General features: G+C 42.6%; 4 protein-coding genes across 9 annotated transcripts in view; 2 read left to right on the forward strand and 2 right to left on the reverse strand.

Annotated features, from left to right (window-relative positions):
• Window positions 1-4,240, forward strand: part of armc2 (armadillo repeat containing 2) — a 14,481-nt gene extending 10,241 nt beyond the window's left edge. Inside the window, exons 12-17 of the mRNA XM_070926230.1 lie at window positions 418-721; window positions 2,256-2,378; window positions 2,544-2,657; window positions 3,064-3,196; window positions 3,736-3,890; window positions 4,110-4,240. Of these exons, the coding sequence (XP_070782331.1) occupies window positions 418-721; window positions 2,256-2,378; window positions 2,544-2,657; window positions 3,064-3,196; window positions 3,736-3,890; window positions 4,110-4,240 (960 nt within the window). The remainder of the gene's footprint in view (window positions 1-417; window positions 722-2,255; window positions 2,379-2,543; window positions 2,658-3,063; window positions 3,197-3,735; window positions 3,891-4,109) is intronic.
• A 1,597-nt stretch (window positions 4,241-5,837) lies between these two features.
• Window positions 5,838-56,591, reverse strand: sesn1 (sestrin 1). Of its 4 annotated transcripts, none has more exons than XM_070925764.1 (9): window positions 56,313-56,591; window positions 10,044-10,109; window positions 9,745-9,945; window positions 9,464-9,646; window positions 8,933-9,168; window positions 8,423-8,681; window positions 8,143-8,333; window positions 7,883-8,027; window positions 5,838-7,783 (listed from the first exon to the last, which is right to left on the reverse strand). In XM_070925764.1, the coding sequence occupies exons 1-9, from the start codon at window positions 56,589-56,591 to the stop codon at window positions 7,697-7,699; spliced, it is 1,647 nt and encodes a 548-aa protein (XP_070781865.1). In that variant the 3' UTR covers window positions 5,838-7,696. The 4 variants fall into 4 exon arrangements, with proteins under 4 accessions (XP_070781865.1, XP_070781864.1, XP_070781867.1 ...); XM_070925763.1 differs by having other exon boundaries at window positions 8,423-8,677; window positions 8,932-9,168; XM_070925766.1 differs by lacking the exon at window positions 56,313-56,591 and adding an exon at window positions 10,901-11,124 and having other exon boundaries at window positions 8,423-8,677; window positions 8,932-9,168.
• Window positions 56,592-59,298: 2,707 nt separating this feature from the next.
• cep57l1 (centrosomal protein 57, like 1) lies at window positions 59,299-62,781 on the forward strand. The gene is made up of 11 exons (XM_070926003.1): window positions 59,299-59,421; window positions 59,836-60,001; window positions 60,108-60,296; window positions 60,400-60,521; window positions 60,662-60,775; window positions 60,867-60,944; window positions 61,247-61,336; window positions 61,438-61,512; window positions 61,598-61,860; window positions 61,939-62,083; window positions 62,278-62,781. The coding sequence occupies exons 1-11, from the start codon at window positions 59,401-59,403 to the stop codon at window positions 62,482-62,484; spliced, it is 1,470 nt and encodes a 489-aa protein (XP_070782104.1). The 5' UTR covers window positions 59,299-59,400; the 3' UTR covers window positions 62,485-62,781.
• Window positions 62,782-66,370: 3,589 nt separating this feature from the next.
• The window catches only part of cd164 (CD164 molecule, sialomucin), an 11,478-nt gene continuing 6,152 nt past the window's right edge, over window positions 66,371-71,696 (reverse strand). The window contains exons 3-6 of one of the 3 annotated variants that reach the window (XM_070926163.1): window positions 71,683-71,696; window positions 71,181-71,225; window positions 70,056-70,133; window positions 66,371-69,948 (exon numbers count right to left, since the gene is read on the reverse strand). The exon at window positions 71,683-71,696 is cut by the window's right edge and continues 55 nt beyond it. In XM_070926163.1, the coding sequence (XP_070782264.1) occupies window positions 69,776-69,948; window positions 70,056-70,133; window positions 71,181-71,225; window positions 71,683-71,696 (310 nt within the window). In that variant the 3' untranslated portion in view covers window positions 66,371-69,775. Of the gene's footprint in view, window positions 69,949-70,055; window positions 70,134-71,180; window positions 71,292-71,682 lie in introns of all 3 variants that reach the window. The other 2 variants (XM_070926162.1, XM_070926164.1) reach the window with 2 other exon arrangements.

The raw sequence follows: 71,696 nt of genomic DNA on the forward strand, positions 1-71,696 counted from the left end.
GATAGGACAAAACAAGACATTTGAAAACATCACCTTGGGCTGAGATGAAACAATAAATAGATGAATAAGGAAAATAATCTGCAGATTAATACTGTCGATAATGAAATATACATTCATGTGATAAATATGACCCCAGGAACTAGTCCAAAAAAGCTGGAAGTATATGTCCTATATTAGCTACACACTAATTGTTTCTAGCACTGAATAAATTAAAATGCTGTACAAGAAAAAGTGGATCAGCTGAACAATGTTTGAAGCAATAAAGTATCTTTCCCAAACACAGTTTGGCCTTTCAGCCACATTTGCAATAGACAGAAACGTCTAAACACGTGTCTTGTTGGTTTGCTTTAATTCAGAAAGTAAGTAATTGACAGCTGCAGATTGACCACGACAATACTCTCCACCGCTCTCCCACAGGACCTCGTCGTGCGCCTTCTCTTCACCCTCGGGAACCTCACAGCCAAAAGCGACGAGGCCCGGCTGCAGCTCTTTCAGTGGGAGGGCTGCATGGACATACTCCTGCAGCTGTACGACAGCTACCAGCGCAGAGACGACTCACCACACACACCCCCACAGAAAGGTCCCCCTAGGAGTGTGCAGGAGGATGAGGACGTGCTGGTGAAGCTGGTCAGGGTGCTGGCGAACATGTGCATCCACCCAGCTGTAGGTCCAGCTCTGGCAACCAACGCAACTTGCATTCAGCTGCTGATGGAGACGCTCGGTGAGCAGAGAGCAGAACTTAGTCACTGTTTAACAAAGTCATTCATTAAGGGAAAAATAGAAGATACAGTCTGTAGCAGATTTGTAACTATCTGTAACATTTCTAGATTTGTCCTTTTCACCCATCTGTGCTACAAAGGAAGCAGTGTGTGAAAATCTGATAAGTTTAAAAATAGCTGTTTTGTAAGTACTGAATTGTAAGTACAGTAAGTAGCTGCGAGACACCCAACCACTTCCCTTGTGCTGGGAACAAGACATGACTTTGGTCGAAAACATGCTCCTCGTTTGTCTGTTCATTCCCTCGCTCGCTCTCCTCTCAGTGCTTTGTGTTCGATACGCAGCACATCCTCTTTTGGTTTACCTAAGTGCTTCAGTGCATGAGCAGGATGTTCTGTCACATCTCACAGCCGACTTGGTTTGCGTGTGTGAAGTTCTCCCATGTGGTTAGATGGTTTCAGGACAGATTGAACTGACACACAGGTGGGTGTGAAACTCTCGATTTGTCTGCTGCCTGCCTCCTCCACCACGCACGTCAAGGCAGCTGGGAGAGAAAATTAAACAAACAAAACAGAGGTCAAATTAGTGAAACACATCTAAGGGGTGTGTGACTGATGCCAGAGAGTAAGATGGGAAGTAAATGAAGTAACTGAAGACAGAAAGATGAAATGAGCGAATGAAGGAGAATATGGAGTTAGTGTGACAGCTGGAAACAGAAAACAAAATCTCAGTAGAGGATGAAAAAGCACACTTGGCTGATCAATGTCCTGTTTTGATCAAGTTCATGACAGGCTGTGCTGCTTGGAGGGGGGGGGGGGGGGGGTCCCAACAAAGCATTTTCAGTCAGAACTGAACTGAAAAAGCAGTGCGACACCGACCGCAATATCCACGATTTATGACTGAGCACACGACATCTGTTGCTATATCAGGAACAGATTCGGTTACCAAGCCGCTCACAGTGTCATCGCTGGTTGGATTGGGTCACATTGACCTTTGTATGCTAGTTTATGATCAAACAGACTATATCAAAATGACCTACAGATAACAGCTACTTCTATGATAATGTCACAGTGTCACATCAGTGTGGCTGAGCTGCAACATGCAAAAAGGCTGCCAATGGAAATATCTCAATACTGAGTGCCAGTTTACACAATCCATGTTGCAGTTGTTTTATGGATTAATAATCTACCTTTACCTTCTCCGCTTCATCAACATAAAAGGATGCAAAGCTTTCATCACCTGGTTAGTCATTATCAGGGAAAGAGCAGCTTGACAAATGCATGTATTCTTTACAAGATGAACAATTTTAATTATAAGTTCTCACATTATGTTTAGACTAGTCACCAGAATGAGGGTCACTTCACATAAATGAGTAATGATATATTGTATTTCAGGAGGAATTTTTAAGGAAAAATCAGAAACATCTACTTCAAGATCTCTGTTAAAAATAATGTTCAAGGTTACTCTTATTGATGAGTATTTTCTGTGTGTGTGTGTGTGTGTGTGTGTGTGTGTGTGTGTGTGTGTGTGGTCCACAGAGCTGAGGTCTGTGCAAGAAAGCGAGGAGCTGTTGGTGAATGTGGCTGCCACCATCAACAACCTGTCCTTCTACCAGGAAGAAAGCTCTGTCCTCAGACACAGCCAACTCACCATCGCAAAGTGTAAAATGAAAAAACTAAAAACTAAAAACCATGAGGGTTACTATTTGTCTATTTTGCTTATTTTACACTATTTGTTTCCCACTTTCCTGCTTATATTTAATTTCCCTCCCCCTTTACTCCCCCATTTCTCTCTCTTCCTCTGCTCACTCTTTCTTTTCACTTCAGTGATGTTGAAGCTGGTGCTCAGCTCCAGTATGGACGCCATGCTTGAGGCCACCCGTGTGTATGGAAATTTGTCTCTGTCCAAGGATGTGCGGGACTTTATTATGCAAAACAAAGGTATATGATGGACACAAAGACCAACAGACACACACACAAAACACACCACCATGAGACTGTACTTATTTCATACAGTATTCATTGAGTCTTGCAGGAACGTTGGCTAAGAGTTGCCATGTTTCAATCAAAGATGACAATTTCTTTAAAGCCTAATAATACACAGAAGCTGCAGAAATCACATCATCCAGGCGCACAACTTTACGGAAAACTGAGTACCTAAACACAGAATGTCTGGTACAGTCCGCACCTCTGCTTCTGTACTGTCATGTTTAGGCTGGACTTATCTACAAGGCCAGCTACAGTCAGTATAAACATGCCTGCTGACTCTGGTGATAGCGGCCTTCTTATCTTTGCCCTGCTTTGTCCTTCATCACGCCGTCATCTTTCTCCGCTCTCTCTCCCTCAGTCCACCAGTTTATAGTGACGCTGCTCGACTCAAAAAGCACTGAGATGTGTTTTTCAGCCTGCGGGGTCCTCACCAACCTGGCTCTGGACCCCCCCAACGGGGTCAGTCTCTCACTAGAGGGGGCTGCTGCAAAGTAAGGACTAATGCACTTAGAGATTAAGAGTTTGTTTGTGTGTGTGTGTGTGTGTGTGTGTGTGTGTGTGTGTGTGTGTATGCAGTACATCTTTGTATTTGATTTGACAGACAAGTCACAGACTTTCCACTAAATATGATATCAATCAAAATATGATGATGACTTAAAATGGTGCTCACAACTAGCAGCATATAACAATAAACATCTCTACATGATTGATTATTTTGAGATATCATCATAATTACTGTACTGTACATTTTGTGCCAGTGGGTTAGATTTGGCAGCTTTTTCACTTCCAAAAGTGAGCATTGCTTGAACATTCAAGTTCTTATTTTCCCTTTACACACACACACACACACACACACACACACACACACACAGTCCTCTTTCAGATGTTGGTCCAATGAAGTGGAGCTAATGCCCACAAACCTGCCGGTCATGTGAATCCCTCTCCCTTGAGTCATACGATGTGTGTGTGTGTGTGTGTGTGTGTGTGTGTGTGTGTGTGTGTGTGTGTGTGTGTGTGTGTGTGTGACCAGGCTTGTGGACTGTCTGAAAGACTTCGGACCGGGTGATTGGCAGCTGGCGGGCCAGGTCTGTCAGGCGTTGTTGAACATGATTGGCGGCGGCTCAGAGAAGCTGATGGACTCACAGGAGAGAGAGTCACTGCTGGAGATCCTCATTACATACTTAGGTTGGTGCACAGCTTTGTTACTAATCCTTACATAACAAGGGAGGGAGTCATGCTGGAAAGAACATACTCTCTTTCACATCTTCACATCAGTGGCCCTCAGGGCGGAGGGAGGGAGGGACACACGTATCATGAACATAGCAACTCCATGGAAACATGTGAACACAAAAGCTGAAAAGTATTCAGAATAAACCTGAAAGCTCCTTTTAATTAATTCCTTAGGCAGAGATGCTCTGAAGTGGATAGAAAATGAAGATATGAGGGACTTCCACCGGGCATGCTGGGAGTTAGAGTTCCTCCCTGTAGCTCAAAAACTGATGAAGACGCTCCAGCCTCCAGACCGGACAGCCTGACAAACTGGGACATGGAGTCTCATATTGTCATGGAAACCTTGGCTTTTTTAAGCTTTTAAATACTTAACCCAGAGTTTACATTTTAACTATTTTACACTTACCTCCAACAGGTTTTACAGGTGGCTGTAAAGGTTTTGTAGTTTGCTTTTTGTCATGGAGAAAGCAGGTGAGGTCGTCTTGAGTTAGTCAGTTACTGTGGATTCCATTTTTCAGGGCAGAAAAGAGTCAAAAACACCCTTAAAAATGTCTCAAATCACTGCTACAGTATAATTCACTTTTCCACTGTCCATCCATACAGACTTTACTTTTTATGCACTTTAATTTCCGTAAAAAGCCTTAATTCCTTCACATATACAGGGATCATTTAATACAAGCTCTTTGCACATTTATGTAACAGACTTGATCTGAGGTTATTTTATGATGTAGTCTTGAAAACAGATGACTGACCTTGAATTTTCCTCATAAGGAAATCTCTGGATTGTGTGACATTGGAACTTGTACATAATAAAGCAGAAGTGGAAAACAGTTTTGCTTCTCAAAGCCTTTTATTGTTACACAGATATGGGGCCCGGCAGTGCATACAAGTTACACCAAGTAGCCTAAAGTACAGCATTTCAAAATCACATCGTTATTACATTGAAACAAATCAGAAACGGCACTTAATGTAAAAACCCCTGGTGTCAGTTCTCCCAGTTTTCTCACAATAGTGACCTTAAAACAACCACAAGACAAGCTGATGTTTCAAAAACCCCTAAACAACCCATTAGCCAGAGCTACTAACAAACATTGTTCTCTACATAGAACTCATCAGGTTGATATGAAAGACAGCTGGCTGGAGGATATTGAGGTTGCTTACTAAATGTTTCCCGTTCCATATAATCCTCTGGGAAAGCCACCGAAATGTGAAGGCAGTTTGGTCAGTGGGGGTAACACTGAGTTTCTCCTGGTGAGAGACAGGCCTCTGTGGCCTTGGTGAGAAACACCCTGAAGTTCAGACAGATTAGCAGCCTCACTGGGGAAGTGAAGGATTTTTCCCAGTGAGGTGTGACGTGGGGGCAAACAGGAAAGAGAGGTGAGGTGTCCTGCAAGGAATTCCCCCTTATCTCGATCCAAATGTTGGTCAGGAGCAAAGAGAAACTTTGACCTCGACCGCACCACAGGAACAGGGACCATTATCTGGATCCCTCTGAGTCATACAGTTCTCAAGCTTGTACAGTAAAATGAAATTCACATGAAAGTCCCTGGACCGCACTGATGACAAACTGAACTATTCCCCTGAGCTCAGCCTACTGTTGATGAAGTCAGCTTTATTATCAGAGAGCTGAGTGTACTTTGGAACAGGTGATAGAATAACACTCCACATCTTTTCATGACTCATCTTTTGCACAGCATTCAAATATGCTTACTAATGACCATGGGTTATTTAACTTGCTGTATTTGTGCAACTGAACAGTGGAAGTGAGCAGATGGTGACACAGATTGTGCTGTGATCGTTTGATTCCTGAATTGTGTAGGCGTCTCCACATCGAATACAATCTCTTTGATGAAGCAATGAAATCCATTTGTTTAGGAGAAAACTACGAATGATACACAACAATTCAATATCATAGTTTATTTTTTTCATCTTTTTCAGATATTTTCATATAAAAAAAGTGTCAGTAACTGACATCAGTCAGAAGTTTGAAATAAAAAAAAAAAAACCTCCACTTCCTCTCAAACCACTTCCAAATGTACCATTCCTTTATAATCATCTCCCTCCTCTTCCTCCACTGGATATCGCTCATTCATCTGTCTGATTCTCTCAATCCACCCTCAGAAGAATGCAGTACTTAACTGGTTTTAGTAAACAAAAAACAAAAACAGCAGAGATTTCACGCCTCTGTTCAAAATAAACAAAAAAACAAAAACAAAAGCTGCTTTTGCACTGGTTAGACTTCCCCAGCAGGGAAATAAGCACAGCTACAACCTTTTGCGTTCGACAGCTATCGACCGCAGTCGGCCCTGTGTGGGCCAGCCGGGTCCCCGAGCAATGGGAACGCGGCAGCCCGGAAAGAGTCTCTGCTCACCAAAGAGCACTTCTTTAATGTTTTCTAGAGAAAAACAGAAGAGGTATTCATTTACTGGTAAAATTCACAATCCAAAGCTTCGAAAGTGTTAGGGCGACCAGGCAGCTGGGATAAGCGGAAGACAGATAAGGTGTGGTTAGGGCAACCGGAAGCAAATCCCTCCTGGAAAACCTGGTTTCTAACTTTCTTTTTGATTAGCTTTTTTTTTTCTCTTCCCCACCCCCCCATTACCAGAAAAATAAAAGACATCATCATCAACAAGAAATGATAAACAGTTATCTCACAATAACGGAGCTACAGCAGAAGCAAGAAGTCTTTCCTTCAAAGTGCCTCGCTTTTTCTTTTTTTTCTTTTTTGACACATGAAATTCAAAGACGAAGACTTTTTTTTCCTCCATCATTTCTGTGAAACACACACACACACACATCCACACCTCAGTCATCATAAACACAGAACTCATCCACACGTGTACAGTCAAACTCAAAAAGGGCTCAGACAGTGTTCTTTGAGTTTCTTTCCACTTCTCTCAAATTTTCACACACTCCTTGGATTAGCTTACATTGACATTTGAGATTTTGGGACGGGGGTAGAGGAAAAGAGGGAGGGGGGTAATGCAGTGGATTTCTAATGTATAGGGGCTTATGGAATATGATGGGGTTGGGTGTGTGATTTGTGGATCAATATGACCCCGCTGAATTCAACATAGGAGCAGCAGCATCAGCACATACGCACACAGTGCTGGATAGTTCAGGCACACGTAAAAAAAAAAAAAAAAACGGTTAATGCTTCCATCTCCAGTTACCACTAACAGCAACTACATCGACAACAACATCCCTGTCCCTTAATACAAAATGAAATAAAAAGATATTAAAGAAACTAAACAAATATAACAGTGACGACAGAATCAAAAGTGCAGACTGTTTCCGGCTGCACAGCTTTCTGGGGCTTTTTCGGTGGGTCTTCACTCTACCAGGAGACGAAGAGACGCTGGAATACTGAAACGTCATCCTAGATGCCTCCGGTGTCCGTGCTCAGGCCCAGCACAAACTCCCCAGCAGAGCAGGAGTTTGCTCCAGGCTGCCCTCTCTTGGACAGTTTTGGCACTGCAGGCAACACGAACTGAGTTTGTGTATCCATTTGCAGTTTGAGAAGATTTTCTTCAACAGTTCTTTCTGTCTATTTTTTTTTTTCTTGCTTTCATTTGTTCTGATCCTCTTCTCAACATCCACCCAACAAGCACTGTCACAACCCAGGGCTTCTCTTCCACGTTTTTTGTTGAATCCCCCACCCCCACCCCTTTGATTTTCTTTTTTTTCTTTTTCTTGAAGTGTCCCATAATGAGCAACAACAATGACAGTAAAAAAACAACGATAAAAACGCCAAAAGCACTTCATGTCATGTAGCGGGTGATCGCTCTCAGAGCGTATAACAGTTCTGCCTGCATTCGCGCTTCCATAAGAAGCAGATTAACGTGGACCTGCAGGAGAAAACAGAGAGAGAAGAGACGGTTATTAAACATTGTACATTAATTAAAATAGCTGGAACAGATCAGGCCAGTAGATCAGGTAGATCTTACCTTCTCGGAGTGCTGAAACTGCCTCCAGAAACTCTCATACATTCGCTTGGTGGTCTTCTCAGGACTACACACCATGGTCTTAATATAGATCTTAAAGCTACGGTCCAGAAGCTGGTTTATCTCCCCATAATCATAGTCGTCATACCTGAAGAACACAGAGAAGCAGGGTGTTAGGAGACAGAGGCAACAGCGCCGACTGAGCAGAACATTACAAAACAAAGGTTAGATCATACAACAAGACAAAGTTTCCAGCGACTGACCTGATGCCGAACATGCAGTGGATGTAGTTCCAGATGGCTCTGCGCAGCATACTGGTGTCCACGTCCTTATGTGTTGCCATGGTGTTGTAGGTCAGATTGTAGGCCATCTGGAACTTCTCGTCCAGCATCTGACCAACGTCAGGGTACAGTCTGTTGACCAGAGAGAAACCGTGATCCTCCCAGCTGTAGTCCTACAGAAGAGATAAATAAGAAGTAAATAACATGTAGACCATCTTTTTAGAATCCTGTACTCTATGTTCAGCCTGTATTTGATCTCTACCTGCACTCTGAATGTGGGCACATGCTCCCCCCTCCTGGAGAAGTCCTTGTAGCCATAGCTGGGGTCCTCAAAGTGTCGGGAGATGTCTCTGGAGGGGACACACTCCTCGTCCTCCGCCGTGACCACCAGCATGCTCTCGGTCTTCTCCCTCTCAAAGCGGGTTGCCATCTCCTCCTGGCTCGCCTCCTCGTCATCGCGGCACTCCTGCAGCTGCTTCATGCGCTCCATCAGCACCTCCACCTCACCACACATCTCCTGGGGAAACAAAGAGAACATGCACCGTTAGGAAGGAATCAAACAAGAATCTGAGACTTCTTCACTAAGCTGCTGCCAACTTCTTAGCATCTGAACACACCCCGGATGTTAAGTGCAGGGACTGTGCCTGCTGCCTGGATTTAAGGTTCACACACTAGTGAGAAAACCTTCCCCCGCTCTCACTTTCATCCCTCTAGCTCACTGCGCGCACACACACACACACACACACACCCTGACCATCCACTACCACTCACCTGGTTGCCAAGCGGATCATCATGGTGATTAGCATGACCGTTGCCATTGGCAATGTCACAGACGCAGTACTGGCTGAGGGAGGGGGGTCTGAAAGTGTGCCCGCCGTCGCAGTGGATCTCGGGCGTGATGCCGCAGCCGAAGGTGAAGGAGGCGAGGGAGTGGTAGTGTGTGAGGAGGACAACGGCGTGGATCAGCTCTGCCAGGGACCAGCTGTGTTCCTCTGCCTTCAGAAGTCGCTGGAAAAAACAAAAAGGGGAAAAAAACTGAGTCGTGGCAACTGGAGCCAAATAATGACTTCAATATCACTGACCTTTTAGGAAGTGGGAAAATATTTTTCACCCGTCCAAACCAATTTATTGTCCCCATCTCCCTCTCCCACTTTCTGTCACTTAACCTCCACTGCTATAACTCCCAAGTCCATCCAAGTTATACAGCTGCAGCTATACTCTAGCCTCCACCCATGATCTCAGCCTGTTACGCAAGACTTTTCATGTCCACATCCACCCTCCAGGCAGTGCCCCGTCCTCTCACCTCCATGTGTTCCTTGGTGAGAAGCCAAGGCCGGTGGGCCAGGATCTTGTTGAGCTCTCCGAGCTGCTGCAGCTTCTGCGGGGCTTCATCCAGGCCGTTCAGCCACTTGGGATCCCCCCCGACCTGGAGGAAGTCGTTCACGTGGAGGTTGACCAGGTAGGAACACTGGTGTCTAGCTGCCGCCTGCAGGATCAGAAGAAAAGGAGATATTAACCACTAGATATTTACCCGCCTGACGTATTAACAGTTAAATGAATTCAGGAGGATACACATGACCGTACCATGATGCCGATGTAGTGTCGGTAGTGCAAAGACAGGGGTCCATCCATTTGCAGCAGGTAGTGCTGCGTCCGGAGAAAACTCTCCAGGTACTGCGGGTGGAAGCCCATCACCACAGAAATGTTGTCGAGGCGACCGAGGGCTGCAAACGCATCCTCAAATATCGACTGTGTCCGGGCGTCCACTTTACTGACTTTCAGAATCTAACGCAAAAAACAACAATAAATAAGAGGTTTCTTCCATAAATTCACGTTTGTGCCGGAGTTAAAAGTCTCAGCTGAGATTACAGACTGTCTCCTACCTCTTTTTCAGGGATGAATCTGCTTGGTCCGTTACCTAAGGGTCTTGGGATCCTTACTCCCAAGTCCTGCAGGACAAAAAAGAGAGAAAAACATGGACTTTAAATACCACAGGAAAGCAGAGGAGAAGCTCCCAGCACAGCCTGCCTGCTGTCACTTTACTGCTTCACCAGTGAGACAAACAGAGTGGCTTTGTTCCTCTGACACCAGTAAACTCGTCGGACCCTTACTGGTTTACAGAGACAAATGACAATAAAATGAGATTTAATGTTTTTTTTCCTCTCCATTGCCAAAGCAACATGCAACTCTTCACAGCGTCGCGTTGATTTACACATTAATGCATAAAACCATAAATGAGTAAATGAGAAACGTCAAACACACAACGCGACACTTTGCTCTGATACAAAACAGTTAAAATCACGACAGAAACCTTTACACGGTGTCTGTTATAGACCTGTAACTTTCCGCTGCTTGTCGAGACATGTCTACTAGTGGACACTGTCCCGCAGCGCACAATGAAGACGGTCAAGTGGGATGAATGAATGAGCACGAAATGCATAATATTCAGAAACCGGGTTCTAAAAAAACAAAACAAAGCATGCTTTAAAGTGTCATTTCCATGGCTGCTTCTTTGGAAGTGAAATCAACAAAGAAAAATACAACTCAAGGGACTTTCTTGTCCGATGACCACAAACTCTCGTAAACAACCTGCACAAAAGGCTGCACTGCAGCTCGTCAGCTCGGGACGAGAAACGTCGCCTAAAAAGCGTCAATAATGTGACACACTGTGTAAATCCCAGCCTTCACACGGAGCAGTGGGACTGTTATCTGCTCCTGAAGCCTTTCTTCTTTCTCTTACCTTTTTGCTTAGCCGTTCACAATGGGTACATATCTTTAACAGCTTTGTCACCGCAAAATAATGATTTTCCACGTTTTCTGCCGGTACGACCGCGTGCCTCATCTCGTGTCCTCGCTGCACTTTGATTATTTTAAGGGTATAAAAAAAAATGAAAACGCGTATTCTGGATGGCTGTGTCCTCCTCTCTTTGTTCCTTGAGGCACTGGGTATAAAGTGCTCGGCAGTCAGCTGTTGCAGCCCTGAAGCAGAATACCGTCCTCTCTCGCTCATACATTCGGTAAATAAGTCGAGGCTCGTGTGATTGACGTGCTCGGCGGGCCAATCGGGTGGCGAAAACAGCCTCCCGGCAGCCAATGGCAGCGGGAGGAACGCGTGCGGGAGGAGCTAAGCGTGAGGAGAGAGGGTACGGGGGGGGGGGCCTTAACGTGAGCGGAGGGAACAGTCCCCCCTCTAAGAAAACATCATCACTTCTCTCTCCTTTTGTTCCCCGCTGCCACTGATCATGATTGGATTTACAGTAATGCATTGCACCCTGTATGCTAAATAATGGCAGCGATCCATTCAAGGTGATTGCTGCTTGATTTTCCTCTCTAATCAATACTTAAATCAATGACGGAGGTATGGAGAAATCACCCTGCGGTGACGACTAGAAATAGTTTTCTGTAACGCTGCCAAGTGTGGCTGGAAAAATGCATGTGTGTGTTATCTGTGTGTTCATCTGTGTAATGTGCATTCAATGAAAACAACAACAACCCAAAGCCAGCTCCAGCATGCAGTAGCAAGTCCCCCTATTGGCTTCTTGAGCCCTCAGCTGTCCTTGGTGAGCAGCAGAAGAAGGTAGAGGTCTGCTGTGCACAGATCAGCATCAGCACGCAGCGAGATGGATAGCTGCGGGACCTGCTGCAACAACAACAGCCCTTCAGTTAGTGGTTTTGCACCGCAGCCTATCAGACCATAGATAATGCCATTCCTCCACCAATCAGCCCAGCCTGGAGGAGCCCTTTAAAAGGCAAGAGGAAGTAGAGATAAGGAAGGCAGCTCTTATGGCTTTGTTTATCCCAGCTTGACAATAACACGCTCACTGGAACAGTGTATAACTAGTTGATCACGCCGCAGTGGTTAGAAAGTCAATAATTACTCAGAATTATATGAGCTGAGACGAGCTGAAAACAACACTGTGCACTGCAGATTTTATATTACAGTGTAATATCCACCTTATTTCACCCAGACAAGTCTGTCGCTGTACCACAAGTGCTATACGTGTCTTTGAAATTGCTGGTAAACAACAGATAAACAGTTGTATATTCATGTAAAAGCACATGCGAGTTAAGTGCTGTTTCCTCTGTGGATGGCCAGCAACCACGTTACAAAAGCATCCACATATCGGCCAGTGTGTGCGCAGACACACACATGCACATCATGTTTTTGTGTGAGATTTCAAAATAAGATGTTTCCCAAGCAAAACAAAAATGACTTTTCTTTTCTGAGAAAAAGACTCATTTTATGGGAGGAAAGCAACACAATAGTTTTGATTGTTTGAAAAAGTCGATACTATCTTCGTTTCAGTTCATCCTCACTGCAACAACTCTGGCTATGTAAGTGTTTGGGTGAGCTGTGAAGGGATGTCCAATAAAAAGCAGACAACAAGATGGAGAGTGGTAGACAAGAAAAGGCAAGTCTGCCTCCGTGCACTCCGATCCAGAGCCTGCCCAGCCAGTTCGGCAACCGACTGCAAGTCCCCCACACTGGTAGCAGGATAGCACAGTATTCAGCAGGTTCATTGTGTGGGTCGAGCCACCCCCCCCCCCCCCCGCTCCCTCTCCTGATGCCACAGGGTGGGGTGCGGGGCAGCGGTAAACATGTTCCCAGGGCTGGAGTCAGCACTCCCAGGGCTGCCGGGAGCCCCATGGCTCAGCAAAGCTGCAGAAGAGGCTGGTCAGCGTTAGGGCTTACGACACACCAAACCTTTTCACATAAAAGCGCTTAGGCTCGGGGGTCCGGCCTCGCGGACAGGGCCAAACACTATTGTCAGAGTGCACGCACTGACTCCCCTGTGAGGCTTTACTGTACTCACATCAGGAGTATCCGTGTGTGTGCAGTGATCCAGGCATATATGCTCCTTCTGTGATCAAGGCTGTGATTACGTCTCCAGTTCAACGTCTTTGGTCCAAATGATAAAAAGCTGCGTTTGTAGTTGTTCCCAGAGCTGAATTATGCAAAAGTTACATGGAATTATAAGACGCTTTTGTCATGAAAACACTAAACATCCAAATAACATTATAAGCTCTGCAAAGATTCAGAAAAAGCTTGTAAGTGGAACCTGAATTAAGGTGTTTTTTTAAACTATACATCCAGTTCCCATTCCTGTATCTTTAGGTAAGTGTGTTGAACTTGTTTGCACACTTGGACTTCATTTTATGTCTCTGGTGTTGACACAACTTAAGAAAACATGACAAAATATTTGACTTCAGACTTCAACATGTTACACCTCGCTTGTATTACAACCTGTAAGACTTTCAGTAAGACTGCGTATTCTGTGGTGTCCTCTGAAGCTGGTTCAGAACACGGTGTGACATATGAAAAACCACACTGCAGGTGTCTTCAGGGAGTCTGAAGATCTACATCTTTAGGCGTCTCAGTTATTTGGTGTCGCCTACAGTCAGTTTGAATGTCGTTAAATGAAACACTCCAAACATGCTTGTTATGATCAAGCTTCAATGAATGAGCATGTAGACAACACGGCAGCTGAGAGGCTCATTAGCTGTTGTAAGGGATAAACCAGTGACCTTTTAGCTATGGGATGGCCACTGAGCCACAGTGCCACCCTGGAGATGTAACTGTGTGTGAGTGTGTGATGGCCGGTCGGAGTATAGAGGTTAGGACAACATTGGGACGATTAGTTATGACGGAGAAAAGGCTCCTGGTGATTGCAACAATAGGAATCATCTCAGATTTGTTTTAACAGTGTGCATATCATCAGATAGTGACCTGTTGGAGGAAAGGCCCGTCTTACAGTAATGGTAATAAAAATATTCCCATTAAAAGTTATTATAGCCATTATAAGAAGCTGTTTCATGCTCATTCATGGACAGTATAACTACGTCACTTTTAAAAGAAGAAATAACACAATCTTCCTTTTCAAATTAAAACTTGAATTCATAAGTAATAAAACTCCCCCTTGCTCAATTCAACGCTGGTTTTGGGCGCTGTAGCCTTACATGGTCTAGTATGACCAGCTTATGATGGCTAATAATAGCAAACTTGACAATTTTGTAGTCAGTTCCATGTCTTTGTCTAACACTGAATGACCCAGTGTCCATAGAAATGTAATGCCTACTTTGCATACGAGAGTACTAACTATACACTTTGGAAGCAGTGTATTCTGTCATATTTTGGTGAAAACATGACTAACTGGAACATACGGCGCATACTGATAGATAGCAGAGAAGTGTATTGTGTTCTGAGAAGTTTCTAATGGACATTTTCTTCCCAGTCAACACTTTTTGGGATTTTTGGAATCCATTTTGTCCGCTGACCACTGTCTCTGTGCTCATGAATGAGTCAACTAGAAACGTTTCACAGCCTACTGTAAGTCTACAAAGTAAAAAACAGTATCACTCAACAGCGAGTGAAACAGATTCCACAGAAAAAATGTGGAACCAAGTGTGGCAAGTTCAATAAGTGAGGTTGCCACTGAGGAATTTAAGGTTTAGTGAAGTACACCAGTACACAGACATTTGGCACGTCGTTAGAACATTTTACAACCCAGTTATGAGGATAGAAATTATAGAACTGTAGAAAGTGGTATGAAAGTAGACACTGAATCTGGAACAATTAGTAGTTTTAAAGCAAAAGCCAAAGTTCATTAACATCCAACTGTCTACTGTCAAGAATTAGTTCACTAAACTTTTTATGAGTAAAAAAGTATGGCAGCTACTTTCTCGAATGCTCACAAACAGTTTTTTTTTTCTTTATGAGTGTGGAGCAGAATTAACAACAGCCTTAAACCAATAAAGAGGATGGTAATGTTAATAAGATAAAAAAAAAAGCAGAGAGAGGAAGCCATGCCAGGCGTAAACTCTGCACATATGTGTCTCAGCGCGGCTGTGTTTTCTCATGCAGTAAGACGCGAGGGAACCGCAAAAACTGTGGGGATGTTCAACAAGTGGCAGAAGTCCACCAGACCAGTTCAAACCTAACCTATCAGTGCACAGAGGAGAGGAAGCAGAAAACTCTCGAACACTGACATAAGCCTAGCAACAGGCTTCCACCAATCACAGGACGGTTACAGGAACCAATCTTCTCTGCTCTCTCTCTCGTTTCTCTGAAAAAAAGAAAAGGAAAACAGAAAAAAAAAAAAAAGTTCTGCGAGGTATGAAGTTCACTGAACAAACGAATCTGGTCTGTTTCATAGAAAGTAATTTACTAGCAGTTTACTGTATGTTGCTCAGTTGTAACTTTTGAGTTTCTCTGTCAAAAAAGTGGTGAAACAAATGTCTCCTAACTTCACAGCAAAACACAAAACCACACTGCTCCCAGCAGCAACTCTCCTCTGTGAAAAACAACTCGACACTTTTCTTCCAATGTACACAGACTGCTCTGAAACCTGCGGTGACTTTTTTACAACAGTAAAAAAGTAAATCAATACATTTAAATACTATAGATGTACAGATACAAGGAGAGACTAAGAGGGTATCCCCCCACCCCACTCTTCAAACACAGCTCTTGGTTCGACTTCTATCTCGCTGAGCATTTAACCGAGCAGGCTGGAGGGTTAACCCTTACCTGCCCACAGGCAACAACCTGCCTGCAGAATTTTCTGTCACCCAACAGAGCAGTAACCACTACAACTGGTGCTAATTGTCAGACCATTCAAAGTGAGAAGTGAGGGTTACATGTAGTGTAATCTTAACCATCATTTTAAGACTTATGAGCCAAAGTTGAATCAATGTGGGAATTAACTCGACCAGAGTTGCCTTTTGGCCCTCTTTGAGCGACTCTTGGTCCCCTTTCTTATCCTTTTTTTCCCCCAGTCGCCTCTTCTCTGATCTGTGTGTATTCTGGCAGGCTATCAGAGTGGAGCGGTCTCGCCAAGCGCCGACTTTCCTGAGAGGAGAGGCGTGCCCCCCAGACCAGCGGGTCCTGGACCAGCGCACACCAACACTGGGAGGAAGCAGCGTTCCCTGGATTCCATGAAACGCAGAGGAACTGCAGAGACTTCAGGGAGAACACGGAAAAGAGAAAAAAAAAATACAGATCGAGGGGGAAAGAAGTATCTGGGACAAAAGATAACGTCTCTTTCATAACTGCAGCGCCTAAAACATGCATGTACATAGTTCCCTAAATTATCTATATGTACTGTAGGCAACAATCCAGGGGAAAAAGGCGTTGGCCTGCAACCCCTGTGTGCACGTGAGGAAGAGTGAGTTCCCGGGGATGTTATTCTAACAGGGAGAGGGCAGCTGTCACAATACAACAGGCTCCAGGAGAAAAGATCCCATAGAAAAACGGAAAATATCAAACCCACCCCTGCTATCTTTAGCCTGATATGACACAGCCACCACAAATCAATGAGAAACTCTCCATTTTGCTTTTCTCTCTACATTCTCTCCATTTCTATAATAACAACCACTCTTCATAGAGTTCACTGAGGGGAAACACGGGAGACAACACTGCGGGGCCGAGTCCAGAGGTGCTGCCAAAATTTCAAAAGACAAACTTCAGAGTTTTGCAAAGTATCGCAGAAAATGTTTCAGATACTGAAGACACGCAGGGTGAAATCTAGGGCAAGCTTATCTCTACTACTCATGTTATCCACAAACATGGGACTAACAAAGCTGACCTTATACCAGCATTGAGACTGAGCCTCCTGGCATGCACAGCTGGGGTTTTTTCTCTCTCTAACAAGACCTCGGCTCTGCTGACTGAGCAAAAAAATGACTCATGTCACCGGGAATCTGGCCAAAAGGTTGTTGATCATCGCCCTATAATTCTTAATGGGCACTGTAAACCCAGAACAAAAGACCCGACCCTTCACCTGTTTCTGCGAGAATACAGAAAGGAGATGATTCATTCCTAAAAAAACACAGATAAACAAGTTCCTAACAGCAGCTTACAGCAGACGACGCTCCAACTAGTAATAAAAGAGGCCGACCAAACACTTGATGAACAAACAGTTTTATCATTTCCATGTAGCAACATGACAACAAGTCAATGTACTCTTTTTATATAACAGAACACGAAGGGTTGACAGTCCTGAGAGCAGCGATCCAGTGTGAGGTATACCAGTTTAGACAGAGACACAGACAGACACTGATCAAGTATGATGTAATACATCATAGGAGCTACAGCAAAGATTAGAAACTACTGCACTCGTTATTATCTGTACTTATGTCTGTTGCTGACAGCGGTTTCACTTCTGCCCTTCTCTCTTTCCACCATCTAGTCTCTCAATCTGTAACCTTCACCATGAGGCATTTTGATTGCAAAGAGTGGATGCGATACTGCTGCACTTTAAGGGGGGAGGAAGTGATATGGCCTAATCGTTGCCCTCAGAACCATTTCGACCGTGTCCTATTACTTCATTAATAGGCAATGAGCCACGGTACTGAATGGCAGAACAAAATAGCTGGCAGAACCTCATTTGAGTGCGACGTCACGGCGACGGCCCCATTAATGTTTAATCGTTTATGAAATGTCTGTTTGATTAGGTGGAAACTCGATCACCTTGGTCTCTGTCCTTTTCACCTGTCGTCGCTGACTCAACATTTCCACTAATTTTAGAGATTATTTGAAGCCGCTGATGCTTCGCGTGACATTGAACAGTAGAGACAGAAGAAATAGGGCAAAGAGGGATCCCAATTTAAATTCACATGGCAAGTAAAAATGGCATTCAATTCATATTTTCACTGCCTTTGTAAGCGGTTAAATATCACTAATTACTATTTCCCCATGGTGTCTTAAATCTCCTCCACATTCAATATAAGATAAAGGGTTCAGATAAAAGATAAAAGTCAATTTTCTATTTCATAAATTAAGTTTTGTACATGAAAGTATTAATTGACCATTCGCTAAGCACACACTCTCCTGTTGCTACACCTTCAATGGGTCCTTGATCTCAGACAGAGGTGGATAAAAGACATCGATTTTTCAACTGAACTGACAGCTATTAATCAGATGTAGCTAGCTAGCTAAGGTTGCCTCCATGTAATTGGTTAAAAATGCTGTCTCTGGGTGTCTTTAAAACAAGCTGACTCGTTTTTAAACAATGGGTCTTAATGGTGTATTTGATAGCTACATACACAATATAAGGCTAAACTACAAAAGCTGCATGTCTCATGGGCTGGAATCAACCAGGTCAGTCAAAGGTGAATGGGAGAAGTCTGAGTAACAGTAACCTTCTATTAGACTGAAATGTACAGATTACAGCTATAGACTGTTTTTCTTGCACCACAAGTTCAACTTCAAACAGTGGTCTGAGATGAAGTGCAGAACATACACACAGTGAAGCCAGCAGAGTCAGTGTGTGCAAACACAAGAGGGACAAGTAGCAACAAACTCACAGCACATGCACATACATGTTGTCCTCTTGAGACCCGATGAGTTCCTCAAACATGAAATCACAAGCACGTGACATGAGGTCATGAGTTTCTACTGTCCAAAACAACATCGGAAAAATGCAGAAAATGCTTCCCTTTGCACATTATCTTCCAGGACTGAAATATGTCCATACATCCGACCGCTTACGCAAACAGTGCATGCTGAGTCATTCACGTGTCTCACATTAAATTTAAGTCAAATCAAATTATAACTGTAAAATAATAAAATCATTATAATAATTAAAGCTGAGTATAGCAGCTTTTGCAAACTATCACCTGCTAAGTAGACACTTTGGGGTAAAAATAGCCACCTCGGAGCCATTTTTATTAGCACGATATACAATCTACATTTAGAAATATTGTAAAAGTTTGTATTTTTCATGCTGCGTTTGCTTGATGTAAACATATAATAATATAAAACATATTCTCATGAGACAATATCTGTGCGTTTGTGTTATTTATTTTAATAATTAATCCAGCTTAAACTTTTTTTTTACTCTCTCTTAAAAAATGTACTGGGTTAATGTTTAGGGTGTGTGTGCATGCTGGTTCTTCACTTTTACAAACTCTCCATGGACCTCATAACCCTGACAGAGGTGTGTGTACGTGTGTGTGTGTGTGTGTGTGTGTGTGTGTGTGTGTGGTGCTCTGTCTCATGCCACAGGCAGTGTTGGACATATTTGCTCTGTGGTTAATCAATTACAGGCCTGTGGGACCGAGAAAAAGAACAAACCAACGGCTGAAACTCGTTCCTCTTGTGGACTCGATTTAAATATCTCACAAACTTTCAAGTGTCAGATATAATTAGGAGATAAGATGGCTTCTGTCCAGTGCAGCATTCACTGATTATATTACTGTGGTGACGAATAACATTCGTCTTTAGTCATACTTTTTTTTGTATTAGTGTTACAACCAAGTGCACAGATAACCTGCTGCATGCTGGGAGCTGATGGGCAATAAATGGTGTTACATAACCCAAATAGGTGGACACCATTGTATTAACACTGCCAGGAGGTCTGGCAGTGCTCCTATTGGTGTCATGATTAAGAAAAGAATGAATCTATGAGTTCGAAGATAAGCAGTAACAGTATATGTTTTAGCTAACTCAGCTAAATTGGCACTGTGGCTTGACTGAGTCAGTAGCGTCGGAAAACTTGCGAGTATCCACATTATTTTGAAAAGAGGAAGAAAAAGGGCAACATCATCATGATGAAGTAAAGCTTGTCGCTGATGTGATAAAACATAAAGCCTTTTAATCAACAAAGAGATGGAAAAAGTTTGTCTCGCACGCTTTAGTGCAAAAGCATTAAACACAGGGGAAGTTATCTAAATTTATATGCATACATTTATACTGACTAACACAGAAGAACTTTGTGTTAGTTATAATCATACACTTATAAACTATAAATCCAGCCAATGCATAACTTTGATAAGTGACATCCCTCATCAGTGATTATGTCACACATAATGGATGTGGGGGTTAAAGAGGGCATTCACAACAAATGAAATGATGGAGGGTGGAAAGAGTGATGAGAGAAGAGTGATAAAAGGTAAGAGGACAGAGGGAGAGGATTATTTGATCAGTGTGCGGAGAGAAAGCGCCTCGGACCTTATCATGGATAAGTAAACACCCCACACCGTCTGGAGTGACATCATTGTCCCTGAGAATCAATAACCAGCCACTTCCTGTGCAGCAGGAAAATCGATGACTCTGTACACTAGATTACCTATCTGTGCCCACTCACCTGAGGAGGCACACACAAACACACACACATACACACACACACACTAATGCACACTGTAATGCAGAGCACATACATGGGGAGCATTAACAGAAACAAACCCACTGCCACAGTTTTCACCAAGGGGAACAGTATTTGTGCGGCTTCAGTGCAGAGTCAGCCCATTATGGGATTAGTGGCAGCCACAGCGCAGTGTAGGCCTACTGTTGAAGTCTAAAGGGGATAATGGCTCTGCCAAATCAGATTTCTATCAGGTTTCCCACACAAACACACATATACACACACCTAAAAACCAAAGCAGCATGCCTCAGCACCAATCCGCAAATCTCCCAGATCCCCCTGCTTTCCTCAGGAGCATTTGTCAACCTCTCTACTGCGTGCCTTGTTTTTTACTCGATTTATAGTACATAATTATGCAATAACGGCTGAGATCAGGGTTAAAAGGTAAAAAAAAGTGGAGCCTAAAAACATTTGGAACCACACAGGCATTTTTGCGTCACTCAAAGAGCTCCTCGTAAATGTCGTCGCCCATAAACGAGTGGTCTGAGCTTTAAGCACCATTGACAAAACTGGATGTGCTCACAAGATTACTTAAGCTAAGCAGAGAAAAAGAAAACGCATCGCTCCAGGCTTGTTTTCCTCGCTAGATGTCTGGGAGGAAACGTTCAGCCTCATGAGCACGGCTCTCAGATTGCCGCTGTACCCCTGCCAATGCGAGCAGTGGAAGAGCAGGCAGCTAACTTGACGGGACCGGATGGGAGATAATGAATAACTGAGCTCGGTACAGTCCTCCATCACCTGTATGAGTGCAACAGGAAGGAGAGGGAATAAGAGACGAGACAAAAATGGAAACGGAGGGTGAGAAAAATATCACACAACACCGTTTCAAATCACACAAACTAAATACAGCCAGAGATGTCCAGAAATGTGTGATCATAAAAGTTAAAAACCAGCTCTAAAAAAACTAAGCACAGTGTGTTAACTTCCTGAGGTGACTAAGATAAAGATGTACTTGCTGAGTGGGTGTATTTTTTTTCTACTTGGGTTTCATTATCACATACAGTACTGTATATTTCTCTTGTTGGGAACAAGGTGTGTGGTTAGCCACAGCGGATCTTTCAGTATTGGTTTGGGCGGAAACAACAAAACATGAAGAGTGAGCTAACATGACAACCTCCTCACGTCCGCACAGTGTGCGCTCAGCGAGGGCGCCGTCTGTCTGTCTGTCTGTCTATCTGTCTGTCTGTCCACGCCCTGCCGAGATGCCAAATGGCACGGAGAAAGCTCCCGTGTTATACCAGCATGGCCAGGATGGTCTTTTGAGTAAAGATGGTCTACAGCTTTTGCAGAGGTAAATCTAGGAAGCGTACATGATGATTCCCAGTTAGCTCAGAGTTAAGCAGTGGCAAGTTAGTCTGCATTCAGGTTAAAATAAATCCAGCGTAATTAAAGGAATGGTTCAATATTTTGGGTAATATTCTTATCGGACTCCTTATCAACAGTTAGCTGAGAAGATTGATACCAGCCTCGTGTCTGTGAGTGAAGTGTGAAGCCAGGGCTACGAGGTAAAGAAATGTGGCCACCGGCACCTCTAAAGCTCAGTAATATGTTTTACCTTGTTTGTTTAATCTGTACACAAACAGAAAAGTAAAAACAACTCCCTTTGGATGGAGTCACGCTAGCTGTTTCCCCCTGTTTCCAGTCTTTATGCTAGGCTAAGCTACCCATCTCAAAGGATTTACTTTTTAGGCTCAAGTTACAACCCTAAAGACTAAAAACTCCTTGTGCTCATGAATTAGCAAGCTTCCGTGCTACGTCACATGAACTGCAGCTTCGTAAATGAGCAGATTTCTTTATGATGGTTACATGAACGATGGGTTAGGGAAATTTAAATGAAGAAAAATATGACAGTTAAGGCGTCTACAGGTATGAAGGTGTTAACTGTGTAAAACTAACATTTGTTTGGTTTTCGTGTGAACGTTTCGAACTTGACCTGTCCCACTCACCTTCTACACACTAGTTTTCCCAACTTGGTCATGAAGGCTAATGATGAGCCTCTTTGATCCACAACAATAGTGTGTGTGTGTGTGTGTGTGTGTGTGTGTGTGTGTGTGTGTGTGTGGGTGCATGTTGTCTGCGTGTGTGTGATCATGCACACATGTCTGGAGAGGAAATCTATTCTCTTGATGCACTGGTGCAAAGTTTTGTCCTACAGCCTTATAAGTCTCTGACCCTCCACTAACCCGACTGTAAGGTCAGCTCACACCGCACAGAGGGCTGTCCTGCTGGGTGAGGGTGCGTTCTCCACTGGACTCCCACAGGAAAGCGTCTCACAATACTTGGCTCTCCTTGAGGTAGACACACACACACATTACTGTAACTGCACACACACAAAGACAGATTAAGACAAACCTCAACACTCACACATAAAAGGCAACTACACAATCCCTCTCACACATATTTAACGCAACGTACTTGCTTGCACACACACACACACACACACTCAGAGTCTCGAGCAGACAATGGACAGTGGAACTGTGCCATAAGGGAAGGCTGTTGTCCACTCACTAGGCAACTGGGGCAGCAGATGGTCATCTTCCCTTCCACTAACACCAGCAAGAAGAGAGGGGGGTGGAGGGGTGAGGCTCAGCAGAGTGGTCTCCGTCTCCGAGCACCTTTCACCAAGTACATGGGAATGACTCAGCCATAACCCATAAAGCAAATGAGCTGGACACTGATTATCTGCGAGTCTGCACGGAGTTTCGGTGCAGAAATGGAAAGTTTCCTAGACCCAGATGTACTGAGTGAAATGCACAGTTTGCCCAAGAGAGGGTATTGCTTTCAAATGAATGCCACAGGCTCAAAAAGTCAACCAAACAAACTCTGGGGGGGGGGGGGGGGGGGGGGGGCACAAACAGAAAAACTCACACAAGAGGCGAGCTTTAGTGAAGAAAAGGCAAAAGTAGGGGAAAGGTCAATTCTGACATGAGGAAGAAAAGAGGAAAAAAAAAAAAAAAACAGAGAGGAAGGTTTCATATCCTGTTGACCAGTTGCTGCCTCTCAGCGTGAAGGTTTTGATTGGAGAGCATGCGGTTGGTGTGTGTATACAGAAGTGTGTCTGTGTGCAAGAGAGAGAGGGAGAGAGAGAGAGAGAGAGAGAGAGAGAGAGAGAGAGAGAGAGAGAGAGAGAGGGAGAGAGGGGAGGAAGAGCCTCTAGCCTACTGTTTGCACCCTGTAAAAATGGTTTAGACTCTTCGCTCATCTCCACCTATGTTAATAGAGTACAAAAAACAACAGCAATGTATTTTCTCCCTCCTGTACTTTCTGTAGCGTGTCAGGAGACATGTTTTGGGGTGGCTTAAACCCATAACAAGAGTCATCTTACATAAATAAAGGACTTATTGGCTGCGGCAGGCCGGAAGATGCGGGGAGCAACATGTGAGCTATTTGTGGTCTTGTGTAAAAAGATGTAAAGCACAGACAAACAACTCTGCATGAATGGGGCCTCTGTTGCGCAGCAGAGTGCACCTCCTTCAAGAAAACATGTTTGTTCGAAAAGAGTTACATCACAGTGGAGGTATGAGAGAGGGAAGAGTCAGAGAGAGAGAAAGAGGGAGAGAGGTCAAAGAAAAGCAAAGGGAAGAGAAAGTGACAGAGCAAACAGGCAAAGTGGGACAAGGAGAGAAATGGAAAGTGAAGCAGAGAAAGGTGACCGGTGGTAGTGTAAGTGGGTCATTAAACATGGAGGAAATACTGTCATGTGTGTTTACATGCATTAGATATGTAACCTCGTTTTCTGTTGACCTGACACAGTAGCTCGCCCAGTCCAAATCCAGCCTCTGGACTGCTTTCTGTCTTTTCAGTCAAGCCATTTATTTCTGTTCTGTCAATCAATACCTCTCTTTCTCCATTGCCATTCATCTTCCTCCCGCCTTCCCCTGTTCCTCCGCTCCATTGTTAATTTGCTTCCCCCCTTGCCTTTCATCATTGCCTTGAAGCAATCTCCCCTGATCGTTGTTTTTGTCAATAGGACAGTTAAGAAGAATGTGGTCAAAGCCGGATTCACAGCACGCCGGAGGGCCTGCTGACGCATAAGTCATCTTAGCGAGAAGCCGCTCTGGTCGCGCCTGTGTGCGTTTGTGTGAGAATGCATGTAAGCAGATAGTTTTAATTGTTAAGAAAAAGGTGAGGAACAACTGTAGAAGGTGCCTGACATGACATGTCTCGATATGCACATGTTGTTAGTCTACTAAAGTACATAAAAACAAATAGCACGACTGCTTTTTATTGCTTTGAGGGTAAAACTTAACTTTCAAGTCCCCCCCCCCCCCCCCTCAGTGCAGTCTTTCTAAGAACGTGCTGGCGGATTCCTGAAAAACCCAGGGCCAATCTGCATTTCAGGACTCAACTATTTCAGCAGGGTTTTGAAAAACAACATCGGGTGCCAAGTGCTTGTATGAAGAAGTACTAGATGTTTTTTTTTCATACATTTAACTATGACACAAGAGGGAGTCATAGGAAATACTGTAAGCCAAACCCAATCTTTCTTATTTTCCCCTCCTCACCCCCTTCCGTCCTTTAGTATCCCCCCATACCACCTCCTTGCTATTCCCTTCGTACAAACACAGCTTGAATAACATGTCGTCAGACTGAGAGAGTGAAGCAACAGAGGGTAAAATAGAGAGGGAGTAGGAAGGGAAAAGGGGGGTTAACCTACATAGTAAGCCATGTTTCTTTCCCTTTGGGCTCCCAGCAGACTCAGCTTCAGTTTGATAAATAGCAGGCCCCCTCAAAGCAACAGATGCTACAGCTCAAACCCCAGCAAATTCATCAGCTCTGTGAAGAAAGAAAAAAACCCAGAAAGCCCTGAGCCAAGGCCCTTCACGACTGTTCCACATACTGACAGCCTGCCTAAAGAGGAACACTACGAGTATGAACAGTGCACATGGAAAACAGGGCCCCCTCTATACCCCCTCTGCAGCCCCCCACCGCGAAGACAACCCAGTTATAGTAGGCCCTTAAGTCCCCAGACTTCGCCAGGGAGGCACTTCGAAAACAGTGACTCCTGCCCCAGCTGAATAAGGTCACTGCACCCAAGGCTTTTCAAGGCTTTTTGCACCATTTTTTTCCTTCCTTGTATCTGTGGTTTGACACCACAATCTACTTTTTACAGCTACTTTTCTTTATCGTAATGTCCTAGTTGCAAACATTCCCCCTGTGACGTCCAGGCATCTCCCCACGCTGACACTCCTACAGCTGAAATGATTATACAGCATGGAAACAGTTGTGGAAGAAAGAGGCAAATATGTTTTCCACGTTGTTTTCTGCGAATGCTCAACAACACTGGCTTCTTGAAAAAGTGCTTTTCTCTCTCTGAAGACGGATTGTGTTTTCTCTTTAAAGCCAGACAAGAGGCCTTTCTTTTGGGGGATTGTTTGGTGTTCTGTGGGCTGTGTAGGAGAACGCTTGCTCTGAAGTGGGGTTGTGCAAGTTGTTTTGTTTGAAAGAGAATGAAAGAGACTGGCAGTGGGTGAGATATTTAGGGACAAAGTTTGGGTTGTGAGGTGCAAATGGGGTGTTTGATTGAAGATGAGGAGTGTTGATGCAATCAGCACTTTTTTAGTGTGATTTTTGGGGAGGGCGTCTGGGTGCAGGGGCCTGTCATCTGTCTATCATAATGTATCCAAAATGCCAGACTGTCCATGGGACGACTAGACTGACGCTGTCATGGTGTTATTTAAAACACATACATATGTATTAACAGCCAGGGCTGGCTGGGTAGTTGTCTGCATCTTACAGGGCACATGACAATTGTATTTCTGTTTTTGTCTACTCTTTGCTCTCACGGCATCTGCTTTTAGAAAATGCCCCTGAATTCTTCCTGTTTTGTTTCGCCTCTGTCTGGTTTTTCAGCACTGGATTTTCCATTTAGAGACAAACAATGAACTTCAACAGTGAACCTTAAAGGAACTGCTGCTGCTGCTGCTCGGTCAGCTCTGGCATGTAGGACATCAGTCGTGCCCTAAATTTACCAGCTATCTCTGTGTGATTGTGTGTGTGTGTGTGTGTGTGTGTGTTTGTGACACTGGGAGTGTGTTAAAGTGCATATTTCCCAAAGTGCTTCACAAGAAGGGCGAGATAGGGGACAGGTCCACCCATCAGATAGATGGTTTCTATGGAAGCCAAATACACACATGGAAACAGTCTTGTGACCTCAGACAGGCCAGAGAAGCTTCCAGAGGGTCAAGATACAGTGACACTGACCAGGGCTTTAAAAATGTGAGTCTGATCCTGTCTGCCCATATCCTGCATTTCACTGTCAGCATCCACCTCAACTAAAAACACCCTCAGACACTGTTAACCTGACATTTATCATCAATCTGATGTTCAGTGCTTAGGGAGAACCACTGCAGCACAAGTGTTGGATGTACTCTGCTTACTGTACTGTATGCAAGTTACTGATTCCTTAAAGCGGCAGTAATCTATAATACCAATTGATCAATGACGATATGTAATGTAAAAAGTGGCCGCTCGAAGTGACGAACACAACTCTGCAGTTCCCTTCAGCTCTACGGAGCTTTATAGCTTCTTTCAGCACATTGTTTTAGCGTTTATCAGCTAAAGAGCCACATATTCACATACAGGAGTTAGAGAAGACCAAAAACGAGCTAAAAGCAGAGTGAATATTGGACTTACATTCGTCAGATGGCCAGAAACACAACTCCAAACGAATGACAATTTTGGCAATTTTTTGCTAACAAGTTCACCATATCAACTTTTATGGTGAACAATAATAATAATAATAACAATAACAATATGTCAGCTTATTTCCGCTGCTCCCAAGTGGCTAAAAAATCTATTATTGCAGTTTAAAATTTTCCAGAATGGCTGTCAACAACTACTGAAGAGCGGATGTGAAACTGTTATCAATCAAAAGTGAGTATACTGGCATTTAGCCTAAATAAGGGTGAGCTAATGCTGCCCTTACACTACATGATATACGTATAAAGTGATTTCACAGCAGGTTGCTGCACTCTCTGTTCACACTCATCACGTTCTCTTGAATAAAAAACAGTAAGACGGCCCGTTTTCAGGAGATGTCGGCGGCGCATTTTATTTTTCTACTTGAAGCGGGTCAGGCTTTGCTTTCTGTGCCCTGCATGTTCAGCCAAATTTGATTTATGTCCTCCAGAAAACCTGCAAGTTGCACTGAATTATTATATTTTATCTTTAGCAGGGTCGGCAGTTTTTAAAATGCTGTTTGACACCGTAATCATTGCTCATTTTTCAAATAGTTTTAGTTACAAACATTCCCCCTGTATTCAAGTACCTAACTTATACAGTACAGACGTGCATCCCTACACCTTACTCTTAAACAACATTATTGGGTCAACAGTCTTTATCCAGATTACAAAACAGCGAAATGACTGGTGCAACACCAGCACACCAAGCACCCAATAAGGTCTGCAAGGATCAGAACAACAGCACCCAGACGGGAGGCATTCCTCCGTGTTGCAAGAAAATCGCCATTTCATCAATGATGGAGAAGTGCTAACCACATAAACAAGAGCCAAGATTTTTTTGCTTTTGCTCTTCTTGTTTGCTTTTTGTGTGGCCATGTCTGTAAGAGTCTGAGCCAACAGTGTTGACCCCGTAACCTCTCTGCAGGTATCAGTGACGCAGGACAAAGTCTGGCCAGGTGGGATTGATGAAAGAGGTGGGGGGGGGGGGGGGGGGAACTACAGAAAAAGAAAGATAAAAATTCAAAGTGAGCAGAAAGACGCTGGTTTGTGACAGGATTTTCACAAGCGGTGACATCACTGTGTGGGAAAGTCAGTTCATGTGTTTTCTTATCTGTCTTTGACCTCAGAGGTGTCAGGCAGTGTTTGTGCGCACAGAGTGAAGGTCACATCAACACACAGCAGAGAAGCCCCGTGGACCATTTTCCATGTGCACCCTCATCAATACCTGCATGTGGACATGTTTCATGCATACTCATGTACACAGACACACGCCAACACACACAGTCACACGCAGTGGATTTCATAAAGTTGGAAGACATGAGGGAAGCCTGACCAAGATTGTGGCAGTGCAGGAAGGAAGTGGAACACACCCCTGGATCTGAACAGGAAGCAGCCAGGAAAAGAGGACTCTGACAGGACACACACACACACACACACACACATTCAGAGAGTTACATGTCCATGGTTGTGAGCTTGAACACTGACCATGACATAAATCCACGAAGTGCCTTACTAGAAAGGCAGCACGTGAACTTACAGCTGTGTCCAACATTAGCTTTCCAATTCATCATTCCCATTAGCTCGTCAGCTAAGATTAACCGGGTAAAAATAATCTCAGTCTGAAAAAGTTGATCTAGTAGTTGAGGGTGACACAAGAAATTTTAGCAAGACTGTAGAAAAACAAAGAGAGACAGAGAAACAAACAGAGAAAAAAAGAAGTATGAGACGACAGTTTTTTCTAAAGTTTGAAAATGCAGGGGTAGTATTATATTCAAGAAATACACAATTATGTATTTACAATATCAGACAATATCAATGGAGAGAATACCGGCTGCTACAGAGAGTGTTGAATTATGGGATATTTGTTGCCTTAATGTTGTTTGTCTTAGTGTATAGTGCGTTACTCAATTAAAGTCCAGTTTAACCTACAGTTTCTGACGGCTCATGTAACTTTTTCTGCCGCCACGGACAAAATCAATTTCCTGAGAAGTCAAAATCAACAGCCTGAAAGAAGCCAGAGGAAATCTTTTCCGACTGACAGGAGAGAGTGTGAGTATGTGATAGATAAGCTACACAAATATGGGATTTACACTCTGCTTTAATGAGGATTTAATGCTTCACGTTACGAGAGGCAAAGCTTCAAGGATGATCTTCGTTTTATCCCTGGACTAACAGCACCTCGGGGCAAACTTTTCAAATAGGTTTTTTTTTTTTTTTTTACAAAAACAGGTGTTGAAAAGGGTGAGTCATCTTATATTTGGGCCAATACGGTGCTACATTCAAAAGAGCCAAAATGATGAGGCTGACACTGACTTGTGTTAAAGGTGTTTTTTCTCTGTTGCAATTTCTCATTGAAAATAATACCCACAGTCTATTCATGTCTGTTAGCATAGCAACCAATTTCTTACGTGTTACCACAGTCTGTTGACAGCGAGGACAGTTAAATATATTAAAGTCGAGATGACATATAATACAAGGCAGAACAAATAACTGCAGTAGATGACAAGTTGAGAATCAATTAATAGCTGACAAGAGTGTATTCTTTTTTACATTTTGTTGTGTGTGTGTCTGTATGTGTTTTAGTTGGACTGGATTTACACAAGTCCTTGTTTCAGAAGAACTCAAAGCCTGAGGAGACACACGCTCACAGCTGCATAGAGATCCTCAACAATGACCTGCAGGCGTACAATACACGTTGACAGAGAACAGAAGCACACTCTCACACACACACTCTCACACACACACACACACACACACACACACACACACACACACACACACACACACACTCACACACACACACACTCACAAACACACCAGTTAAATAAGCACAGTCAGAGAAGAGTTGCCTGGGGTCTAGACGGGGTGCTGTTTCTCACAGGCATGTTAATGGACATGTCACCATAGCTGCTCCCAATATTCCTCCGCTGTCCTCCGACTGCAGGGTCAACAGAACATCATGTCCCCTCAGGACACAGGACTCTGGTCTGTGTGCGTTAGCGTGTGTTTGTGTGTACTGTATGTGAGTGTGTGTGTGTGTGTCACTTAACTGTCACCTGGAGTCCCTGCTGTACTGCACAGTCAGTAACGACTGACACAAACAAACCAACACATGAACATGTGGCTCATTAATTCTACATAGCAGCAGGAGTGTTTTACACCTTCATGTCACATGTAGTGGAGTTGCTGAGCAAAGAGAGCTGGAGGTATCTGCCTGATGGATGTGGTGTGAATGATCGTGTACTTATGCAACGGCTCTGAAAATTCAGGACTGAAAAGACTGAAAGAACTCTTAGCTCGTTTATGCTTTAACTGCGTCAGATTGTATATCATGTCATGAGAAGGTGAATTACAGGCTGTTTTACTGACAGCAAATGTGTTCTTGGTCGTGTAGCTCTTTTTGCTACTAGGATATTTCTCAGAATGAAGAGATGAAGATGTTCTTGTGCCTCAGTGGCACCTAAAAAAACAGGCATGTCTTTACTTTGAGCGTGAATGTTTCATTCTTAACCTTGCAAATAGTAGTTTGTCAAAATAAAAAGTGTAAAAAAACTGCTGCATTGTTATATGTCACCTCTCTTTCTCTCTCACCCTGCCTGTGTCTCTATCACTACTGAATAAAAGCAAAATACAAAAAAAAACTTTCAAAACTCCATCCACTGATAAAGACAGTGAGATGCGACTGAAAGCTTCAGAAAAAGCCTATACTATATACTATTCTCGAGTCTCGTCCCGCCCGACTTTTCATCCTGACTTCAACACTTTTGCCTACAGACACAGTCGGACACACTTCGTCTTAAGTAGTTTGTTTTGAGCAAACGAACACTTTAAATAACACAATTATCTATTAGCACACATGCATACTGTATATTCGTTCTCTGTCTAACTGCTGCAAGAGCAAAAACAAAAACGTAAAAAACTATAAAGGATGAGAATTATAGTGAGGGCACTGTAAAAGCTTCCACTGAGGCAGTGACAGAAGGAGCCTCCCAGCTTCTAATTTCTCAGGTTGAGTTAAAAAGAAAATACTTTAAGAGCACAGAAGACAAAAACAAAGTCAAAAGGTGAAGGTCTTTAAAATGACATGCACCTGTGTGTGTGTGTGTGTGTGTGTGTGTGAGAGAGAGAAAGTGTGTATCTGTGTGTCTAATATTTTCCTGATCTTTGCTGTGTAGGGGCCTCATCTGAAGCAGCTGCACGGGCTATCTGCCAAAACAACCACTCCCACTCTATCCTCTCCAGCGCTGTCTTTTCATTGTCTATTCAGCATCTCCAAATGTGCTCATGTTTTTTTTTTTTCTTCTTTAATTCACAGTGTTATCTCGCCTCAGTCATATCCCAAACTCCCATCTGCCCATTCTTCCTCTTTCCCTCAGACTTTCTCTTCTTCTCTCCCTCTTCTCTCCCTTACGGTGACTACAGAGAGCGGAGCTGATGAGGAAAAACGAAAGCAGACCCATTTGCTAATACAAGAAAAAAAAAAACACACAAATTCGAAAAGGCACACGGTTCCCACTGCCCAGTGCTTCTCCTGGACGGCTCCACTCTTTGTTTAGTTTCTGGTCCTTCCCTTTTCCTTTCTCTATGTTTTTTGGCAGTTCCCACTGCAATATCAGTGTCCAGTGTGTTTTCATGACTCTAGATTCTTCACCGTGCATGTGTGTATTTTCCTGTCCCAAATGTGTGTGTAAAGAGGAAATGTAAAAACATAAACTAGAGGACGTATCAGTTTAGGCCGGTGCCGAATGTCACACAGGAGCGTCAGAGTACGGAAATAAACCCCCCTGCAGCCCTCCGCTCTTACCCCATGGTTACATAACACTGGGGGGCTGACGAGGTGGTGGTGGTGGGGGTCACATGACTCTCAGCAGGTCATTTACCCTGGGAATACAGCTTATAAAGTCTGCTGGCATCTATAACTATTTTACTGACATCTTTACGTCGTTTTTAGGTTTTCAAAACATCTTAACCGTTAGCTGCAATCTGTATTAAACATAAACAAAGTTTTGGCACCTGCTATACATTAACTCTACATCATCAGAACTACTGAATTTGTATCCAATCACACTGCATTGCCCTTATTCATGAAATTGCTTGTCAAATGCATAACTGAAGCACTTTTTCCAGTCACGCTTTTTAAACCTCAGAAGGAAACACCTCAAGCAGAAACATGAAAAGTCTCTGGAAGTGATTTTGGTTGGACTAAAAGTTTTTATTTTTGTGGTGTTTGCAGCTCACAGTCACAACATTTATGGTTTTACTTTAAGACACAGAGGCACTTGAGTATATTTCATATCAGGGAGGAAGAGCTGGTTTCACATTTCTTAACATCTTCAGACAGTTAAACACAAGTTTTAGACTGAAACTAAACCACTCATGGGACTGATTGTTCCAAGCCTACACACATTTCTTTGTGACTATATAACAGTCAGCATGAAAATCTTCCAAACTCCAGCCATTGAATAAACTAGCCATTTCAGAGGTAGCCAATCATTTTTATTTTCACAGTCTCAATGCCAAACCTTTGCTAAATGTCAGAAACAACCACAAGACATATTTTTCAGAAGCCAATCTCCCCCTAAAGTATGCATCAAATCCAACTGTCTTCAAATATGCTTATGATCCCATGAAAATGATTGCAGTGAGTTTTAGGCAGTCCTGTGACTTTAAATAAAGTCTTCCGCCCCTGTCACCTGTCAACAAGGGAGAGAAAGTATGAGGATGAAGTTCAGCGGCAACAACTCTCCTCTGACAAACTCAGTGGGTAGTGGAGCAGGTCAGGTTTTGCCTTTGTGCTGTAAAATAACTCCCAGCAAGCGTGTATTTATGTGTTCATGCACGTGGCGATCCATCCAACCTCACATATGCGTGTGAATGTGTACGTCCAACTGTATCAGCCATTGGGGGTGAGAGAGGAAGAACTTGTTGGCCTTCGCCCATCTCCCATGCCCCGTTTCCTGCTCCACCCCCCACCCCCCTGGCCCGGCCCGGCCCGAGGATTAGCTCGTGGTCACCCCACTCGCCCTATTCTCTGTCCTCTGTGTGTCTCTCCCTGTCCCTCACAGCTCTGCCACCTCAGCGTTTGGGCTGTTTGGACAGGAAAGCCCTCCGCCAGCTGCCTACAAAAACAAGCCGACCTTAGTCACTGTCAGTGTGAGAGTGTGTGTGTTGCTCTCAAAGTGTGTATGTGAGAAAGGGGGGAAAAGACAGCATCTGTGTGTGTGTGTGTGGGGGGGGGGGGTAAGAGTGAAAGTAATACAGTGAGATTGATGAGAGGAATGAGATTAAAACGTCCAAGATGACTGTTCATGTGGGACAGAAGAATAACAAAGGTAATATCTCCAGGATGATGTGTGTGTCTGTCAGTGAGGGCTTGATCACAGGTCCTAACTCTTCACCATCTCAGCTCCCCAGTGAGAAAACCTAAACCTCACCTAAACTCCAGCCCCAGTCAGGACGACTTCCACCACAGGCAGATAAGAGTGCAATCACACGTATAATTTCTATATTTTCTGTAGTTTAAAACAATAGTGTCTCTGTGCTATTATTTGGCTCCACTAAAAGTCATATTCCAGCAATTTAATATTGCACTTACATGAAGTTGGAGGAAGAAAGAAACAGATTTAAATAAGAGTGCACAGAGGCTGCAATACCCTGATTTTTAACACTGGATGCTAAACTTCCCATAATGCATCTTAAGGCCCTCCCTACCTGATAAACACCCATATCTTTCAAACCTCACACCCCCCCAGTTTGTAATGCAGGCTTTCTGTTAAAAGTAGTGTCCAAGCCAAAGCCTGGATACTCAAGTGATGTCACTTGTATGCTCTCAGTATGCTTCAAACTCAGTACTTGTCGGATCATCTTACTGAGTCTGAAACTGGCCAGTTCTTGGAGAGAGATCGGGGAGGCCGTGTGATGCAGCCAGAGGAGGTTATGACCAGATACTTTTTTGGTCAGGTATAAAAAGTCCTGTGCTTTAGAAATGACACATTGTACTACCTAATTTGTTTGAACCATACTGAGGTCTCAAGTAAATTGACTCTGGCATGCATAAATCGGTGGAGTGCCCCTCTACCCATTTTGGTGTGCATGTACTGATGATCTGTGAATTAAGCTTTTGCATTCAGCTAAATGCCTAACATGTAACTGTAGGCTACAGTAGATATCACACACAGCTGTTGAAACCTTGGCGGAATTCCCCCTGTGGGCTCAAACGACCTCTTACCGACTTTGTCTACTTCCTGTGTGGGGTAGCACACTCTAAGCCTCACTTCCTGTGAAAGACACACAAACTCTCCCTCGCAGCTTTTTCTGCATCAATCTTCCTCTTTAAATCAATGCACCTTCTTCTTCTCTCCTTCCCATGCAGCTGTCACTTCTGTTTGTCTGTTTATTTGTGCAATTGTCTAACCACTTTGTTCACGGTTGTGTATTTTCCCGCTGCCTCGTCCTCTATGAAGTAGTGACACTGGAAAGAGCGGCGGTGGTGAGCTGGGCACCAAACTGGTTTGTGCAAATCTGCCCAAACACAGCACCCCTCTTCATCAACCACCAGCCTTCATGTAGAGCTAAACCCCTCTGTTATTACAAGTGGCTTTGTGCGGCGAGGCCACAGCCATACACCCCACAATGACAGATGAACTAGTTTGAACCAGTAAGAACTGCGGGCTCCAGCCAATAGACACCACACAGACCACACAAATCTCCTCACACGCGCACGCGGACATGCACAATCACGCAAATATACAGCCTAGCATGCAACCCATGTTGTATACACTCACACATGATTTTTCCCATCGCAGAGTCAGTTGCACATTCATAGATGCACACATATGGGAGCGATTTGGCCCAAAGACTGCACATTTCACACGAGCTAGCTGCACGACAGCTTCCTGAATGGCTTACCAGTTAGCTTATACAAGTGTACAGCTCTGTGTCTGTTTGCATACACTTTTATGTATGTATGTATGTATGTATGTATGTACGTATGTATGTAACTGTGACTTATGTACGCACCAGTCTGTTAAGTGCTGTAACCTTTCAACTTTAAGTAAACTGACCCAGGAGCAGGAGGAACATCCAGTACGGAGGGCAGGAATGTTCAAGTACTTTCCGTACCCACATAAAAACCGAGACTGCGTATGTTCAATGTGCAAAATAAACCCAGAGTGGTATGTGTTCAGCTGATGATTTACGTATATGCATCTGCGGGTACTTGGTGGCTGTATAACTAGCTTTATTGAAGGGGAACATAAGGTGAATCCTGATTTGTAGGGCGATACAACTGCACACAGGAAAACAATTATTTGTTTATATTGAATTTGTTGCCATGAGAATGTGTCAAGAAAGGAAAATGAGACGCATGGAGCTACATAATATCTCGGCACAACATGCCCCAAACATGTTACTCTCAGCCACGACACTATCCTGCAGGGGGTGACAAGCGGTTGAATGAAATCTAATATACATAACACACGTACGCTGCCACCCACGCGCACATTATATCACTTGTTTACAAAACTCTCTTACGAACAGCGGTTTTCCAAACATAACTTTTCAACTAAGTAAGTAGGTACAGCAGGTCTGTCAAGCTTTGGAGTTTTCTCAACATGCTGAAGCAGTAAGAGCGATTCTCCGTAAACAAGACGTGGTGCCATTTTTATTTTTTGCTTTTCCAAAACCAAAAACACTGACTTAGAACAAGTGTGTTCACCTGCTCTAATGTGAGCTACGACCAACCGTAGTAGCCTAAAGTGGCCTCCTAAACCAAAGGGTAGCACGACATTAGCTAACTGCATTCTTGTGTGCGGTTAAAAAGTACCTTTAGAACTGATTTTGTGCATAAGAGACGATGATTGAGATAATTAAGTTATTACAGCGATCTTAGGTGTGGGCATCCAGACAGAGAGATGTTTGGCAGACAGTAACAGTAACAATAACAGTCTGATCTTATGTACATTCTTCTGTATAAGAAGAGCAGTGCTGCTTCTTTATTGCCACGTCTTCTTACTTGGAACCTGTTGGCTCTGGATTCTGTCTTTTTTGCATCATTACAGTGCTGATTTAGCATGATGTATGACGTATATAGCTAGCCATCATCTACTTACCCCCTTTGCAGGATTCTCATTTTTAAACCAGTGAGCCAGAAACATTAAAAGTCAGCCAGAGACAAAGTTTTAAACCAAGTTAAAACTATAGCTTAGGCCATCAAACAGCTTGCATACTCGAAATGACATGCCTGTTACTGTAGCTCAAGTCTAATCAGCAGGCTATTTATTTTAAACATCAGCACGTCTTTTTCTCTCCAACTCTCGCTCTGTTTGTGCAGAGAGCAGGTGAACAAGGAGAGCTCTGTTCTTGCAGCCTGAACATCAACTTGAAGAGTGAAGACAAACAAATGTGAAATGAGGAGAGAGGCGTGGTGACATAAAGGGGGACGTCTGGTGATGCAACAACATGTATTGTATCAGCACTGGATCCTTGACGCTCCACCCCCTGCTTTTGTCACATGATGCTCAGAGGAGTGTATGTACGAAAGTAACCCTGGCCTTTTCCTCAGGCTGGCTCAGGGGTCAGTAATTCCTATGAGCACACCCAGACCCTCTTCCTCAAACACACACACACGGTGAGATGGTAAACAAGGAATGGACGGCACAGCTATGCTCTCAGCTTTCATGACTAGCACAAATCCCTGGCCTTGACCCTGCCAATAAACACACTCTACATACAGCAAGTGTAGCAAGCACTGTTCAAACATACCTGTACTGAAACTATGACATCTACCTTAGACCTCTGTCAGCCCTGGGAACTGCGTTCAAAGGGCGGTTATCTTCATAGCCTGCAGTGCATGACCCAACTGTACTCATGTGAGGAGAATGACATTTTTGCCCGCTCAACAGTTTAGATTAAAAGTATTTTCTATTCCAGATCTAACATCCATACAACAATCCCAAATTCCTGTCGGGGATTCTTTTCTAATCTTTGTCGATATATTGTGTATCATAACTACTTTTTCACCTGAACAGGAAAGTGACAATTTAAGTAATCTATCAAAGTTTCCACATATCACTGTCCTGATTCATGTCAGAAATTTCTGTTTTTGTCTATTTCACATAATATATAATATAAATTGAATACTTTAGGCTTTTGGACTGCTGGACAGGCAATGTGAAAATGTGTGATCTGCATTTTTCTCTGCTTTTGGACATTTTATAGACAATTTAATAATTCATCAAAAACATAAAAATATAAGTGATTACTCTACTATTTACCCAGGGCGATAGCACCTGATACTAACCAGCAGTGAGAACAGTAAAAGTGTCAGTGAGGTAAACAATACACTGATACCACTTAAAATACCTCTCTCTTTTTATACAAAGGTTTTACTTGCCCTTGTCATGGGTCATGTCATTTTTTATTAAATTGTTATTTCCATATCATACAGTATACCTCTTCAGAGTAGGGGGAGCCACTTTGCTCCATTTCTTTGTGATTGCTTCCACGGTGACCACTAATGGGACTTTAACAGGATATCGGCTTGCATTGTATATTTTCTCATGTACGGCTATCTTATCTTGATATCAATGGCTTGAGGGCGTCTCCCTATAATCAGTGAACTTGTGGGCTCACAAACTTAAAAGAACTTTTTGTACATCTAAACTGAGACAGAACCATCGTAAGCCTACCTCCTTGGCATCTGTGATTAGAAAAACAACTCTCCTGATACAGACTGCAACCGACTGGTTTGCTTCAACTTCAGAGAGTGAGCCTATACGCTCCCCGCTGGCTCGGTGTCACACACAGAATGTAGCATGTGACGAATGTGTATATTATCTTCACCCATGTGACAGCGTTCGCTTATGTCAAATATGAAAAACTCGAGTGACTTAGCTGCTGTTGATAATAAACTGGCTCCTTTGTAGCATACAAGGGCAGGCCTGACCGCAGAAACATGCTGGTGTGATTACCAGAGATAAAGATGTCGATTTCACTCTATCACAACAAAGCTTACATGCAGTCGTTGGTCAACTTTCTGGGAAGGACTGCTGGCTCATAAATGGTGCTGACTAAATTAGGTTAGCCTGGTTGTGATTTTAAGGGGGCTCACCACAAACAAACACACACAAAAGCAAACAAACATCCTAGTTTCCTAGAAGTTTTTGAACATCCTCCAATGAATGTTTTCCAGAGAGTACATGTAGCTCCCCCTCCTCCCAAATCTCTTCCCTTCTGTTTCTGCACAATCAAACTCTACCACCACCAGCCCACCCGCCAACCCCATCGCAATCACACCCGACCCGATATCCCCTTCCTCCAACACCCCCCCACACACACACACACACACACACACACACACACACACACACACACACACACACACACACACACACCCTCGCTTTCTAGCTGCACATAAACAGATTCTAGAGGTGTGTCTCCTCTCAGCCAATAGCAGCCCTCTCAAGCTGTGCATCTGGGCCAATCACAGCAGCCGGTGGGAGCAGCCGGCTGTCCTTCTGTTAACGGCAGTTGTTGTTTTGCTGCTCTGTGTTTTCTGCGAGTCTTCACAGTGATGGATGGAGGGAATAAAGAGGAGGTCAGGTCAGGCATTAATAAGCTTTGAGTGCTTGCCCACAATTACGTGGGGGCTAATCCCAAACTCACAAGTGTGTAAGTGTGCGTGTGTGCATAGTGCGCACACACACACACACACACACACACACACACAAACACTGTGTTTTACCCAAGAACATTCACATGCTCCTTGTCTCTATCTCTCCCTCCCTCAAACACTCACAGACCAGACTTTGTTTCTTGCACATAAACATCATTCACATCCTCTCACACACACACACACACACACACACACACACACACACACACACACACACACACACACACACACACACACACACACACACACACACACACACTCTTATAGCCCACAGTTGCTGGTTATATCTGGTCAGAGGGTGTGGAGAGCTGGCAATAAGGGAGGTCTGCCCAGTACAAACAGGACACCTGTCAAACCAGTCAACAACAGGCACTAACACAGATAATTCTGCACTTCCCATATCAACATCAGCACCAAATAGAAATTCAAAATAAGCTGACTGCCTTAGTGAAAAGCAGTTATTTTTTTATAAGAATATTTGCAAACGATCCCAAACAGTTTCAAACAGCACGAGAGACAAAACATGTACTACAGGCAGTAACAAACAATCTGTAGAAGGAAAACATTCATGACTTGTTGTTCTCACTCTTCCCGCTTCCCTCTTATAGTCTAATTTATGCAATAGGGTTGTATTGCACAATGTAGCAACCAGAGTGTTGTTTGCAACTGCTAACCTACTGTATAAGGTCTCAAAAGAGAAACCTTGAGCAAACAGGGCCCTTATCAAGAGAAGTGTAACCGCTCAGACCTCCTGTGATATCAGTGGGTGATAAAAAGTGTGACTGGTTAACAAAAAGTACTGATGTGTGTGTGTGGTGTCTGCAAAAGACCACATCAAATCAGACATGAAAACCAGCTCGTGAGCTCTGAAGATCTGGCATGAACGCTCCACTATCTGTTTTTCTTCTCACATTTCTGATGAACCTCTGAGACAAGGGAGTGATGACAGCATGTTTGGGCGGGATGGTCACCTTCACACACCTGCGTTCAAAAACACGCAGACACTCGTGGTATTTCACGAGAGGTTTCTCGGAGTTAAACAAACACCCACTCATCTTTTTTTTCCCCATTCTTCACCCATATGTAACCGAGTCCTGCTTACCCATATTCCTGTGTGAGGAAAGACCGGAAATTTAGAGGCCTAGATGATGCACAAGATGTTAATGTTAATTTTTTATTCGCTGTTTTTCAATATAATCCATATAATGCAATATAGGGCAATATTTATGGACATACTGTAAGAAAATCATTTGAATAAGGATCCCTTACATTTGGTTATGCAAGAATTGTGACCAGGATACGATACGAGTGCCAAATTCTACAGTTGAATAATAAACTGTGTCTACTTTACCACCAACATGTATTTAGTTTAGTTATCCAAGTAGAAAAAGGTGGCACACCATAAAAACAATTGTCTGCGAAGTTTCATATTTTATCAAAGTATCGTTGCTGGTGCCTTTTCAGCCAGATGCCTTCCTAATAGCATGAGTAGTGTTTAACAGCAATTTATTTGTATACAAGATATAAAATGCACACCTAATGCCATATCTTTGGCATTCCTGTACTGCAATTTACTCATCCGCAGACATATTTCCCGATCTGAGACAAGCTACTTTTAGCTGGCAAATATTTACTCTTCAGGTTTTAACATGAAAAATACCAACTGCAGTTCATCAGAGTCCGGCGTGACCTCCCCAAATGGCTTGTTTTGTTTTGACCAACAGAATAAACCCCAAAGATATTCAATTTACAATGTAGGAAAAGTGTCATGTTGGAGAAGTTGGAAACAAGGAATGTTCACCATTTTCACTTAAATTACTTCAACGATTCATTATCAAAATCAGTTAACCAACTAATTGTTTCGGGACTACACCCTATATTTCCACTTTTAACTATAGTGAGTAAATTATGGCCAAAATGTTCATTTCTTCACCACACAGCGACATAGGTCCTCTTGTTTGGATGCACAGCTTTTCAACAGACTCTTTGAGAGACAAGTTGACTAAAAACAACATATCTGATACATAGCCTGCATAGAATTACAAGCAGACATTATAAGTACACTTATACAGTATATCTAGCAAAGCAAACAAACAGAATGGCAACCAGGCGAAGATAAGCAAACACACTGACAAAGAAAATGACAGACGGGCAATACAGCCGCTGAGGGGGGAACACCCTGTTTTTGTGTTGACATGTTTGATTTCTTGTGAAGTAAAATAAATAATATGTAAGGAATGGAAAGAAATTGGTTATCTATACCTATCTGCCTACTCAGCTAAATCTGCCTCTTTTTGAAGGCCAGTTTAGACGGACTGCGACATGAGAGACCATTTAACCTCAATAAATCTTAATCTGACTGATTTTAAAATACAGATCTGCTGCTGCTGCTTCTAATGTGACAGTGCCTTGACTTGTTAATTGATTCCTTGCTCACTGGCTAGACTGAGAAAACGCGTTATGTAAGTTACCAAACATCACTTGTTTGCTTTCTCTCCTGACATCACATCATGCCCTGTGCCGTGTAAAAAAAATGATGACAAAGGGTCCTTAGAGAGTTCCTTCCTTCGCCTCCTTCACAAGGAGTGAACTAACGGTCGACTGACACTCCCTTAAAACAAGCCAATGAACGGCCGAGAGCACGCCGCTGATTGATACCCTGAGGGGAGCTCATGTACAGCAGGTATATGGACTCTGTCTCTCCATGTCTGAGATTAAGGTTTGATGTTGGGGAAAGCTGACATTAGTTCAGTGCTCAGAGATATTTACCAGGATGATGTCCCCCAGCGCTGAAAAAGAGGGAGGGAGAAAAAAAAAAAAGAGTGAGTGAGTGACTCAAGGGTTTGTGTATATTTTGTGTTGGTTGGTTGCCAACCTTTACATGCCTGGTTTCCTAAGGGCCTCAGAGTGTTTACTGCAACAGGACTAGAAACCTACAGAGTAACAGACAAGGTGTGGCAACCTGCCAGCAAAAGACTATTCAGGAACCAGATGGAGAAGTTGTTTTTGTCTCTCTCACCATCGATCTCCCTATGGCCTAGATACTTCTGTTCTCTCAAGAGTTTAGCCAAGCTTGGCCCCTACTATTCTTGTACTTCTAAACTCTTCTAAAGTCACTCTAAATATTCAAAAACAATTTTCTTCCCTACATTTCCCTTGACTAGAGCCTTGTTTGCCCACTAACATGTGGGATATTGCTTTGTTTTGATTCTTTTTTGCAGCTCGACACATCCTCTTTTTGCTACTTTCTTTGTCGTCTTGTTGCAGTTTTCCCTGCACCTCATTCCTTTCCGCTATTTGCTGCTTCTTTTCTGCGTTCTTTCTGCTTTGCCTCACTGTACCCGTTCATTCACCCACCTCCATTCCAACCTCTCATTTTCTCTCTCCTGCTCATTAAACAATACATTGCATTGTTTCCAAATATTTCTACTTGTTTAGATCTCTGTCTAATGCGCTCTTTGGCCTAAGAGATTATACTTTTCAACGAGGGGCTCATTCTTACTTTTAAATCACCAGAGACATACTGCTCACAGTAAGCCTACACACCCTGGCTGAAATGCTCTTGTGAAGGCTTTGTGCATTATCTGATGTATTAGAACATGTAAGATCACATAAAGGACCTGGTTTCTATACATATCTATATTTACCTCCAAACAGACTTCCTCATAATGTAAAGAATAATCCTCAGAAAAGTCCACACTGGTCATGTCTCTGTTGTTGACCTGTGAGTCCAGCAGTTATTTTTAATCATCCTGCAATTGGGCTAATTTCTTCTGAATTACAGTTAAGTGTTCCCGTTTTACTGGAGACACTCTGAAGTACTCTCAAGGACTCTTGGGAGTTTCTGAACTCAATTTTGAGAACCACAGCCATAATTCAGCCTCCTGCCTCAATGACTCCTACATTTTCAGCAGGTAAAAAAACATGTTATGAAACAATCTATGAAGTAAACACAAGTAAGGATTGCATTTATGTGTAAAAACATTCAATGTTACCTTAGTAACAGGTACAATGTGCAGCCCCACCCATCCAAATCAAAGAGCCTGAAATGTTCCTATGGTCCAATAAAAGATCTCTATATGAAAAAACTGACATGAACTTTGTCTTCAATAAACTGACGGTTGCGTTATTTTATACCGATAAAAAGAAAAAATGGGTCCAACTTTCTTCTTCTGAAGGAATGAATGAAAAACTGGCTCAGATTTCTCCAAATAAGACTAAATGCATCAAACATTAAATAGCACACACTGCATGTATCAAAAAGAATGCAATGTTCTCGACACCAGTGTAAAAAAAGCTGTCAGTCATTGTAAACTAAAGGAAATGGATGAATAAAATCAGTCAAATCATATCAAAACAGAATTCAACAAGAAAAATAGAAGATAGACACAAATGTAATTACATTTTAGGTATTAAAAGAACAGCCACTAATTAAAAGCAAGGGTAAAATTTTTGCTTAAAATTGTCTTAACATCTCTCAGACGTAACAAAGGCCTGAAAGGAAGTCTGGGTTCAAAAGGAGAGCTTTTAAGGAAAGAGGTCTGTGATTCCGAGTGAAAAACCTGAGAGCAAAGCATTATTAGTTCAGTCATTCAGAGAGAGAAATAAACCTGACTTTTACTCAAACTTCACTAAGAGTGAACAATTTGTGAAAATGCAGTTAATCTTAAATCCAGCTTCTGTGTGCCAATGACCAAAACATCCACTGATGTCTATGATGTATGTTTGTAATATTATCAACATCTGGTATCCTTTAAAAAGGAGGGGACAATCTCAGTTATTGGTGCAAACAACAAAATCCCTGTATTTTCCTGCAAAGCTCATGAGTCAGACGGGCTCAGCTTACAGAGGCCCGCACGACTACTTTGCAAGTTACATGATGTGTTCAGTGACCAGCTTCCAGCTCACATCCCGTCCGATTGCTGCAAAACAAGTCAGTGAAGTATGACAAAAATGCTTGCATGTACTTCACTGACAGAAGATGCTACTAAAGTGTGGAGTTAGGTACTGTGCTATCATAACATGCCAGGAGAGCTTAGCGTAGAGGAAAGTGTGTGTGCGCTTGTGTGTGTGTGTCAGGGTGGGTGGCTGGCTGCACCCCGGGGGTCTAATACACCCACAAGGTGTGATGGATGACGACATGATGTAACGGTATCTCTTGGTCCAATTACTGTGTTGGGACATGTAGTACAAGTGTGTGAGCGTTGGGAGGGTAAACAGCTCTGTGCACTTGCTTTGCACCTTTGAGCTGAAGTTTCCGTTCATTATTCAGTCATGAACTTTAAAACCGTTGAACTGTTAAACAAAAAAAAAAAAAAAGGGAACATCAGCATTTCCTCTTTGACACGTGAGTCTTCTTTTAGTTAGACACAAGACGCAAGCATCTGAAGTGACCAAATCAACACAGACAGCAACAATACTGGTCTCATGGTGAGCGCGCACACACACACACACACACACACACACACACGTTAGAGTTTCACTTACCACAGACAGACAGGCAGATATAGACGGGTGTGACAAATACACACAGAGAGGAGGGGCAGAGTGTTAAAAAACATGCCAACAGGCTGCATTCATCTCCCAGTTTAAGATTATCATCTTTAACACACAGGTGTGTTTTTAGATCATTTGTGAATCCCATTTGCATTTCTGACAGCGCCTCACTTTGTCCATATCGACTTTCACACTCTGTATTTGGCTGTGTCTGCTGATATACTGCCGCATTTTCCTTATAATTGTGTTAAACTACATATCATGGGGTTTTTGGTTATTGTTATATAATGGAGGCACTAATATGTGTGTTTAACTGGTCTTAAAGTCGAAGTTAACAATTAAGAGCGGGGGGGGGGGCGTTGGCCACTTGGGGGCAGCGGAAACATTGACGTATCATCACCTTTCAAGTTGATATGGTGGATATGGATAACATGTTAGCAGACAGTTGCTTATTTACACATCCAGCAGTTGCAACATTATCATTCACTTGGAGTCGTGTTTCTGGTCACCTGATGAATATAAGTCCAGTTCTCACTCTCTTTTAGCTCTGCTTTTGGTCTCCATCAACTCCGGAGGGAAATATCTGGCTCTTTAGCTGCTAAATGCTCAATTTTCTTTCACCAACTAGTCGCTGACTGTGTCTGTCTGGCATTTGGTGCTGAGCAGGTAGTATACAGTTGTTGTTTTTCACTGAAAACAATGCTATGAGAGTGAACCAAAACAGTTAAGTTGCAGACCGAACAGCTAAACAACAAGCTGAAACTCTCTATAAAGCTCAGGAAAGCAGAGGAGAGTTGCAAATTCAGGTGATAATTCTCTGTAGGTTCGTCATGACAAACAAACCCTTTCACGGTGTCACTTTGTTGATACAGAAATATTGATTACAGCTCTTTTAAATGACTTTTTTTGCTTTTTGAACTGTTGAATACAAATGAGAATTGAAGGCTGCTACCTGTTTGGTCACTGTGTCCCCATTAGTAATAACTTCCTTGACAATATCATCACATTGTACACATATGTATCATTATCAGGCATTTGGTCAAAAACGTCAGTATAACACAGCCGCACACTTCGCAGGTCGACTGTTGATGAAAATGTATCACCAGCAATTCATCTTCATCCTCAGAGTGTCTGGGTGGCCTGTGTGGTGGATCAATATCATCAGAAGTATTTTGGCACAGTCTCTGGTTACACTTATAAAACTAGAGGCTTCGTGACAGCTGGCTGCAACCTACAACCATAAACACCGTTAAGGTGAATGTGGCAAATATATCTTATTTATAGCATGTATAGGGGCACCTGTGTTATAACAGAACATGTCATTTAAATTTTTGATATTTGTAGCAGGAGGAACGTGTATGTTACTACATCTTGAACCTGGTTTTTAGCCCCCAATTGTAGGACAATGCAGCAGGAAGATCATCATGAAAATAAGACTTTGGAGGAGGAGCTACTCGTGTGGCAAGCTGTCATTTTTTATGTGTGTGTGTGAATTATTTGTTTTTGTCTATTGTGTTTGCAAATTTGCTTCCATCAAAATGCAGCTTGAGGACGAAAAGTCAGTCACCTGACCTCATTCCAACTGATTATGTGTTTCGCTTGCTAAAGACCAGACTGAAGGTGAAAAAGGCCGCAGAACAAGCAAGAAGTCAATATGGCTGCAGTACACAGCTGGCAGACCATCATCAGCTAATATACCATGTTTCTACTGATGTCTGTGACACCACATATTAAATATGACTGTATTTGTATTAACTTGTCAGCTGACTTTCTGTCCCCTAAATTTGGATACTATGTATAAAAAGCCCTATGAGTCTTACATTGCTTATTCTATGTAGATATAAATACACTAAAATTAGTATTTAAACTTCCTGACAATACTGTATATATGTTTTTTTTAATGTGTGTGTGAGATGTGACACCAAATAACCTCCAACATGAAGGTACATGTCCAGACTTATAGGGCAGACACATTGGTCAACGTGAGGGAGTGTGTTTTCCCACCCTAAGTAAACACTGTGACGCAAACTCACTCGTGCAGTTTTTACAAACACTGCATGTCAATCACACACGCAGACACACACACTTTCTCCCTCCGTGTCTCTACCACACACACACACACACACACTCAAACTTCAGCCTGGCTTTGGAGCAAAAGAGCTGAGGTCAGAGGTGAACGACTGTGGGAACGCGGAGGTCCCGTAGCGTGAAACTGTCACCGTCCTGACAAACTGGCCTGTAACATAAACAAGCACACATACATCAGCTTGGGACAATACCCCCGAGAAGAGAGCACAATACCCTCAAGCACTCCACACTGGGCCTGAAACAATACCACACATGCTGAAACAACACCATAGCCAGGCCTAAGCCAACATGGCACTGGGCAAAGCTTGAAGCAACACCATTTGGCGAGAGGCACCACACAATGCAATGCAATGGGAAACAATCCATCAGGTGCTGACACAGCTAAGTTCATGTCTCAAAGTGTGGGGTCTTTGCAAGATTGGCAGTCCAACTCTCAAAACCCTTAAACTTGTGTTGTTGGGTAATCTGTTGGATCCATCAATGGATCATTTGGTCTATAAAATGTCAAAGCAATAAAAGTCCCTTATAATCTCCAAGACCTCAAGGTGAGACTTCCAACATGCTTATTTGGTCCAATCAATGGTCCACACCCAAAAGATATTCCGTTTTAATGATATACGACAGAGAAAAGCAGCAAATCCTCACATTACAGAGTCTAGAACCAGTAAATGTTTGGTATTTTTGCTGATAAATGAGATATAATGAGTTAAATCATTAAAGAACTGAGGCTTTTCACTTGGATTCAAACTGAACTCCATTTCAGGGGTTACACAATATTTTTTCTGGTCTCAGGAGCGAATGTCCCTAATATTTTGTTTGTGTATTCCAGCTGGTTAAGCCTGGTGTTGAGCCTGTGTGGTTTGTATCCTAATAGGGGCTACCTCAGACTGAGTCCTGGACCGCAGCCACTGGGCTATTCATGCTTTGAGACCTGATCCACAGATGCCTCTAAATCCTGCATGCTCACAGCTATAAATCTCTCGAGACATGTAAACACACACACATACACACACATTGAAAGGCAGACAGGACAACACATGACACATAGAAAAAGTCACACACACACACACACACACACCCACACACACCCACACACACACACACACACACACACACACACACACACATACATTGGATGAAGACTCAGTGACCAGGGCAAAAGGAAAAAATTTAAATCAAGCACCACAGCATTGCATGCATTCAGCCCAGTGCATGGAAAATTCCCATCCAGCAACTTGAGACGAGAGCAATAGCAGGCTACAGACTGGTACAGAGCGCCCCCCTGTGTCCACACAGGGGAACTGCAGCTGCTTCTGTCCTTCAATATGCTGCGTGAGTGATGAAACCACTCAATGGGCCATTCTGTTTCATCAAGTAAAAAGGCGGAGCATTAAAGAGGATAAAAGGCATGTATTGATTTTTTTCAACTGGACAATAATCTTCATCATTAATTTATGAATGCAATCAAATTAATCCTGAACAGATGGCACGCAAGTCGATAGATGAAAGTGTCCCAAGGCCAGGGGCCGAGTATGTGAGGCCAGTGGGGTGATATGCAGCCACTTCTATATCAGATTTATTTTGTTGGATTGAGTGTGTGTGTGTGTGTGTGTGTGTGTGTGTGTGTGTGTGAGTGTGTGTGTGTGTGTGTGTGTCGATGTTTGAATACTTCCTCAGGATATCCAAAATCCTACAGAAATAAACAAGGGCGTAGGTTTGGTTTCAGAAGTAGGGGGGACACAATAAAGTCAGAAGTTCTTCAAACAAAAGATATTTATGTGTATGTGTATGTGTGTGTGTGTGTGTGTGTGTGTGTTAATATTGCACTAACCCAAATAGAAATCATGTAAGTACTTGATAGAGACTTGATACTTTATAATAAATAGTCTTGCATTTGGATCCTAACTACAAAGAGCTCAATGTTCAAAAGCACAGATGTAATTAACAATATTAATGTTGGCTCCATCCCATTAGCGTCCAAGTAAACCATGTCAGTAAGCCAACATGCACAATACCAGCTCCCTGGAAGTGGAGCACCTAGATGGAATTCAGTTAAGTTATTAATTACTCCTGTGCTTAAGTCTTAATGTTTGCTGTGAAAAGGGCTCCACAGAGCTGAAAAGCAGTTTAAGATGCCCGCGTGGATGAACCTGTTTAGGAGAGGTGTTTAACTGCTAAGCCACCATTTCTTTTCTTTGACATTTAGGCATTTACGAAGAATGACTTACGGCTGCTGCAGTTACACAAGCTTCAGTTTCTACTGGCAACATTAAACCAACAGAAAGGAGAGTTGAACACAATCTTGTGAGAGACGTGCTGGGAAAAGAAACGAAAAATAGGAGGTAACGAAGCAGTCGAAGGCTTTATGAATAATTTGTGAACTTTAATTCCATATGCAAGTTATAAATATCACATTATGTCAATGAGAGAGAGATAGAGAGAGAGAGAGAGCCTTGTTTACTCAACAACACCATGTGATCACCCAGTCTCTATTCTTAAATCTCCTGATAGGAGCAACACACGCATGCAGAGCAGGAGAACATGGCTGTTATCATTTTCACACAGTAAATGTATAGCCTGGGCTGGAGACAACTGCAAGCCAGGGTGTGGGCTCGGGTGACAAAATGACCTGATTATCACATTATTAAGAGGGAGATTACAATCTATTTGGGGCTTTGCTCTGATTTAGGGACATTTAAAGCTATTACGCGTTGAGTTCAGTTCTGGACCGGACGGAAATGATTCAGGTTTTGAGCCGGCCTGGGCTCAGGCTCTGGAGATCGGGGCTCATAGACTCGGGGTGCTAATAGTTTTCCACTGGAGGTTGCTGACTGAATACAGAGACAGAAGTTTGTTCCACCTCTTCACCTCTCTTACAACTACATGATCTATTCGATCGCTGTTCCTTTCCCCCCCATCTCTTCGACCTTCAGTGCACCGCCATCATGTTTTGCAGCGTTCTCTTTTCCACTTTCATTCCCACTCTTCCATCTGCCTCCCTCTCAATTCCTGAATAGCACGGCCAGAAATAATCGCAGACAAGCCAGCACCCCCCACCCCCAAGTAATGGTGTCAACCAACCCACCCCATCATTGCACCTCATGCCACTGGTACCATGACGACTGCTTAGGCTCTGCAAAAGCCCGTACCCAACGCTAGCCCATCTCTCCTTCTGTGCTAGGATAACACAGCCTTTACATGTTGAGTGGAGCAGCCGTTAAAATGAAGACTGATGTTGCTTATGGGGAACAAATTAAAGATTCTTCTTTTTCTTTCTACATTTTCTGAGATTTTTAAAATATGTGATAATGGCACAAGAAAATGAAAATGAAAATGGTGCTTTTTTTTATCATTTATTCAGGCTTACAACAGGATTGGCAGTGACCTAGTTGCACACTTCCCACATGCCCCCTCCTCTCTAGTCTTCCCGAGTCTGGCTGGAAGGTGGGGGTCTGTCTGTGTTGAAGGATCAAAGTGGGAGCTTGTGTGTTAGTGTGCTTTCCTGGCATGTTAGAAATGGTCTCTAATATCCTGGCAAAACAGTCATTTGGTGCTGGAAAGTCAAGATATTGTATAAATCCTGAGATTCTTGTACAGTTTGTTTCCTTGTGCAATGAACAGCGGGGCATACTTGATGTACATAACAGATGCACAGTCAGATAAGGTTCCTTTTTTGCACATCACCACTTTATAAATTATGGCTTTTTTATTAGTAGATTGTATCAATTATTGGTGATTTTAAATTAGATATTGTTCATTAAGAAAGCCACTCACTGTGTGTTTCATTCAGTGGCACAAGGATAAAACCTATGCAATTACACACAGAAGACTGCCAAAAGGCTATTAATTTGATGATGAAGTGAAGTAGTACCAGGGCTGAAAATAATGATTATTAATCGTTTGGTCTATAAAATGTCCAATACAGTTTCCAAGAATCCAGGATAACGCCTCCAAATGTCTAGTTTTTGTGCAGCCAACAGTCCCAAACCGATTTACAATTATATAAAAACAGAAAGGTAGCAAATCCTCACAGTGGAAAAGCTGCAACCACAGTTTAACTGACATTTTTGTTTAAAAAATGACTGAAATGATGAATCAATTATAATAACTGTTGTTGTTTATTTTTCTGTTGATCGAATCATCGATTAATTGAAGCTAATATGTATCAAAGAAGACCTACATCATTGTGGAGCTATCATCGCCACTATCCGCACCACCAGGGCCGAAAACAATCATATGAGAAAAGGCTTGAAGCAGTGTAGAAAAGCCTAAAGTGGCCACAGTGTGATTGCAGCATAAAGCTTAATGTAGCTTAGTAAGATTGAACATCCCACAGACTGTACAGACACACTGCCAGTGCACACACACCCACCCCAGCTCCTATCAACACTGTCCCATCACTCTGCCCAGCTGGCTAGCAGCTGTAAATCCACAGCTTTACTTCTCTATCACTTCCTCCATATCCATGGAGCATTTCACTGTACAGTTACTGTGCCAAAGGTCACTGTCTGCTGCTGCTGCTGCTACTGCTGCTGCTGCTGCTGCTGCTGCTTTCTCCCCCCCCCCCAATACGCAAGTTGCCTGACCTGGTTCGAGCAGAGATTGCCCATAATCCAGCAGATCTGCCCAGACTACAAGGCTCTCTCTCCATGGGTCCTCTATTTACAGAGTAAGCAAAGGTAGCAATGAGAGCACTGGAGGCATGCACACAAACAGACACACAGAGTGCACTCACAATGACACACAGAGAGACACGTAGACACACACATTCATGCACAAAAAATTATAAAAAAGTAGAGAACTTCCTGTCACTGTGACAGTGAGCAAAAACTTTAACAATTCTCTGAACTAACGTGGACTTTGATTCTGCCTTCTCAGAAAAGCAATACTGCATTTGTCCACACTCCTGTCTGTCAAGGCTGACGAGTCAAGTTCATTGATGTAGCCTCAACACAAGCATGCCACCTTTGAGGCACACTTATACAGGCAACCGGCTTTCAGAGAACACACCTAACCCACGATCAAATCATACCAGAATTTCTCAAAGATTTAAATCACCGTACAAGCTACCACGCACGAAACATTCGAGGGCCACATGAGGATTTCTCACCAAGAAGGCTGATGTGCAGATTTAAAGTGCATGCCCTTTAAAACCCGTATGACAGAGACCATGTGCACCTTTCCACGAATAAATCAATCCTGAAAAAGCATTGTGATCAATATCTGATGTCAACTCCAAGGGCCTGGAGACGCTCCCAAGCTTTCAATGTGGAGACAGAAATGTGTTCTGGGTTATTCTGGGGGGAGGCCAGATCCAGGAAGTCATTTCACTTAATTAATCACACACAAGTGTTTATTACAGGGGCTGCTGAGTCATCCTAAATGTCCATAATTAGCTGAATAAGTATGTGTAAAAAATGAGGAGCAGCGCAAGCTTGAAACATCCAAAGCCTTTGCTTCCTCAGAGAAAAACAGGCAGGCTAAAGTCTACTCTAGGAGTGTCGCTTTACTGACAAAATTAATAGTTTGTTAAAATATCAAAAAAATGAATCCCTCATCTCAAAAGGATTTTTAACCCTTTTCCTAATCAAAAAAAACGAGATGGTTGCTCGTTTTGTATAACGAGAGGCCAGAAAAATATAAACACTGTATTATGTATAAGAATAATGGAAAATAACATTAACATAAATAACTACACATAAGACTTTCATTTCATTTTGGTTCTCATATAAACCAGCAAATTGGTTATCATCTTCGTTGGTACTATGAAACAGAGTCACAACTTGGAAAATTGGTTAAAAATCTTCTGCATCACACTGCAAAGTAAATATCTTTTTACTTTTATGGACAAGGGAGACTTTGAGGATTCTGGAAATACCTTCAAAACTGCAGTAAATGTTGTTAAACAACCTTCTGCGTTTTTGAAAGATTGCCAAGGATTTATCTTTCAGAAAAAACAGATGCCTATCTCTGTGACTCGAATGTTAATACATGAGAGGCACAAGCTGGGGCTCTGCACTTCTGTACAATGCTGACTTGCGCATTAGGACACTAGAAAAAGGAAGGCTTGGTTGTGGAACAAGCTGCAAAACTAACAAGGTAAGATGCTGGATTCCGATATTGGCTACAACTAGTCATTTTATTCTGCAATACTCTAATGAAACTGAGCTTTAGTAGCAAAAAAAGTCAGACCTAAAATGGACCAGACTGCATAGCCAGTTGACCGTATGTAGTCAGTACTGGACTAAATCAAATTCGAAGAGACACTAAGTCCATTTGGTATTTACTGTACGCTCTTTACTACATCATTTCATCCCTGTAGGCTGTAGATGTGTACAAAGTCTCTGGAATCTGAGCAGCACCAGCCTGCACCACAAGAACAGGTTGATCTTTTGAGAGTAGCTCTTAATTCAAGTTAGGGTAGAGGGCTAACACAATGGTGTAATTACATAACACAAAGAGACCCCTCTCTGTCTCTGTCCATAATTAGCTGAATAAGTATGTGTAAAAAATGAGGAGCAGCGCAAGTTTGAAACATCCAAAGCCTTTGCTTCCTCAGAGAAAAACAGGCAGGCTAAAGTCTACTCTAGGAGTGTCGCTTTACTGACAAAATTAATAGTTTGTTAAAATATCAAAAAAATGAATCCCTCATCTCAAAAGGATTTTTTTGAGAGTAGCTCTTAATTCAAGTTAGGGTAGAGGGCTAACACAATGGTGTAATTACATAACACAAAGAGACCCCTCTCTGTCTCTGTCCAGCCGCCCAAGACTGGGTTCCTTTCATCCAGCAAGGGAACGTGGTGACCGGAGAGAGAGCGGGACGATGGAGTCTGCCCACCCCTTTCATAGACTCAGAACAAACACTTACTATTGCCTCTCTTCATTTGTGTGCATGTGCATATCTGTGCATGTCTGCATGTAACAGAAGGTATTTGTCTTAACCCATCATTGTCCTGTGTTCCTGTATGCATTGGATCAATAAAGCCCAGCGAGGTCAACCGCCTTGACAAGCCCCAGGATGACCTTCTGACAGCATGTGCTTATCTTGACCATACTTGTATGGGATTGTGATTTTGACCCCCATATGTTAACCCTAGCAGAGAAGGACGGCTTATGGGAACCCAACCCCTCCCCGAGCGCATAGAACCCTATTTTCAGCCACGACCCCGTAACCCTTAACCCCTGGGACTCAGCAAATACTGGGGCAACATAACACAGCAAACATTCGAGCCCATCCCTTTAACTGTGAGCACAGCTTGTCCTGCATATTCACGGAGTGCCTTGAAAAACAAGCAACGACTCAGGCTGCATAAAAAAGGCAAGTGGGGCAACTGTTTGGACCAGAGAAGGGTCTATGGCCTTAGATGAGAGATGTTTCTGAATCTCCATTCTTCAACTATTATTGGATCTAGAAAAAGAAGGTAACATGAACGAAAAATAAAAAACCATGCCTTTATTCATGAGTAGAGTGCGGCCTAAAATAAAGTATTTCTGAGTCGGATTCGGATTCTGAATATCCAAGTCCAGGCACTTGGCTTAGGAGAGAGCCAGGCTTTATGCTAAGCTAAGCTAACTGGCTGCTAGCTGTAGCTTCATATTTAATGGACAGATAGAAAAGTCTCAGCAAAAAAGAGCATATGTGTATTTCATGTCAAACTATTGCTTTAAATATGTGTAAGTGTGCCAATACGCATTGGCATATTTTTTTAATATATGTGCACATATTATTAAAGGCTTTTTATTTTTAACCATCTACATGAGTGCCTGGAATTGGATTTTTGCACGCCACACTACTAGCCATGGACGAGAGCATATTCCTTCCTTTTTAAAATGATTATTGGATTTGCTTTCACGGTGACACAAAATTGTTCCAGGTCAAAGGCAGGAGGCCTTCCTCTTCTAGAGGAGAGGGGGTCGCCATGAGGAAAGGACTGTCTGTGCTTTCAAAGATTTTGTCTTTAATCAGCGGATCTGCTGGAATTAGAGGTCTGTCTGAGCTCCAGCCCCCCCCCTTACCCCCTTCCATCCCTGGCAATGTGAGAAAGATGTGAGCGTGGGTGTTGGTCAGGGGAGTCATCAACTGTGGGACCAGAACGACATGAGCTGCCACATTGGGCTCATAAACGCAACCTTTGGCAAGCCCACGGCAAATGCAGCTTAGCATAATTCAAAAATACCAGACGGTGTGTACTGTGGTGCACTGCTAAATCCACAAAGCAGCTTTCTCCCTCTCTCATCTCTGTCTGCCCCTCTCCTCCACCTTCTAAAAAACACTTCCGCACAAACAGGAATTAATGCCACTGCCAAAGAGTCTATTTCCTCAGAATAACAACATGTCAGGCCATCAAAAGTTGTCAGGCTTAGTTTTGTTTGTTATTAGAGGACTCATAAGTGGAAAAGGCCACAGCTAACGCCACGCTAAAGCCGGAATAAAGCCAATACTTTGTTCCCTGCAAGTAAATAATGACAATATTAACTGACAAAATATAATAAATCCAAAATGCTTTAGCATCAAAATTAATCATCAAAAAATATTACATGCTGTCCACTTCTTAAGGATTTTATAAGTGTTACTAGACGTCAGAAAATAAGGCTGAAAGAATTGACAACAACACAAATACAGAATCAAATTCAGGTACATGCTGCGACCTGAATCCAAATTACATTCCACCACATCTGCAATAACAACAACTGATGGTGCTGGCTAATAGAAGGATAAGATGTTTGTGTCAGCAGATGGTTGAGACAGACCACTGGTCGGTGTGATGTCTCCCCATCAGACTGCTCCACTCCTTGCAATATTACACCCATTTTCATTTCATTAATAGCAAAAAACAAAAAACAATTCCATTTCTAATAGAAATAACAGAACATACTGATTGGGTTAAATAAGCTACACTGAAAAAATTATGGAAATGTTGGGCGTGATGTTGTTGGAGGGTGTTACTGAGTATTTTCAGTAAACACGTCTTAGCTTTCTGAGAATACCCACATAGGTGCAGTGGGGATGTTTTTATAGGTAGAACTCACTCTGTGGCTGTGAATAGAATCCCTTGGGCAAATCAAATTTAAAAACGTAGACAATAAAGTCCTGAAGTGTACTTCAAAGGCAAGGAAATTGTTCTATTTTTCAGAAAGAACCAATTGCTGTACTTTAAAGTAGTGTCATAGACTGTATGACAATTGTGGCAATCCATATTAACTGTCTCAACTGTTCCTCATCTAACTATTATTAGTTATTCACAACGCATATTGTATGATTACAGTTAGAGCATCACATGTACTCACTCATTTAGCCTGTGTTCATGATGGAGAAACTGTCAAACTCCTTACTATTGATTGCTTGTAATTAAGGTGATCAAGAAATTTAAGTTTATTCTGCTATTATATTTATTGTGAGACACTTCGACCGTCAGCTAAATCCTTAAAATCAGAATGTGTTGAGATGTTAAATTTGTGATATATGGCAAAGAAATTAAAAACGTTTTTGTATCTGCAGCCTTTCAAAAACCTTAACCACGTGACGCTGCAGTGATGTTAGGTTAAATCAGCTTATTATTTGACTAATAATCAAGTAATTACTGCAGATATTTTGAATTAAATTGCAATTGCAGTCATCACGTCTCTAGGGTTAAAGACAAAAGCAGTGTTTTGCAGAATTATTTGTCTGTCAAAATCTGCATACTCATGACAGTATCATTTACTGAGAAGGTATGTACCAATAGAGAATGTAGCTTCTAACCCTAGCTCTTGTTTGCACTATGCCTGTGGTTGAAGGGCTGGATTGGTAAATCCTTGGCTCTTGTGGTGTTTAAGTGTTAATGAGTTCATGGTGTCTCATCGTGCCACTGAATGTAATCCATTTGACAAAACATGCATCGGGTCTAGGCTACGTTCAGGCTCAACCACAATGTTTGCAATGCTTATGAAGAGGTGAAGAGTGGAGCAGATGGCAGCAGAACAATACCACAAGCACTAGTATGGCAGGACATAGGACAGCCTGGTGCAGCTTAATGCAACAGAACAAAAAGCTGACCAGGGGTCTCATTATAAGCTGTATGAATCTCCTACCTGGACAGACTGTAGAAGCCGAATGCAGCGCTCCCTGACGTCTTCAAAGGGACACCGTTTGGAGAGCATGAGAAGGTGAGTCAGGACTTCATTCAGGTCACTGTTGGGAGGGCTTCCCGAGGCTGGGGGTGACAGGGCCGACGATGGTATGGGCATGATGGCCTCCACTTTCCTCATGACTTCCTGACGAATGCTCTCCATGGCTTCAGCTCTGGAGATGGCATCCCGGCTGCCCAGCCCGTCCCATCTCCCCAGAGACTCCTGGTCCTGCACTTCCATCTTTTGATGTAGAACTAATGTTTGTGCTGTCTTACAACAGGCTACACGACAAATAACACAGTCTATGTTTACATCACAGCATCAAAAGAACCTTTAACAATATTTTTATGTTATTCTAAAGGGGAACAGTCTGTGGACATGTCATTTGGTATTCAGCATTGTATGAATTAGAGCCTGACTGATAAAAAGGCCACTTGATACTATTACCTCATATTAGCCTATCACAGATATATATCAGTATCAGCACATTCAGTATGTCAGCTGATAAATGACAAGAAATTGCTGTACAAAAATGCCAAAAATGTGTTGCAAATTGCAATTACATACTTTGCACACCTTTGCACTTATAGGTTTATTTTTCAACTGTAAAATGTCCTATCCGTTAAAGGGGTGAGCAATATGGATAAATCCTCTATCTATATATGTATTCTGATATCGCAATCCAAAGTAAATGTTGCTAAAAATCACATGAGAAATGGATGGATGGATAAAATAACCAAACAGACAGGACACAAATCCAACAAATTAAATACCAAATGTAAGGGATTCAGATATAATGCGTTTATGCATGAAATAAAAACAGAAAACAAACCGATATATGTATCTGTTCGTGCAAATCAAACATCGGTATTGGCCTCAAAAAGCCAGTGTCAGTCGGGCTCTAGATTTAAACCCAGATCAAGCTTTAAAAAGCAGTTATTAATTGCAACACATTAATATTTGGTCTGTTTCCAACTTCGAAAAAAATGGCTATATTAAAGTACAGCTTATTGATGTTGCAAGCCATCATAATCTGGCAATTAAAGTGTTACTGCCAATTACATCTTTTGCCAACAATACTGAACCGACGTTGGTTCACGGTTACTTATTAGACGTATCATGAGTGCAAATGTACAAATAGCAACTTGTCAGTCAGTGAGCTCCATTCAATCTCTCCCTGCTTTCCTTTCGTGTCGAGGCTTTCAAGCTGCCCGTTAACAAAGGCGCCAGTAAAGTACAGCAGAAGCGCGGCGAAAGCAACATTCCTACACACAGACCTTTCACTGTGGACCAAAAGCAAAAAGTGTCATTGTCAAATACTCACTTTATCCACATTCTTTGGAGCAGGTCCTCTTCTACGGGACGCCTTGACACAGCACTGACCAGTAACGTCAGTCCCAGGGTAAAATCAGTAGGAGGCAACGACTTGAGGGTAAACATTTGATTGGCAGAGTAGGCTGGCCAATGAGAGGAGTCTGTGGGCATTCTAGGGCGGTGTCGTGTAGGTTCTGACAACTGATTGGTTGGAGGCTAGTTGCCGAGCTCGCGGAGGAAGGTGGGAGTCGAATTCTCTTCGTTCGGTGTGTGTGTTGGAGGGTAGCTCTTCAGAACTACGTCTCCCATAATACATTTCGTCGGCAGCACCCCCCCCCCCCTTCTTTCTTGTTTATCAGAAAGACAGGCAGAGGAGAGAGAAAGAGGGGGATGTTGTACATTTCCATTTGAGTCGTTTTGTATTTAACCTTATTTGTGTTTAACTGAAACGACCACTGCCAGGTAAACAATATGAGCACGCAAAAATATCAGTGTCATAGAAAATTGGATTCTGATGTGCAGTATAGTGTAAGGTAAGGCAAGGGACAAAGGTGTTGACCAGAACAACAAACATTAATCTACATTAGATACACAAATGTACAGGAAACTGGAGGAAACACAAATACCAAGACAAGTTTTACAGAAAATACATTATTTGTCCACGCTGCAGACATGTTGCCTTTCACTGCGTCAGGCTATTTGCATACTGCTGTGCAAATGTTTACTGGGTGACTGATTGATTTCCTGGCTAAAGACACTTTACTAACCAACAATAGCTAAAATGGTCAAATGGTTTCAACACTTGTTTTATAGTTGAAAGTGGGCATGTCCCCACATAATATGTTATACGTCAACTTCCCATTTTGCAGACCAAGAGGGGCCCTTTCTTAAATCACATATGTTAATCAAGGCCATAGCTACCATTGAGTACATTAAGGTCACGTCCTCTCTATGCACCAATTTTGAAAAAATAAGGCCCTTACTTACTTTTTCAGCAATGCACCATTTAGTAATTATTCTAACCAAACCAAGCGAAAATACGGATCCATAAAAGCTGCATGCAGAACTTGCAACCCTTAGTATTTCTAAAATCCTTCGCACAACAAGTGTTTTGTTTGAGATTTTCTTGAAGGGTAAGCTTATTATAAACACAGTGAACATTCACAGCACTTAATCTAAAACAGATCACTCATTTAAGTATACACTCTTATGAGAAGTTGCCAACATGAACGTTTTTATTAAATGCCTTTGGACTATATGGATATGATACATTTTCAATATTTGATATTTTATCTTGTTAAAATGTTTCCTCCTAAAATATTTTCCTGTGGGGTGGGTGTAGGTACAGGTTGTTTTTAGGGGGAAGGTGAAATTAGACTACTGTTATGATAAGTTTTACCTTTTCCTTTCACCTTAAGTGTCAGATGGTGTCTCCAAGACAAAACCTTATCAGATGTAGGTATTTATCTCAAACTACATGGAAAAGTCTGGATCTGGATAGGGGAGGTGGAGAGGGAAACAGTGCGCAGGCGGAACCACAGTGATGAGGCGGCAAAGAGGAGGGAAATTTAAAAAGTCCGGACTGCCTGGTGATGACGGGATAACTTAGTCGCGCGAGGAAATCGGTTGACCTAGCTACATAAAAATATCTTCATAACTTGCATAAGCAGCCCGCGGACATTAGATGTTAACACAAGATTATTTTTGAAACGAGTATCGGCCTCTATGTCACAGAATGGAGACTCATTACGACCAGGTAACATCCGCGAATCAGCCGTTAGCTGCGAAAGTGGCTAACGCGTTAGCTTTAGCATTGTTTACATTGTAAGTTGTCGTTACCTGCGATCTGTTTATCTATTGTTTTTGATACGTTTATCTAGCTTAAATTATGCGAGGGCGTCTGCAAAGGGAGTTGTTGCTGCTTTCTGCTGAGATAGCAAATTATCTTAACGATATTTGTAAACATATCGGGTTGTTTTCGCTTGCGTAACGTTTAGCAATTCATGAAGCTTTTAGGAGCGTAAAGGTGAGCTTGGGCTGTGGGAACTTTTTGAGAGGCATTTAATTAATATTTTCTTTAATTTTATAGACCAAACAATCAGTAATGAAAGTAGTAATTAGTTGCAGCCTTCTTACAGTTTCTAAAGCAACCTCTTCTTCTTGTCTTTAGATCTTAGACTCACCCTCCAAAAACAGTTACATTGGGAGCTATTACCAGCCCCCAGACAGGATACTACCAAGACAGCTGGAGCTCTCCGCACACTCACCCATCGGCATGGACCCACAGGTGACCGGTCCTCAGGTGTCTCAGACCAAACCTAGTATTGACAGCAAAGGTATGGCACAGCAATTATGTCAAGCTTCTTATCTCATACAATGTTTTTGTTATGGCCACCTACAATTACCAGGTATGCTTTTCTTTTTTTGTTAACTCCTCTTAAGCTGTTGTTGATGCACTGAAGACCCTCCAGGAGAAAATCAGGAGGCTGGAACTGGAAAGGAAGCAAGCGGAGAGGAGCTACCGACAGTTCTCCAGTGATGCTCAGAGTCATCAGCAGGTTAAAGCATCTTACACGGTGCCCAGTCAGCCGGCAGTCAGCCTGCCCGAGACAGATAGCTCTGTCAGGAAAGGTAAGTGATGGAGGGTGCAAAGGGAGAGGCCACTGCTACTGACATTATGAAAATGCAAAGTCCTCTGTAGATGTAATAGTTGTGTCTGGTTTCATGATAACAGAGCTGGACTCGAAGCTGCAGTCTGCAGAGGCTCGGTGTAAGGTTCTTGAGAAGCAGCTGGACTACATGAGGAAGATGGTTGAAAACGCCAAGAAGGAGAGGAATGCACTAATGGAGAATCAGGTAGTCCAAAAGGCTATAAACTGAAAGAAGCAAAATTCATTAACAAATCTTTCGTTGAAAGTGCACCCTAATTATGAGGCTAATATGATGTAGAGAAGCGGTTGTAAAAGGATAAAAAGTGATGCTTATATTCCCATTAGGCTTCACTGCAGAACGAGCAGCCAAGCAGCTCAAACACCCAGTCTCAGCGGGAGAAGCTGGAAAAACTTGAATCAGAGTGTCTCAAATTGAGTAGGACCCAAACTCTGGCAGAGGTAATTCACAGTTTTCCAATTGATTAGCCTGAACACTAATCACCACAAGCTGAATAATGAGATCACTATTTCAATGCAACCTTGCTTTCAGACGAAGCTTTCCATTCTGGAGCAAAAACTACTGAAAGAAGAGCATGAGCGTAAACTTGTGCAGGAGAAAGCAGACGAGGTCAGTCCACGCCGCTTCACTTCATGGTTCAGCTAGCTCTTTGAAGTAACATTAACACCAGAATCCACATTTTCACATTGTTTTTTAATTCTCCTTACCCCAACAGAGACATATTTTACAGTGAATGCAGACAATTATGCATATATTTTTTTTATTGTGTTATTATATAAACATTCCATTACTTTTTGTTCTTCAGAAATGATCTCTTGTGGGTTTTACGTTACATGAAACTGTCTAATAATGGTAAAATGCCAACAAAGAATCTTCTGTCTTTAACCATGTTATTGTTGCCATGCCCACAGCTGCGGAAGGAGTTGGACATCAACCTTCGATTGTCTGTGCCAACTTCAGAAGAGATGAAGCCAAAGAAGAAAACAAAAAAGACCATCAAGGTACTTTTCTTACTGATAAAGCTAATTAACTGCCTGCATTTAGTTGATGAGGAAAACATTTGTTTGCACTTAGTACTGATAACAGCTGTCTTCTACCTCAGAAAACCTCCAGACAGAGTGAGCTGGCATCGCCAAGCGGCCCAAGGCACAAAAAAATGCCCTTTGTTGCAGGAACAGTAAGTCAGTTCTGCTCTAAACCACTCAAAAAATTATCCACCGTTTCCCTTTTTTATTGATTTTGATTTCCGCTACCTGTCACAGTCGACAAGCCCAAGCCATTCAGTCCACGCCAACATACAAAGTATACTACACATGATGAAGCACCATCAGCCCCAGCTGTGTGAACGAGTGAGCTCTCTGCACAGGTCTGGTTGTGGAGCCAAGAAAAGCCTCCAAAAGGACTTTTCTCCATCGTCCACCACGTCTCACAAGCCTGACAGTGAGCCCAAACAAGCAGATCAGTCACTGGGCTCGCTGTCCGACCTGCTCTTGGCTCTGCAAGACGAGCTAGGACAAATGAGCTTGTGAGTAAGCTTTTTATTATTGTTTTGTTTGACCTTTTCTTTTACGCATTTAGTAATGTGTGTTGTTTTTTTTGTCAGTGAGCATCAGGAGTTGGTGGGTCAGATAGATACAACCCAACATCGCGAGCAGAGGCAGGATCTGCAGAGAGAACTGGAGAGGTTGGTCATCAGGATGGAGGAGAAGGCAGCTCAGATCACTAAACTTCGCAAACACCAGCAGACGGTATGTGAACCATCACTCAGTACAATCCAGAGGCATGTTACCTCATTAAGCAACTTTATAGATGTGTAAAAGTGTTGTATGCTAACAGACCTTTAAGTAAGTCCAGTGTCTGTATGTAGTATCAGCTGACCTCCATCACTAATTGTGTAGATAGAGTAGATGTGTAAAGTTTTCTGTCTTCGGCCCCTGCACAGGTCCATAAATTGACCCAGAGCCAGCCATGCACTGAGGAACACATAGCCAAGAAGTTGAGTGGGATCGAGCCACCTGTTCCTTCTCCTGTTAAGGCGAAGCAGAAAGCAAAGAAAGGTGGGACCACTCACAACAACCTGCAGCTCCTCAGAGAGACCCAGAAGTTCAGAAACAGCCTAAAACAAGACGACCTCTCCTGGGAAACATGAGAACTTTCTGTGTGGGCTTTGATACTACAGCTGGTTGAACCACAAGACTCCCCTTGGTTCGTTGCAGCCTGCTTGCCCCCTCTCTTCAAATGGGACATTTTTAGTAACAAATGAAAGAGGAAATAAAGTGTTTTTGTGATTTACACTGGATTTGATAATGTGTTACACATCAAACCTATTAAGATTGAATAGTATGAATTGATTAAATGAAATCTTGCACATACAGGGTCCTTCATAGGTAGAGGGTGTATAGTTATGGAGCATGACCTTATATTTTAACTCAAATGAAGCTGGAGTAATCTAGTTTTAATATTTAAATTTGTTAATAAAGCTTATTCTCTTTTACTTGCGTGCCAACACAAATGTTTTTCTCTAATTTTGCACCATTGTTTGGACTTCATACTGAGAACCACTAGGTGGCAGTGTTCACCCTATGTCTGTTTTACAAAAGAGATTTTTACTCCTGATACACCATACAGTTGCATGTACAATAATAAGACATAATCTTATGCTCTTACGCTCCTACTGTCTTGAACAGCCTATAATAGAGATGGACCAAATGCTTTGTGAACTCTGTTGCAGCAGCTGGCCAGACAGCTGAGTAAATGTAGCCCGACCACAAGACAAACGGATGTGGTTTGTATCGCTGTGCACAAGTGGGAGAAACTGCTTTTTCACACGGCCAAAACAGCTCAAATCTCTTAAATTCAACTCTGATGACTGTTACTTATCTTAATTGCTGGCTGGTCAGATGACAGGACACATTGCTGACGTGGCTGAGGCTTTTATATTTGTTGTGTTTATTTGAGTCAGCCACCTTTTATGGGATGAATAACCACATGTGTAGCTGCCTCATACCATTCCTCCATTATCGCCTCATTATCCGGCCTCAGTCAACATTTTTATTGTCACATTTTTTGATACAGTAGTAGTATAGTATTTTTGACCTTAAAGCTAATCTCAGTCGCTCCCTGTACCACCAACTGGAATAAAAATAAAAATGACAAGTGCATCATCCTTATGTGCCATGTCCCAGGCTTCTGGGTCTTGGGGGGGGGGAAGAAAAACAGATGATTGTTATTGTTGCTCTCAGCATTCCGCCTTTTCAGTTCGTTATCTGGCCAACATTGCTTGGTCCTGGTATTCTTGGCATGACTCTGGAGTTCACTGCATGGTTAAATGGACTGAGCTGGTGTATGAGCGAAAGACTAAATGCATTGTTTCTCTGTGCTCCCATATTAGATTACAGAGCATGACTGGACACAGCAATCTAGTTAGCTGAGGCAAGTCAAGACCCCTCCATGCCCACATACAACATCTCCATCCCCTCCTATTCACTCTCCTGACCCTGCGGCTCTGGTACCTTGTGACTGCACACCCCTCTTTTCGTCTGCTACTGAACAGCAGTGGTGTGTTCTGAGAGCAGTGTGTGTAGGAGGGCTGGGTAGATATGAGTGTGTAAGGCATTTTGTTGTGGGTGTGTGAAAGGATTGCCTTTAAACAGGTACAAGTCTACAGTGTAACATTCAACAAGAACAAGATATGCCTACAGTCAAGTGGAGAAAAATTGAAAAGTAACATCCACAGTGTTTCTGTTTATTAAAAATGATGGCTGATGGTAGCAAAGGCCCGTAACAGATGTCCTTGATAGAGCAGCACAAGCTTCTCTATCTCTGTCTAGTAACAGCACATCATACTAAGTGCAGGGTTGTTTGTAATGGACACACAAGAGAGACATTGTGGTGTGGTTTTCCAAAAAACATTCTCTCTCCTGAAAACTCTCTTTGGTTCTAGGAAACCGTGCCAGCTGGGGACTCTGGGCCACTGTAAGAATAACAGTCTGCTCAGCACAAACCTCGTTCGAGAATGTAGTCAAGTGTACGGACCGTGACTCTTGAGTGACACGCATGCACGCTAACGTTTCCTACAGAGCTTTTTTGCTACATAAGCGGAACCTCGCTGTGACCTCGGAAACTGCACGTGTCCTGTCAGGAGCGCAACACAGTTCCCAAAGCGCTTTACAGCTAAGCAACTTAGGGTTCAGTGTCTTGCTCAAGGACACTTCGACATGACGGGGGCAGCTGGGGATCGAACCCCCAACCCGCTCTAACCAGCTTTACCTCCCGTGCGCCACCATGCCGCCCAGTGAAAACTCAGAGAGTGAAAACTTGTTTTGAACAGGGGTGGTTTCTTTGGTTTTGGCTGTCATTGACCTGTTTGGATATTTAATATTAGTACATGACAGCAAATAATGAAAGTGTTGTTAATGTTCTGCTGCAAAAAAAACTTTGTACTTGTTTCCTTTTCAAAAACATGTTGATTGCTATCATACACAGAAAGGAGTAAACATCAAGAGAATGCTGCAAATTATATGTACAGTAATTTTCATCCCCAAGCTAGGTGAGCACCTAGCTGTTAGCCCACTTATTAAACTTTATTATGTAAAGAATAATGTATGTAGACTTCAGGAAAAGCTGTGGCCATACAGTGAATGATTGTAGGGCTATTCGTGTGTGTATGGCCAAAGGGGGACACTAGTGTCACCAAAAAACCCTGTTTATTATCAGGTGGTGTTCCCAACCTTTTTGGGTTTCTGACCCCTTAAAATTAAGCAATGTCTACTGTGACCCCTCGTCACAGGTTATGGTTGTGAGCAGTTCCTTCTAGGATTGTTTCATTTGAGGGATCTTTGAAGGCCTGAATAGATGAAAGTATTTAGTATTTCTCTGTAAAGAAATCTTTATTTTTTCTTTATAACATGTAACACAAACACAGGTTTTCTTTCTTATCCTTTCAATGATCCGGTAAACCCTCAGATTTATCTTGGGAGCCCATGGAGGGTCCCGAATCTGAAGTTGGGAACTACTACTCGAGATGATCCGGTAGAGAAAATGAAGATGGAGGGCATTGATGGGGAAGGGCAGATCCAGCACGTACAACATCAGAGAGGTATGTCAATAAGAATTGGATTATGCCTGCAGATTATATTGGTGCTTTTCCAATATTGACTCCAAGCATATTGGCCAACACACTCAGACAGAGGAGCAGGTAAAGCTGATGAAGTTCCTCAGCCAGTTACAGATATTGTAAAAAAACAAACAAACATCAGTTTGGCATTTGTGGTCTGTACAGTAAATATGAATCTACCTCCAGCAGCAGGTTAGCTTAGCTTAGCATAACAAAATGTCTGGAAACACCTAGCCTTGCTTTGTCCAATGGTAACAAAATGTATTGCCAAATCCAGATTTTATAGATAAAGAATGCCAAATTTGCAGATACCTAAAATGTCTAGATACTGTAAGGATGGTTTGTTCAGCATTGCTTTGCTGTTAATTTCGTCTTTAACAAGAGAACTTGTTGACCTAGCATTAGCTATACAAACAGGGGTAAGACAAAGCAAAGCCTGAACTCGATACCTTTTGTTGTCTGGGCAACTAACCCCTTAAATTGTAACCATGGCGATGGAGCCTTGCACTAGAGACCTGGCTGTGTATCATTGTCCCACTTGTGATTTGTCATGTAAATTACCAGCTCCAAGAAAGTTGACACTGTTGTCAAATGAAGGTGAATACAGTGATTTGTTTTAACAATATTCAAACTTTATTGGTTTTACATTGTGAAACTAAAAAGGCAACACTAGAAAACAAGGCACAAAATAAAAAGGTTTGAGAGAAGGAAAAAAAGGGCACAAAATAAGCACAAAACTTTTCAGGAGGCATAGTGGCACCTGCAAGTGTCTACATATGGCTGTGTGTGAATAGTGTGTGTCAAAGCCAAAAAAAGACAAAACAATCGTACCTACAAGACTGATGGCCTCTAACACAAAAGGTAAAATATACGGCACTCCAGTGTGTGCACATAGCAATAAAGCCACAAGGCAAAAGGAGGGAATCAAAGCTTTTTTTAGTCGATGCTCTTGGAATTGAACACTGCAAGGCTGAAAACTGACAGGAGAGCCCTCCATGACCGAGCAAATTTGGATTTTTGAAACAAGTCATTCAATGCAACAATTGAAAATTACAACCAAAGTGGACTTCAAGTCATCACGCGACTGCAGTAAAGAACACCTTAGGTCTGTGGCTGTGGTTACAACTTTACCGGTAAGTTATTTTTATTACAATGTGCTAGTGAGAAGTTGTCCAGGCTACAACCAGGTTTCATCGAGTTGGAAACTATGCCATTCACTAGCTGGTTATAGCCATTTCAGCAGCATTTAAAAAAACACCTATAATTCTATTGTGTGATTGGTCAAAATGTAGGCCCTTAAATGCAACAGAAACGCCAGCTATTAAGTACAATACACAAACTTTTCAAACAAAAGCAGCCTGGTAGTTGCCTGGACAAGCTCGTCACTAGCAAATGCTCTGTGGGCTTGTTCAACAAGTTAAGGCTGAGCGTGACAAAACACATTTAAGCAGAATACAACACAGAAAACCACTTAACAGAGGTGTGAAAGTGCTGAGTCCCATAAGTGTGGCATATCATTTTACAAACTACAACTATATATGGATATTAACTGAATAAGGCACTTTTCCTTAAGAGGTGCACGGACTGAGTTAGTAACTTGGAGGAGAAGCTGCAGAGAGGCATCACAATGGACATCTATTGGTATCCATGGATACCAGAGGTGTTTTCGACACACTGGGATGTCAACATGTGATTCTGTGTTCTTAAGGAATGCAGCTACCATGTCGAAAACTCAGTGGACTCAGTGGACACACAGCCCAACAGCTGTGAGTAAAAGTTAAATATTTCTCTGAATTTGGGCGAAAGGCTCTCCGCATGCAGAGGATGTACAAATGGGTGCAGCTAAGGCTAACTCTGTAGCCTACTTGCCATAGTTGGGTCTTTGGGCAGAAGCCTAATGCCACCAGGTGACTAGGTTAAAAGGCGTGTTAATGTTGAGCAGCAGAAAACATGTAATCCTAAATTATGAAAGCCAAAAGAAAAAGAAAAAGATCTGCACTCATGAATTCCTTACTGTTTGTAGACATATAAAATAAGGTGGTTATTCATCCATTATCTTGTTAATATTCAATACTGAGTATTTATACAAGCATCTGATTTTTTTTTGGCTGAACCATGAAAACATTTACAAAGACAAAGTTACAAAAACAAAGCTCGTCAGTGCAATGCTCAATTTCCATGCCAAAACTGAGGACTTTGGCTTAATGCACACTGTTTCAAGGCATTCTTCCAACTAGCATATGGGCTAATCACAAATAATCAAGTGGTTTTTAAGTGTAAATCCTTAAGCGCTTATGCAATGGGAGGAAAAAAATCACAACTCCAAGCATCCAGCATGCAATAATGAAAAAAAGGCATTTAACAAAACATCCTTGACAGTGACAAGCCGCTACGAGCAAAATGTACCAATTAACACTCCTTCATTTAGCCTTTCCTCAAATTGAAACCTATAAGATAAACAGGACATGGCTATGTACAGGAGGGACAAAAAGTAAAGAAAAAAAACCACACAGTTAGCAGCAAGCTAATTAGAGAACTGCCATGAGCTCTAGCACGACCACTTGACAGTTGTTGCAGTTCTGCACTTCATTTACAATCCTTTCATTTACACGGCAAAGTCAGAAACATTTTTACCTCAATGCACTCTCTCCAATACTCAATCTTTTTTTTAAATTAAGCCCAATTAAGCCCCTTATCTTAAAAAGAAAAAAAACCTAAACAAAACAAAAAGGTACACTCTCAGATTTGTAGCACCTGACAGTGATCCGATTTCCTGCCAGCTCATTGTTCATGTTTTGAAATTAAACCCAATTTGCAACTGAGTTCTGAAACATAAACGGTGAAGTGGACATTTGAGAGCAGTATTGGGTGCTACAAAACGAAGAGCACCTTAAAAATGATTCATTTACACAAGGTCACCAGTGAGAAGACCATAGGTTTCACGCATAGTCCTCTACTTATAGGGAAAAAACTTCAAGCTTGACTGATCGAGGCCCTTGAGTGACAACTATCTACTTTACTCTTCAACAATAAAAGGCTTTTCAGTCCAGCTGGGATACTACGGCTCTCACCAATATCAGCACTGCGATACCGTTTCTTTCTTACAAACAGAAACTAATGATAACATTCAGGCCTCAACCAAGAAGAAATCCTCTTCCATTTCTCATACTGGACATTAAAGGCACTTCACTGCAATCACTGTCCATATCAAGAAGGTGCATGCCATTTTCTTTATCTCCCCATTCACTGTATTATACATTATTAAAACAAATGAATTATTCATATTTCTGAAATATTCTACAATCTTTCATTTTGACCCACACACCCCTTTTTGACTGCTCCACAGAAATGGGGCCAAAGGGCCAGCTCAGCGTTAGCATCCCGAGTGGGTACGTTTTGATGTCGGTAAAGATTAGAAATAACAGTTGTGAGATTAAGGGATCGGAAATGAACTTGTTACATGATTTATTGCATTGAGCCGCTCTACTGGCAGTTGGTTTTTGAAATTTTTTACAACTAGTATTGGGTGAAGGATTTCCCCAGGGAAGTCAACAGCAGAAAACACACAGCACTCCTAAATGAGACACAAAATAAGACCAGAGCTATTTTTTCAGTCTGATGCCAGATGATTGGGTGTTGCTTTTATTCCCTCGTAATGCAAGTAACCTCACCTCTTTTGCATCATCTATGCACACACATACATGATGATACAGCCGCATGGGGGAGAGAGAACCTGCCCACGATTCAACAGGCTACAAGCAACACTGAATCATCACAGTCGTCTTATTTAAGAATAGCTGTGAACTCAAACAGTGTTTCCAAATCAAGACAAAAAAAATGATGGAAATTCTACCAAGTTTGCAGCTATACTACTCCCAGGCATCAACAAGAAAGCTACGTTGTATACATGAGTCATTCTTTAACTCTCATGTGGTGTATTTATATGATGAATTATGAGGAGAGGGGCTGGAAATATCGCTGGAAAATGGACAGCATGATGGAGGTGGGAGTAGCTACCAGATGACGTAATCCATATGCTCAAGGCTTAAATGCCATATCACTGGAGATCCGTCTGGTTTTACAAGTTAGTGCGACATGAATTATCATACATACAGGCCTGAGTGGGTGCCTTAATACAGACTACAACAGCAGCGCTAATGCAGGCCTAAACCACAAGTGGCACAAACATCAAAGATCTAGAAAACCTGCTTGAAAACACTGTTTGAGTCCGCCGCGATGAGTGCGTGCCGAGTGGTGAGTCTTCTCTGGAAGGTTCTAGTTGGCAGGGGATATTGAGCAACGTGGATCCAAAAGTGCGGCTGCTTCAGAGGGTGTGGTAGTTGCGGTCCTTGGACTTGCAGAATTTGTAGAGGAAGAAGATCACGGCCTGCAGGCCCAGGACCAGCACTATTCCACCAATGAAGCTCGCAGCGTCAAAGGTGTTCTTGTGAGGATCAGGGGAGGGGGCAATTGTTGTGGTACTTGTGCTGGTTCCAGCTGTGATAAAGGACAGAGCAGAAAATGGAGATGAGTTATTCTTGTTTGTGTACATTACAGGACAAATTTTAAAATGTGCTCGCTCTATCACAATGTCAGCCACTTACTTGAAGTAGGGGATGGAGCCATAGTGGAGATGTTACCACTGTGAGTGGGGGCAACAGTGGACATAGAGGTTCCATTGCCTGTTGCAGGGTCACAGTAAGAACACATCCATTAGTCTTTACACCGTTTGACTTTAAGCCATTTAACTTGTTTAAAGTTGGAATCCTTAAGATTTCAGGCCTGGTTGATGTGACTATTTCACTCACCATTCTCCCCGCCTTCCAATAACTGCACATTACTGTTTTCAAAGTCTGTGGTTTTATCTGGTCTAGTGAGCTCCTCCAGAACTAAAGTATAGGTAGGCTTCACCTCTAGGACACCGATGATCAAGTTACATTAGTCTTTTTTAAACAGTAAAAGTTGTATCACATAGTCTACATACGTCGTTTAAGTTACTATTTTATGTGGCGTTTTCTTTAGTGGGGATTTAACCATTTTAATGCTAGTGCTAACCTCCCCATGTGCAAATATTCCACCAAAACAAGTGCAGCATCCTGGGCTCAACACCACCCAAGATGATTGTGATTGGTTCAAAGAAAAACAAACAAGCCAATGGGTTGAGCCAGACCTTCCTCCAAAGTGTGGAGATAAGTCTGGCTATGCGAGACTACTCTTCATCTAACAGCTCACAGTGGCTGGTCCCTTAGTTCCATCAGCCCCTTGACAAAAAATGATCCACTGACTAAAATTACAAATATGACAAATACATTGCGTTTCCTGTGACTGCTTCACAATAAAAGCCACGCTGTGTTTCTTTTAATTTGAGGCAGCAGCAGTAGGAAATGTTGGATTTGCATTCGCAGTAACTTCATACAGCTCTGATAAGATGTAAAGAGAGTGAACAGCGATGCTGTTATCAGTGAGATGAAATTAAAAACAGTAACACTGAAATACATGCTGCATCGTTTCCTGTGAGTCCCTTGTGCATGTGAAGGCAATCTGAATGCAGCACGGGAATAGTGGACCCCGCTACAATGAAAACTCTACAGAGATGTGATTACAGAAGTAAATAGATTGAATAGATATTAAAAACACAGACCATACAGATTATAAAAAATCTGAGATTCTTTAAACTGGACGACATAGACTACAGCAGGGAGTTGCAGAGGTTTTTAGTGACTGGTTACCTGTGGTGCTGTTAGCGGTGGTGGAGACAACAGGGGTGGGGGAGGCTGTAACAGGAGGGGAAGTAGTCGAAGGAGCAGAGGCAGTTGAAATGGCTTCAGTGGGTTCATAAACTGGACAGGGAGCCAACACCAAGACAGAGTGAAAGGGGAAACGCAAGAGACACCACCCAAAGAACAAGGTTACACAATACAACATAATTTCTCTTAGGCAGGTGAAAAAGATGTTTTACACCTAGTAGAGTCTTTTGGGAACCAAAACAAAGACAACATATAAAGAGACAGCCCCAAAGTGCTTAGACTGACCATTAACTGACACCTTAGTTAGAGCAAAGCTAGACCCAAACAGAATCTGCAGACCATTTAGACCCCTAACTTTGAGACATGTGTTTCTTCAAATACAAATATGGAGTCTGCTGATTCTCTTGAGCCCTAAAAGAACAAGTTAATATAAAATATTAATTATCCGGTCTGATATTTAGAACCACTATGCTGTTAGACTTACCTGAGCAGCTAGCA

Source organism: Enoplosus armatus, chromosome 19, assembly GCF_043641665.1.
Source record: "Enoplosus armatus isolate fEnoArm2 chromosome 19, fEnoArm2.hap1, whole genome shotgun sequence".
NCBI classification, from domain to species: domain Eukaryota; kingdom Metazoa; phylum Chordata; class Actinopteri; order Centrarchiformes; family Enoplosidae; genus Enoplosus; species Enoplosus armatus.

Excerpts from the sequence above, each read along its gene's own strand:
- cep57l1 (XM_070926003.1), top strand. The coding sequence starts at position 59,401 with ATGGAGACTCATTACGACCAG. Across the intron at positions 59,422-59,835 it reads TGGAGACTCATTACGACCAG|ATCTTAGACTCACCCTCCAA; the intron begins GTAACATCCGCG and ends TCTTGTCTTTAG. Across the intron at positions 62,084-62,277 it reads TTCGCAAACACCAGCAGACG|GTCCATAAATTGACCCAGAG; the intron begins GTATGTGAACCA and ends GCCCCTGCACAG.
- sesn1 (XM_070925764.1), bottom strand. The coding sequence starts at position 56,591 with ATGGAAGTGCAGGACCAGGAGTCTCTGGGGAGATGGGACGGGCTGGGC. Across the intron at positions 9,946-10,043 it reads GATTCATCCCTGAAAAAGAG|ATTCTGAAAGTCAGTAAAGT; the intron begins GTAGGAGACAGT and ends TTTTTGCGTTAG. Across the intron at positions 7,784-7,882 it reads AGTTTCAGCACTCCGAGAAG|GTCCACGTTAATCTGCTTCT; the intron begins GTAAGATCTACC and ends TTTCTCCTGCAG.